Source organism: Syngnathus leptorhynchus, chromosome 4 (genome assembly GCF_054491065.1).
Source record: "Syngnathus leptorhynchus isolate UIUO chromosome 4, UIUO_Slep, whole genome shotgun sequence".
In the NCBI taxonomy this organism is placed as follows: domain Eukaryota; kingdom Metazoa; phylum Chordata; class Actinopteri; order Syngnathiformes; family Syngnathidae; genus Syngnathus; species Syngnathus leptorhynchus.
In genome coordinates this window covers 3,918,222-3,990,310 of record NC_141198.1, presented here as the reverse complement: position 1 = coordinate 3,990,310, position 72,089 = coordinate 3,918,222, and the positions used below count along the sequence as shown (strand labels likewise).

At 42.5% G+C, this 72,089-nt stretch overlaps 1 protein-coding gene across 2 annotated transcripts; it reads left to right on the top strand.

The window, feature by feature from the left end:
• Nucleotides 1-16,614: 16,614 nt before the first annotated feature.
• lhx2b (LIM homeobox 2b) lies at nucleotides 16,615-27,775 on the top strand. Of its 2 annotated transcripts, none has more exons than XM_085909589.1 (5): nucleotides 16,615-17,441; nucleotides 18,359-18,561; nucleotides 19,458-19,828; nucleotides 23,172-23,377; nucleotides 26,841-27,775. In XM_085909589.1, the coding sequence occupies exons 1-5, from the start codon at nucleotides 17,259-17,261 to the stop codon at nucleotides 27,129-27,131; spliced, it is 1,254 nt and encodes a 417-aa protein (XP_085765715.1). In that variant the 5' UTR covers nucleotides 16,615-17,258; the 3' UTR covers nucleotides 27,132-27,775. The 2 variants fall into 2 exon arrangements, with proteins under 2 accessions (XP_085765715.1, XP_085765716.1); XM_085909590.1 differs by having other exon boundaries at nucleotides 19,458-19,841; nucleotides 23,179-23,377.
• The last annotated feature ends 44,314 nt before the right edge of the window (nucleotides 27,776-72,089 follow it).

Here is a 72,089-nt window from a genome sequence, read left to right as displayed (position 1 = left end):
AAAGTAACTCTGATGGTGCTTTTAGAGAACAAGAACTGTAGGGTATGTTCCAATGATAAGGGGATCATATTGCTTAGCTTCCCTTTTATAAAGCCCACATAAGAAAAGAGAGTTGGGCTATTCGACAAATATCGGATTCAGCAAGAGCAGTGTGGTTCGACCTCACTTCGTCTTCTTCATGAAACCAATTAAACTTGTGTGTTGAGCTACACCACTATATTTGTATAAATGTAATTAAAAATAAAGTCAATTTCCATAATGTGTCATGCTGACTTTGGGCATGTCCCATCAGGGGTTGTCACAATGACTATACTAGCATGTTTTGTTTGGCAATGTTTTGACACCAGATGCCCTTCCTGACGCAACTCACACCTTTGGCGCGGCATAGCTGGGTATTGTGACACTGACTGGGGATCGAACCCAGACTGCATGGGAGTTTGCAGCATGCGCCACTACAGAACCAGTGCAATATGTCTCCTTGGAAAAACAAAAAACAAATTCACTATCACATGCTAACAACAATCATAATGATTTGCAGCAATGGAGGTAAGGAGACATGCTATCAAATATAGTAAAAAAGATATGAAGTGTGGGTTACCTATGACACTAATCACGATAAGTGGTGTAGAAAATGGATGGAACCGTCTAAACAGATAGCACTAAAGATGAAGGAGTTTTGTGTATCTTAAAAAAAAATCAACTGACAATCAGCAACAAGGAATTATAATAATTGAAATGAGCATTTTTATGAAAAAGATGCTGAAAGTGCCTTATTTTTGCGACTTTAGAAAGGGCTTCAATTACAGTATACTTGTTGAATGTTCTTTAGCTTGGTAGTTCTTTAGCAGAGGCCAGAGTAAAGCCATCTGAGAATTGAATGAGCCAAAGGCTGTGCTGTCAAATTCTTGTGATGCCTGGTGTCTTACACCCCGAGCAACTATACTGTGATCACACCCAGTCACCGACTTAGAGGCTTTCAACGAGAGCAGGAATTGGTGAAGAATAATAGAGCGTGTGTGTGCGCGTGCGTGTGTGTTCGTGTGTGTGTGTTGCAAAGGGTGAAAAAGAGAGTGCAGGAGGTATTTGGTTGGGAATAAAGGTCAAAATCCTTGACTGTGGAAACTGTCATAGCAGGGGACATGTGCAGAACCCCTTTGCCTAATAATATATGATTGGAGTCCTCTGGAGCATATAATTTAACACCCCAGTGCAAGGGGTGATGAGTGAGAATTGAAGCAAGTACACCTTGACAAAGGCCATTCTTTTGGTTTCACACGAGCAGAGAACTACCAAGCAGGGTGCTGATGCTAACGTTAAGGGTGCTCAGTGACCAGGCCTTTGAATTGAATTGAAGCAATACAAAAAGCACAAAGTCACATTCAACGCCAGTTCATTTTATAAACCTCCAGGTGTGTATACCTCTGGAGGGCATTCAGCTCTGTCCGACATGAGAATTGCACTTAATGAATCTTCCATGTTCTTTTTTTACCAACTGCACTTTTTACCACTGTGGAGCCTGCACAGGAATGAATTTAAAATTAAATGTAGAAGACGCTCTAAATATACTAATCTTTTAATATTATAGTAAATTTTAGTTGAAGTCCTTGCTCTATAATGTTAGCGGTTGTAATGTAGAGATACATTTTTTTTAATTAAACGCCACAAAGTTCTCAGCGTTTTTTTTTTTAACGTTAGCCACAACCTAAAATAACAAAGGTTTTCTAAATAATATACAAAAACCTCTTTTGCAGGGCATAAATGTCTGATATTTACTAAAACAGCATCACACACTTACTTCAGACTTGGCAGATGGTACTGTAGGGGTGGGGAACCATTTGAGGGATCACCAGTGTCTTTCGCAGCTCCTTGAGGAAGGTGTAGTCTCCTGAGCTTCTCCCTTTTCCAATCGTGTGCTCAATGCCCTCCAGATGACAAAGGCATTGAACGCTATGTCCAATTGTATCAAATAATTTTTTGTTCTAGTCTTCGGGCAGGTGCTGACTGCTGATAAGGTCTTTGTTTTGGTACTTATTGGTACTCAACCTCATGTTATTCTTCAAAGACATCCAGAAGACTCTGAATTTTCAGAAATGTGATTGTCACAAAAAATCTCTTTCTCAACATCATTATCTCAGCCGATAAACATTTGACCAGCTTGATCAATTGTGAGAGATCCACACTTACAAAGCCATATTTGTAGTGTTATACCCTCATTTGTCGGTGGGATGAGGAATGAGAAATTAAAGTTTGGTTACCGCAAGACAGTGGGTAAAATGTACAGGGGGAAATGTCAAAGCAGTTGATGCTGGGAGTTGAATTTTTGATAATCTTGAACTTTGTGCAGGAGCAGAAGGAGCATAAAACACTATCAGTAGGCCCAGAAAGGTAGAAGACAGAGTAAAAGTACAAAGGACCTAGACTCTCACACTTTTATTAGCCCCAGGTCCAGTGGACCCAAACACCCTGTATGTAATATAACTGCATTGAGAGGTGTACATCATGTGGTCATTGAAAAATGTGTTTTGTTATTCACAAAAAATGAGCCAACGCCAATGAATTTCAGGTTGAAATAATTCATTGTTTCATTTTACTTTTGATCAAAGGTGAAAGTGGGTTTCACAGACCCAAATAACATCCATCCATCCATTTTCTGTACCGGCTTATCCCCAGGGGGGGTCCCGGGCGTGCTGGAGCCTACTCAGCAGTCATTGGGCAGTAGGCGAGGGACAACCTGAACCGATTGCCAGCCAATCACAGGGCACACATAGACGAACAACCATCCGCACTTGCAGCCAGACCTAGGGGCAATTTGGAGTGCTCAATCAGCCTAACAAGCATGTTTTTGGAATGTGGGTGAGTGCCCAGAGAAAACCCACGCGGGGGGGAGAACATGCAAACTCCACACAGGGAGGGTCAGAGGTGGAATCGAACAGGTGCCATCCTAACTGTGAGGTGGTCGTGCTAACCAGTGCGACACCGGGCCGCACCCCAAAATGCAAGGGTTACAATGTGCTGTCAATTTTGCATGGAACCTCCAAAGCCTCAGCAAATGTCAAGCATAATGCAAGACATCAACGTCAACATCACACCAGTTGGCCTCAAACGAGAGCATGTTAAGAGGAGAGGAGAAAATAATATTCTGTGAACCAAAACTCAGTGGGTGTAGCATTTAAATGTTAAAGGGACAGTAAAACGAGCCCAACATTGGTACTTATGTGATAGTAAAAATGATGTCAGTTCTACTATTCCCCCCCTGAAAAAAAACTCATAAGAGATTTAACGCCATTTATTAACAGAAGAGCGGTACACTTAGTGACACCCACTTTTTGGGTGGAGTCTGCTTTGGCGCATCAGCCTGACGACGTCTCGGAAGGAAGAGCTCACAATTTCCCCATTGGAAATCATTATAAAGACTATCACTTAAAATGTACAAAACCAGCGATAAATTGGCACCAAAATTTACATGGACATCTCTACTTGTGACTACTTCAACATATCAGAAGGATTAGCCTCTCACCAGTCACCGCACACGCAAACACGACACGTTCCGAGAGGTTTTATGGAAGCTGAACTATTTCATACGTCATTATGTAGTCAATTAAAATTGGTGAGTTTTCATTTGACTTACATTTCACCTAAAGTCCACAAATCGGGGACCACCTCCGCAGCCTATCCGAAAAGGAAGTGCTTTAAACGGTCACACTCAGCTGGAAGTCCAGTGCTCCTAATAGGGTTCTCTGGTTTCCCACATCCCAAAAACATGCATGATGATTGAGCACTCCAAATTGCCTGTAAGTGTGAAAGGTTGTTTGTCAATATGTGCCCTACGATTGGCTTGCAACAAGTTCAGGGTATCCCCAGCCAACTGCCCATCGTCAGCTCGGATGGGCTCTGGAGGAGAAGCAGGTATAAAAATGGATGGAGATAGATAGATACGTATATGGACGGACGGCGGGCGGGCCGGCTTCGGGCGGGCAGATGGACAGATGGACGGACGGGTGAGAGGTAGACGCACCCACACATACAGACTTATGACATTAACAGGAACTGAATTTCATCCATTTTTCCAGTTTGAGGTCACAGGTACGGCAGTTCTGTATGAATGTTCCTAAAAACCTAATACAGGCAGTGCTATAGAGCAGCTTGACTCATTCGTATTCATAAGGTCCACTGGGCACACAGCTCTTGACTGGCTCAAACCCAAGTCATTCACTCATTTCAGTCATGGGGTTTTGGAGGACTTTTGCTGCTGGGATTGCATTAGAAACAAAACTGCTGCTTTCTTTTGTCTCCTTTCTTCCTTCCCTGTACCATGTCTGAATCTATCCTGCATCTGCAAGATGGATTAGGCCGATAGGATGAAGGTATTATGTCCCGAGAGGGCTTTACTGTAAGGGTCTCCACCAGTTCTGTTTCCCTCTCTCTTTCCCTACTTAATATACTGCCTCTCTCAAAAGGAGCTAAATCTTTGTTAACAGAGAAACTATGAACTCACTGGGAGTTAATCAGAGTCAGTGCATGGCAAACCATTTGCATATGAATTGTCTATGGTTGCATACCAGGTCTTTTTATGTCATTCAATCTCTAATGCCTAAGGCTTCTGTCCTCTGAGGTTTTGGAGCAATATATGTGAGAAAAAAGAAAGAAGAAAATATCAATCATAAAATTGCTTTTGTTTTAAGTCTGTACAGTCAAAATTTTAGATGTAGAGTTTGTCAATATCATTTTAACATAATTATTTTTTGCAGTTTTGTCTTTGTCCTTCTAAATGCGAGATGATTGTTTATAGACCTGAGTTGCATGACAAATTTTAAAAGATGTCCAGATATTGTGCAATGCTGCATATGCTGCATAGTAATATGATAAGCAACAATGCTAGCCAAAGCTGAACTCCCTTCGTCAGCATTGTACTACATGTTTCCTTAGAATAGTGGTATTGCGAGTGGGAGGTGAAATGGCGTTCAGAAGAGTGTAAATCTGATGTGGAAATGTAGTCTTAGCTGGATTTATCTATTTGAGAATAGAACTTTTCACTTGTTTTGTTGGTTTATCCCCTAAACCCCATCTCACCCCCCCACCCCCCAGCCTAAAAGCTTTTGACATCTTCATCTTGTTCACAGTGGGCAGCTTTTGTTTGTTCTGCTTGAAAAAGCGATTGGGGCTCAGCCCCTCCTCTCTGTGGCACAAGTGTAGGACTTTGCCATGGCAAAGGGGGGATTTCTCTTTCCTGCTACCCCCTCCTTTTTCACATAACTACAATATGGTCATTGTCTACCAGTGAATAATGTGGCCACTCGGGCAGCATGGACTGCTCCTTGGGCTTTGACTGTGAACCAGCCCCTTTCTTCAGCGTGAAAGGACTCTAATCCATGTAAATATAAGACTCAGGGTACAGCTTGGCCACGGTGAGCAGAGTAGAGGGAGGAATGGAGGGGAGGGTCAGCAATTTAACCTTTAACCCAACAAATAAGAGGCATGTAAGTTTTAGAATTACTCTCCAAAGAGGGGCTCCTGTGGTAGAATGAGCTTCTTTTGTAACCCTCGCAGTCTGAGGCTGATTGCAGGGGCTTACATGGGAGAATGGTGCAAAACAAAACAGTGCAAAACTTTACAGCGACAAACCGACAATGCAAATTTTCTTTATGATGATTTAGCTAATATTATCTCCTTCCAGGATACAGCTGTAATCTCCGAAGGGTGTCAATTGATAATGTCAAAAAGGAAATGATTATGTTGCTAGATATATTGTGTTTCATTGCACTTAACATACTCGATTCATTCATTCATTCATTTTCTGAACCGCTTAGTCTCCACGGGGGTCGCGGGCGTGCTGGAGCCTATCCCAGCCGTCATCGGGCAGTAGGCTGGGGACACCCTGAACTGGTTGCCAACCAATCGCAGGGCACACAGAGACGAACAACCATTCGCACTCACACTCACACCTAGGGACAATTTGGAGTGCTCAATCAGCCTATCAAGCATGTTTTTGGGATGTGGGAGGAAACCGGAGTGCCCGGGGAAAACCCACGCGGACACGGGGAGAACATGCAAACTCCACACAGATTCACTATTTTATAATTTATTGCTTGCTGTCATGCATTAAATATGAAGAAAATAAAGGAGGCTGACTTGTTTGATGGAGGTGGTGCGTAGTCGGCAAATTATATTGGATTAGAAAAGAAAATATTTCAAGAAAACGGATTTATTACTTTTCATAAGTACAAATAAATATAATGTGTATCTTTGTTATTATTCATTCATATGCATGTTTTAAAATACATAATTACAAATATTTTATGATTTGTTATAAAAATGCAAAGCCTTTTTAAAATATTTTTTGTGTCAGTGTGTTTGAATGTGACCTTGAATGCAACACAGTGGACCGCCGCATACTTGAGAGTCGCGATTCACAAATGTACCTTTTCATGTTGATTTATGTGCATTTTATCCTCAGCTTTTCAAATTTTTCGTGTGCTCATTCTACAATGCTCTCTCTACAGAGGATGCCACACGATAGGCCAATGGTGCTGGCTCATAGGAAATGATAGTGATTCATCCATCCATCCATTTTCTGTACCAGTTTGTCCCCACGGGGATCGCGGGCATGCTGGAGCCTATCCCAGCAGTCATCGGGCAGTAGGCGGGGGACACCCTGAACCGGTGTCCAGCCAATCGCAGGGCACACAGAGAGGAACTATTACCCACACTCGCACTCACACCTAGTGGTAATTTGGAGTGCTCAATCGGCCTACCAAGCATGTTTTTGGGATGTGGCAGGAAACCGGAGTGCCCGGAGAAACCCCATGAACCCCCAGTTCACATGTCCTGTAAATGTGGAAACTTCATACATGAAGCACACATACACATACAATACATATTGAACATTCATGGAGTTGCATGAAAAGTAGAAATCCACCATACCTTTTTGTGGTGAAATTGCTGATTAACATTAAACTGCACACTTTTTTAATCACCACAGTAAGGATTCATCTTCACAGAGCAGTATTTTTTCAACACAAACAGTATCTAAGGCAGCATTTTAAAGACTAGTCTGGACTTGGTTTTGTCTCTGATACTTGGCATCTTTTGGCCTGTACAAGTGCATCAATACCAGGTTCCATGTCCTGACTTCCTATCACTTTCAGAATGTCATTTAAGTGTTTGTTTGTGAGCCTTGTGGGCCTTTTTGTTTTATTGATATTCATTACTGAGAAAATTTGTTCACAAAGGTAGGTTGTCCCAAACATGCACGAACCTTTAGCAGCCAGAGATGTTAATTTGGGGTACCCTGGTAGTAGATATTGATAAAATTTGTCCTACGGAGGCAAATGTGCCCTTCAAATCTGCATGTCTTCGGCTGTTGTGGTGTCCATCATTGGCACCAACGCAAGAAACGTTTCAATAAAAGTCAATGTCTCATCAACTCCACGAATAAATAGGGCCAGTTGTGCCACGTCTGTAATGTCAGTGCTCTCGTCAATTGCAACGGAAAATGCAATAAATGACTTGACTCTGTTTCAATTGGCTGTCTAAATCTGCTAATAGGTCCGAAATACTCGTCAGGCTAATATTAGAAAAAGCTTGTCGTTTCTCCGGACATACAAGTTCAGTCGCCTTAATCATGCATCGTTTAACAAAGTCACCATCGGAATACGGCTTTGATGGTAACGCTATTTCGCTGGCAATTAGTTAGCTGGCTTTTACCGCTGCTTCACTGACTTGTCTGCTCTGGATGAAAGTTGACTGCTGTTTCCTCAGACCCGCCTGAAATTCGTTGATCTTATCTCTTCTCACTTGTCCTTGCAAGCAGTCATATTTTTTGCTGTGAAGAGTCTCGTAGTGGCGTTGAATATTATTTTCCTTCAAGACCAAAAGTTGTTGCAAACACACCAAGCACAAAGGTTTTCCGTGCATTTCTAAAAATAAATAGAATGTGGTTCATTTTTCATTGAAAATTCTACACTCCGTATACATTTTTCTTTGTTTGGATAATGACATTTTGGCTAATGAGGGTGTAGGGGAGGGGTAGAGACCAGGGTAGAAACAACGTCGTAACAAACAAGTGGCAAGTGGCGCATTGCTACTGTCTGGTGTGTTGGGTCTGTCTTTTCTGATGAAAACAATGTTGTCCTTTACTCTGATCAAAACAGTGTGCCCCATAGTGGGTAATCCATGAATTGCATATCATTAAAAATATGAATTCCGTCTCTTTTATGGATTTTTTCACTTTTAAATTATCCTGTGGGCCTGATCGAACGCGGGCCTGATCGAACTTCCTTGCGGGCCGGTTCTGGCCTGCGGGCCAGTTGTTTGACACCCCTGATCTAGAATGTTCAATGCAAAACTAAGAGTTCATCTGATCACTTCTTTTATCTATAGTGAGTATTTAAAGAACATTCATTCATTCATTTTCTGAACCGCTTAGTCCCCACGGGGGTCACGGGTGTGCTAGAGCCTATCCCAGCAGTCATCGGGCAGTAGGCGGGGGACACCCTGAACTGGTTGCCAACCAATCGCAGGGCACACAGAGACAAACAACCATTCGGACTCGCACTCACACTCACACCTAGGGACAATTTGGAGTGCTCAATCGGCCTATCAAGCATGTTTTGGGGATGTGGGAGGAAACCGGAGTGGCCGGAGAAAACCCACGCGGACACAGGGAGAACATGCAAACTCCACACAGGGAGGGCCGGAGGGGGAATCGAACCCGCACCTCCTAACTGTGAGGCGGACGTGCTACCCACTGCTCCACCGAGCCGTTAAAGAACATAATAAACAAAAATGTAGATGCAGGTTGTAGGAAAATTCTGGTTTATTTCAGACTAGGTATAACAACAGAAAACACCATAGTATCTTTAAGGTTTCCAGAACAGAAGTTAGAGTAATAAAGCCCCTTATGAAGAAAAACATATATGGACTCAAATTCCTCTTGCTCGGACGCCCCCCTCTGGAGCCAGGCCTGGAGGTGGGGCTTGAAGACCAGCGTCTGGTGGCTGGGCCTTCACCCATGGGGCCCAGCTGGGCACAGCCCGAAAAGGAAACGTGGGTCCCTCTTTTCATGGGCTCACCACCTGTGGGAGGGGCCAAAGGGGTCGGGTGCATTGTGAGCTGGGCGGCGACCAAAGGTAGGGACCTTGGCAGTCCGATCCCCGGCTGCAGAAGCTGGCTTTTGGGACGCGGAATGTCACCCCTCTGGCTGAAAAGGAGCCCAAACTGGTGTGCAAGGCAGAAAGGTTCCGACTAGACATAGTCGGACTTGCCTCCACACACAGTTTGGGTTCCGGTACTAGCCCTCTCGAGAGGGACTGGACTCTCTTACACTCTGGAGTTGCCCACGGTGAAAGGCGTCAAGCAGATGTGGGTGTACTTATTGCCCCCATCAAGGCGTCTGCACATTGGGGTTCACTCGGTGAACGAGAGGGTAGCCTCCCTCCGTCTTCGGGTGGGGGGATGGGTCCTGACTGTTGTTTGTGTCTATGTACGAAACAGCAGCTCAGAGTACCCACCCTTTTTGGAGTCCCTGAAAGAAGTGCTGGAGAGCTCTCCTTCTAGGGACTCCATTGTTCTACTGGGTGACTTCAATGCTCACTTGGGCAATAACAGTGAGACCTGGAAGGGCGTGATTGGGAGGAACGCCCCCCCCCCCCCCCCCCCCCGATCTGAAGCCGAGCGGTGTTCTATTGTTGGAATTATGTGCTCGACACGGATAGTCAATAATGAATACCATGTTCAAGCATAAGGGCGTCCATATGTGCACTTGGCACCAGGACACCCTCGGCCGCAGTTAAATGATCGACTTTGTAGTCGTGTCATCGGATTTGTGGCTGCATGTTTTGGACACTCGGGTGAAAAGCGGGGTGGAGCTGTCAACTGATCACCACCTGGTGGTGAGTTGGCTCCGATGATGGGGGAGGATGCCGGTCCGACCTGGCAGGCCCAAACGTACTGTGAGGGTCTGCTGGAAACGTCTGGTAGAATCCCCTGTCAGGAAGAGCTTCAACTCCCACCTCCGGCAGAGCTTTTCCCACGTCCCGGAGGAGGCGGGGGACATTGAGTCAGAGTGGACCATGTTCTGCGCCTCCATTGTTTAGGCAGCCGACCGTAGCTGTGGCTGTAAGGTCGTGTATGCCTGTCGTGGCGGCAATCCCTGAACCCACTGGTGGACACCGGCGGTAAGGGATGCCGTCAAGCTGAAGAAGGAGTCCTATCGGCCGTTTTGGCCTGTGGGACTCCGGAGGCAGGGTACAGGTACCGGATGGCCAAGCGGAATCCGGCTTCTGCGGTTGCAGAGGGTAAAACCCGGGTGTGGGAGGAGTTTGTGCTGCTGACCTCGACTCGGCACATCGTATACAACTATATTGTAGCATTAACAAAGTACCAAGAAAGACGTGGGTTTATATAACAACAATATTATCATACCATCTGTGTCACTCCTAATCATTAACTCCATCCAACGTATGCGCCGCGTATGCGCCGCGTATGCGCAGGCGTATGCGCCGCGTATGCGCCGCGTATGCGCCGCTGACGTCGGACTCGTTGTGAGTTGCAGTTCTAATTATTCCACAGACACATAGAACGATATATGAAGTATATATCAAATAACTTTCATATAACAACAATATTATCAAACCATCTGTGTTACTCCAAATCATTAAATTCATCGATCAAATTCCTCGTTTTTTATGTCAACAACGCCGCGCGTGCGCTGCACAGATCTAGTATATAACTATATTGTAATGTTAACAAAGTACCAGGAAAGACGTGGGTTTGGTAAATGGCTCTTTATTTAACAAAACAAGTGTTCAACGAGCCAACAACTACTGAACTGTAACGATAAAAACATACACAAGTTGCTACACGAAATAAAATATATCAAATGACTATAACATAAATACGTTTTTCAAACCTTGTGTCACTCCAAATCATTAAATCCTTCAAACATGGGGCCCTTCGTCATCTTCGTCATCCCGTGATCAAATCCTTTGTCCTTATGTAAACAACCGCTGCGCTGGTGACGTCACTTGCAGTACAAATTACAGTCATCCCTTGCAACATCACGGTTCGTTTATCGCGGTTTCACTACATCGCGGATTTTTGAATTTGGAAAATTTGTGAAAAAATTCACATATAAGTCGCTCCTGTGTACAAGTGGCTCCCCCACCCAAACTATGAAAAAAAACGCGATTTATAGTCCAAAAAATACAGTACATTAGGGTTGGGAAGATTCACTGATATACATCGGAAAATCGATACAACCGAGATGAAGTTGCAGCGTATCGCAGGACATCGGAGAATCGTATTTCATCTTATCATTGGCAATTCCATGAATCGTGAATGCATCGAATTGTTGGCAGTGTATCCAGATGTGTATTGTATCGCTTTGATGGTGAAGAGTCCCATCCCAAGTATACACACTGTACTAGGGTTGGGAAGATTCACCTATATGCATCGGAAAATCGATACGACCTGTAAGATGCAGTTGCATCGTATCGTATCGCACTGGATCGCATTGTTTGAACTGTATTGCACCGTATCGCAGGAGATGAGAGAATCGTATTGCATCTTATCATTGGCAATTCCATGAGTCGTGAATGCATTGAATCGTTGGCAGTGTATCGAGATGTGTATCGTATCGCTTTGATGGTGAAGATTCCCATCCCTAATTCATATATGTATGTGTAAATACATATACATACGTATGTACAGTATTTTAAAATATCTGTATGTTTAAGCAATCGTATGTTTAACTTTGACTGTATATATATATCCGCCTCACAGTTAGGAGGGTGCGGGTTCGATTCCACCTCCGGCCCGCCCTGTGTGGAGTTTGCATGTTCTCCCCGAGCCCGCGTGGGTTTTCTCCGGGCACTCCGGTTTCCTCCCACATCCCCAAAAACTTGCTTGGTAGGCCGATTGAAGACTCTAAATTGTCCCTAGGTATGAGTGCGAGTGCGGATGCTTGTTCGTCTCTGTGTGCCCTGCGATTGGCTGGCAACCGGTTCAGGGTGTCCCCCGCCCACTGCCCGATGACGGCTGGGATAGGCTCCAGCACGCCCGCGACCCCCGTGGGGACAAAGCGGTTCAGAAAATGAATGAATGAATGAATTAATGAATGTATATATATATATATATATAGAGAGAGAGAGAGAGAGAGAGAGAGATACAGTACCAGTCAACATTTTGGAAATACCCTCTAATTCAGTGTAGATTAATAAGTCATCAACATTATGAAGAAATAGTAAAGGCATTATTTAATAATTAAAAAAAATCAGAAAAATCAATGCGTCTCATAATTTAGAGTTTAAATTATGAGACATATTGATTGTTTGCCCATCCCTGATTTAGAATCTTCAAAGTGAGCACCTTTTGCCCATATAACAGATCTGGTATTTTCTCAGTCAGCTTTATGAGGTGTATGATGTTTTATGATCTGGAATGACTTTTTAGTTCACAGATGTTCATTCTAAAGAATTGGACATCAGTTGTACAGTATGCATGGTATTCCTATGAGAAACAACACTGCTCCTGAGAGGTTGATGTGTTCAGACACGTGATGTTTGAACTCTTGTGTGTTTGTGTTTATGAAAGCTTGCTTATATGCTTGTTTTCAAAGTGTATGCGACTGAGTGAATGGTCTATGTACAGTGATTAAGGTCATCTGCTTCTTGCCTTTCATGTGTTTTTAGTCTTTTCTGCTTTGTTCCCCCTGTTAATTACAGCACAACTCTACTCAGAGAGTGTGTAACCTTCTCCCCCACTTCAACAGCGGAATCCCATTAAGGCCACACACACGATAGTTTGCCACCTTTATGCAAAATACAAATAAAAATGTGGGCGAGATCAAAAAGATGCCAGGAGCTTGACGAGGGTGATGTTTTTCTGAGAGATGCAGATTTGTGCTATTGATGGCTGCCTTGTTTGTAAATCATTATGGGACAAGGAGTAATAAGCCCAATCAGCATTTTAGTCGTGGACGAGCCCAAACACCGCCACATGCAGGCATGCGCACGCATACGCTATACACGCACGTACGCGCACGCACACGTACTTGCGCACATGCACGCACGCGCGAACACTCTTGCCCCTCTTCACACACGCACGCACACACACACACACACACACACACACACACACACACACACACACATACACACACACTTCTTTCCTCAGTGTTTTAAGATAGCTGCTCACGCTGTTAGTTTATTAGTTGCACAGTGGTCATTAGGGCCTGTACTCTCTGGCATGTTTTTAGATTTACCCAATTAAACATCTTTACAGTGTACTAAACACAAAGTATATATCAGCTCATCTTTTTGAAACTTTTATCAGATCCGCTCACAAAAAAGAAGGAAGGTGTTTTTCCTCATGAGAGAACAGTCGACAACTGAGCCATTTTCTTTCTTTTCTTTATCTACTTTAGCAAACTTTTGTTGTTGAACTAAAATATGACTAAACCAAAATAAGAACGTGAAGAGAATTGCTTAAAGCTCATCTCTCTTCCAGTGAATAACACAATTATCTTTCTGGTAGTCCCAATTAAAAATGTGTGTTACGCACGCACCTACATGAGCCTTCAGTTTTTATGGAATTTATATTAATCTGTCATTTGTTTAATTCCTTTACTATGTGGGCAAAAAATATATATTAGTGAAGAATGAATGAATGGTCATTTCGGTCTTTCATCGAGCCAATAAGTGATTATACGTAAAATGGCTTGCACCCACAGGATTTCATTTAAAAATAGGAAATGTACATTATATATTAAATGTCCCATGCGCTTAGTTTATTTTATTTCTGTGTGTGTGTGGGGGGGGGGTGTTGATGTAGGTCAAGTTGTGATTAGAGTGTATATCGCGCAGAGACAAGTTTTATTAACAGTTTACCTTTTGAAATGTCTTATATTCCGTCATAGAGAGAGAGAGAGAGAAAGAGAGAGAGAGAGAGAGAGAGAGAGAGAGAGAGAGACAGACAGACAGACAGACAGACAGACAGACAGACAGACAGACAGACAGATGCATACATCAGGGGTTACAACTTTCAAATGTCTTGATGCACTAAACGTCAGCTCTCAAGCTTGATATAGAAACACTTGAGACATCGTTACAATTTCAATCACAATACATTATCCTAAGTTATCGCATATACTAACAGTTGTAAAACGTGGCTTTCTTTTTTTTTAACACCGATCTTAAATTTAATCCTCGAAAACAAGCAAATCTGACTTGTTTGATACAAATAAATGTCCCACATCCTTTGAATCCTCCACGACAACTTACAGTCATATTTCATACACGCCTGCAGACATGTCCTGTCCCGCTATGTTTAATGTATAAAGCCAGCCATCTAGCGTCTCGAAAATTCAGATGATACATATGTATGTATTCAATTTGTGGTATTACACCAGGTATTTTACATAAGGATTTAGGAACTTAACATCATATTTGTGCTATAAAACCTCACAATAGCCTAAATGCGAGCTTTTATGTGGAGGAGGTACATCAGCAACCGCGTGCTGAAATATGCTGACGACACGATTGTGGTGGGTCTGATCACCGGTGGCGACGAGACTCACTACAGATCGGAGGTCGACCTTTTGGCCGCATGGTGCAGGGACAACAACCTTCTGCTGAACGTCAACAAGACCAAGGAGATTATCATTGACTTCCGGAAGGGTCACACCCACCACCTGCCACTGACTGTCGACGGTGCTGTGGTGGAGAGAGTGAGCAGCACCAGATTCCTGGGGGTGCCCATCAGTGAGGACCTCTCCTGGACCACCAACACTGCGTCGCTGGCAAAGAAAGCTCAGCGCCGCCTGTACTCTCTGCGGAAAGTCAGGCGAACTAGTGCCCCTCCCGCCATCATGACCACATTCTACCGTGGCACCATTGAGAGCGTCCTCTCCAGTTGTATCGCTGTGTGGGGTGGTGGCTGCTCTGAGTACAACATGAAGGCCCTGCAGTGCATAGTGAACACTGTAAGTAAAATCATCGGGGCTCCACTCCCCTCTCTGAAGGAAGTTTACGCCTCCCGTCTCACCCGCAAAGCAATTGTGTGTGATGTGAGTCACCCCGCTCACTCTTTGTTTGTACTTCTGCCCTCTAGGAAGAGGTACAGATGCCTGCGCTCCTGCACCACCAGACTCAGAAACAGCTTCGTACTCCAAGCTGTCCGGATCCTGAATTCCCTCCCCTCTCCACCCTCTGCTGCATGACGTCCTGTTCTTTTGCGCTTTGATCTGGCTGTCTGCTATTAGCACGCTTGCTCCATTTTGCTGCTCTTATTTGTCTATTTATTTATTTATTGTTTATTTATTTGGGTTATTTGCTTATTACTTATTCGTAGCTCTTGTCTGTTCGTTTTAACTCTTTGTGCTATTTGATTGTGAGTGTTGTGTACTGTGTCTAGTCACCGTGGGACGGTGGGAAACGTAATTTCGATCTCTTTGTGTGCCTTAACGTGAGGAAATTGACAATAAAGCGGACTTTGACTTTGACAGTGGGTAGACTATTTCTGAAAAAGGCCAGGGGCAGCAAAGGATTTGAAAATACCAGGAAACCTGTGAATTGTGATTTATTACTCTTTTTGCCGAAGAATGAGCAGCCAAAAATACTATATCAGCCTTATACGGTCGATGTAACTTTTTATAGGTGTCAGCTGGAGAACAAAAGGCAAAGCGGTGATGTAATAACCTGTCATTTTATCCCTATGCGTGCCGGATCAAACTTCTACTTGAGAGCACTGATGACCAGGTCCATTCGTCCCCGCCCAATTAAGAGCGGAGAGCTAATTAGAATGAGTGGATCAGTTCCTCTCGGTGGTGTAGTCCCTGTTGCTAAACCAAGTGCTGGCTGTCTGCTCACAAATGCACAAATGACAATTAAATCAAGTCCAGGACGTGACTGTCCCCCGCCCCCTCTTTTTTTGGTTGGTTTTGTGAGGGAAATTATGGGGGATAGAGGGGCGTCCAAATATTGAGACACTCAGTGAGTGATTGTCCATTGATAATAATAATAATAATAATAATAATAATCATCATCATCATCATCATCATCTTCATCGTCATAATTGGAATAATTAGAAGAAGAATTTGTGTAAGCTAATAACACAGCCCATGTGTTTGAGTGTTTGAAAGGATTTTTATTCAATAAATGCAAACAATGGGGAGGGGAGCTAACGAAGAATTAATCAACTACTGCTACCATAGTGAAGTTGCTGGGAGAAACTTTGCGTCATGAGTCCATAAGGTCCCAACAGACCTGTTTTGTGCGCACAGCCCGACTCTTATTTCGTCGCAGGATTTGAGCTCCAGTTGTTGGTGTGTGTAGCGGTCCACGCGTTTAAACCGAGAAGAGACGAGACCTGGTGCTCCCAGGCTTCTCGCTCGTTCAAGTAACTCGGAGTATACTTCGATGACGGCAGCCCAGCCAATGAACTCACCCTGTGTGTCATGACGCAACGAGGCCTCGTTGATAAGGAGCAGGAGTCTAAAGTGGATGTGAGAAAGAGGCTCGGCGATTTAGGGGGGCAAGAAACATGTAGACAGCTCCTCCTCTTGTACGCACGTGTTATGCGGCCTCTGGCAGGAGACATAACAGCAATGTAAACAGGCAACCGTGAAGAGGAAAAAACAACGCTTGTCTCAGAGGGAACTGCACAATGCAAATATTTTTTTTCTAATTTATTTTATTTTTTAATATGCCATCTACACATTGCTTGACATAACATCCGGACTGTTGAACGTAAAGAAGAGGGAGCTGCGCCCACGTTTTCAAATCATTTGGATTATGATTTTTTTTTTTTTCTTTTTTTTTTTTAATTGAGACATGCAAGGGGTCTCCGCCGCTTCCCTTCAAACTGCACAGAGTAAGGGGGAATTTTGAGACTTGAATTCTGAAATCTCACTCCCTGTCTTAGTGGAGAAGACATCGGAACCAAGAGCAACATAACGCGGCTGTTTGGTACGTTTTATTTATGGCAGAAATGTTAGCAAGATCAGTTAGTCATAGAAAAAAATGTAGATCACTACGGAGACAAAATTCATAAACTTCACTGTTAATTGCGAACGAATAATCTGAATCAGAATGAATGATATCCGTAAAAGATTTTCCATTGGCGGATCATAAGTAGTAAAGAGAACACGTGTCCAATTTTTCCTCATTTTTTCCTCCCTGATCTGGATTTTTAACTTGTCGCGTCAACAAGAAAAACCCTGAAAAAATAAAGGACACAAGCGCAAGAGGCTTTTTCTTCTGATGGACATCTTGGCTTTTAGATCCGAAGAGAATAGTTTTAGTATTCTCCCATCGGCGGCAACAATGCTTTTCCATGGCCTCCCCGGAGGCGACGTGCATGGCGTGGTGGAAGAAATGGACCGGAGAGGAAAAAGCGAGTCAGCGGCCATCAGCTCAGCTATCGATATGGGCGAGTCGGAGACGGTATGAGCCATTTCTGTCATTCTTTGGGGTTGTTACAGCACACTGCATAGCGGCCTCTGAGAATTCAGTGAAGACACTTCAATCTTTATCAAATAGTTGATGTTGCAGTGCTTTCGTGGATGCAAAGGCAGTAAACTTCCACCACGGACTTCAACATCGAAAACGATTGAAAAAAAAAAAGTACTTGCATAAAAGTCACAAATACGCAATACAACTATATAATATGATTGATAATAAAATAGTAGTCGTAGTATTGATAATAATTATTATTATCATTGTTATCATTATTATTATACATCGATCAAATAAAAAATAAAATATAAAAAAATGGAAAGCTGCATGTGTGGATTTTCCCATGAGAAACATTCATGAACAAAATAGAAACAAACACAAGTAATTTGTATACCTGTATTTCTTGGGAAATTCTGAAATACATAACCTATGTTGACAATAATATTTGTTGCATGATAGTCCCTCTATAAAACAACTTAATATAAAAAATTGAACTATACATCTGAATTCCGAATGATATATAAATGTGAGCTGTGCTGGTATGGGGACAAGTAATTTGTTCCATACAAATAGTAATAAATATAATAATAACCATCAGCAGCATAATTATAACAACAATGAAGTAAATATTGACTGCAATCATTAATTATGATTGTTTTTTATGGATATATGGCAGGTTTAATTAATGTGATTTCATATGAGAGCGTTAAATTTTTGAATATGTACTCTCTAAAAATCAATACTTTTTTTAAGAATTCATAACAATTGTGAAGATGAACTAGTGTTTGAATCGAAAATCGAACAAACGTCTATCGTTTTTGGTCCATGCTTAACGAGATGTTGCAAACACACCAACTGTCTGACGTGCTGACTGCGTCCTCGTACGTGTTCCCCGCTGACGACAGGCCATGCCGTGCCTGACAACAGAGCGCGTGGCCCTGTGCGCAGGCTGCGGAAGGAAGATCGCGGACCGCTACTACCTGCTGGCTGTCGACAAGCAGTGGCACATGCGCTGCCTCAAGTGTTGCGAGTGCAAACTCAACCTGGAGTCGGAACTCACCTGCTTCAGCAAGGACGGCAGCATCTACTGTAAGGAGGACTATTACAGGTAGGAAGGCCCTGCAGCCACGCTGCACCCACAACACCCCTCATGCTGTTCGTTTTGACAAAAAAATATATAAAAATAAAAACATTTAGAATAAAAAATATATTTTGGTAAAAAAAATGGTCCGATCTGCTACTTTCTGGGTTGATTTGTACAAAACATATTTTGTCTTACAGAACAACCACAACATTTTAGTTGTTTGGTTGAAAAACGATCCAATTGGGCTGAATTGCCCCAGTCGTGGGTCGGTACAATTTTTGACTGAAATTAGGTCAAAGTACAGGCACGAGTGAAATATATATATATATATATATATATATATATATATATATATATATATATATATATATATATATATATATATATATATATATATAAATAAAGCGTTTCTGTTGTTTATATGAATGAACATTTTGGGGCCATTATGTGTGCCGTTTAGTCCGAAACACACTGCAGGGAAACAAATACACTGCAAAATACAAAATGAAAGTAAGTTTAAACTTGATTAATTACTGTGTTCTGCCCACCTTTACGGAGTCCAGTTGGCTAATATTTTCAAATTGACGTGAAAGAAAGAAAGAAAGAAAGAAAGTTTTATTCACTGGAATATTTTCTTATTGTTTTCAAAACCGCTCCTACATATATATATATATATATATATATATATATATATATATATATATATATATATATATATATATATATATATATATATATATATATATATATATATATATATATATATATATATGCCTCAAAAGAATTCGCGTGTTACAGACAAAACTTTGGCCAGTTGGCTGCAGGACCGCGCCACACTGTCGTGTCGTGTCAGAGCGGTGGCCCCCTGAGCTCGATTGTATGCGTTTCCAGCCGCTGATGGGGTTCTGTGTCGCCCGCAGAAGATTTTCGGTGCAGAGATGCGCTCGTTGTCATCTCGGCATCTCTGCCTCGGAGATGGTGATGCGCGCCCGGGATCTAGTCTACCACCTCAACTGCTTCACATGCACTACCTGCAGCAAGATGCTCACCACCGGGGACCACTTTGGCATGAAGGACAGTCTGGTGTACTGTCGGCTGCACTTCGAGACTCTCATACAGGGAGACTATCAGACACATTTTAATCACGCGGATGTGGTGCCGCATAAGAGCCTGGGCCCGGCCAACACGCTCGGACTATCCTACTTCAACGGAGTGGGGACAGTGCAGAAAGGCCGGCCTAGGAAAAGGAAGAGCCCTGGGCCCGGAGCAGAGCTGGCAGCATATAACGCAGGTAAGAGGGACACGTGAAGACCTTTGATGAATAAATAAATAAATAAATAAATAAATAAATAAATAAATAAATAAATAAATCGCAAAAAACGGTTAGGGGACAGCAGGTTATTTAACTTGAAAGTAAAATTTGAAAACTCAACAAAATGTATTGTAGTTTTATTTATTTATCTTTTTATTTCCAATGATATCATGCAAATGAAAGTCAAGGCAAAGTAAGTTACTACGCTACTAGCTATTACGTGACCAACCAATATCAATCGACTTTTTTATGAGTTGGAATGGGGGGTTGCAGTAGCCTATCTCTAAATGTTTGTCAAATTTATATCAGTAGCTCCTTCACAACGGCGTGTTTGAGAGGACGTGTCTTATTTTGCGGACCATATAGTTTCCGTAAAGTTACGCTCAACCCTTTACGGTGTTGTACTTGCCTTAGTTGTTCTCGAGCTCAGACATCTTCTGCCTTCAAACGAACGACGCTTTGATTTTGAAGTCGCATTATGGACGTCAGTAATAAACTGTCCAAACGAAGGAAAGTAATATTTTCGCTACACGCATATTGCAAAATAAATTACACGTGCAATGCATCATGAGTACACATTTCTTGAAACACGCACAATTTCACCATTATTTGCTATTTTAATGACAGAACAAACTTCACACTAACTTAGCCTAACACCCTAACAAGACAGGAATTTGTATGATTTAAAGTTAGCATTAGTTTATTGTCCTCCATGGGATTAGAAGGGGAACATTTTTATGTTCCGCCAGCTTTCACCTTTTCCACTTGTCTGGCTCCATAGACATCTGCAGAATCCCCCCCCCCCCTCTCTCTCTCTCTCTCTCTCTCTCACACACACACTCACTCACACACACACACACACACACGCACGCACGGACGCACACACACACACACACACACACACACACACACACACACACACACACACACACACACACACACACACGGACTGGCCAAAGTTGTTCATTGTGCTTTTTCATTGTTATTCATCCGTTTCATACAGCAGACTATTTGCTTGAGGAATTCAAAGTTAAATCTCTGATGATGTAGCAGACAAATCCAAAGTACGGCCCGCGGGCCAAATCCAGCCCCCGGTCAGATTTCATACTGCCCGCAGCTTTGGTCTTATAATTAATTATTCTGCTGTCAAACGGAATAAAAAAAGTCATGAAACTTGAAACTGCAATTCCCCCTATGACCAAAGAGTGGCAGCACCACCCCCTCCACTCATTTCTGCCATGGTGACTGCAAAGAAAACAAGGAAAGTTGACATTGAGGACCGTCGCTTTCAAGAGAAATGGGAATTACAATACTTCTTCACTGAAAATCAAGGCAATTGTGTTAATTTGTAAAGAGGCGGTTGTCTTGTTTAATGATTTCAACCTAAAAGACACTATCACACTAAACATGCTAACACATATGACAAGCTAACAGGGAGTGACCGTGCTGATAAAGTGAAGCAGCTCCAAGCTGAACTGGCATCACAACAGCAATTCTTCACACGGGGCTGTGAGTCAAAAGTAAATATTACTAAAGCAAGCTACGAAGTGGCCATGATAATACTGTTGATGTTATGAACCTGTAGACTTGACACAAACTATTACTTTCTGAAAGATATTGTAAATGACAAGAGCAAAATTCACTTGTTTTAAGTTTTAATAATAACAGACAACTTTGCATGACTTAGAACTCCCGTTTAAAATGTTCATAAGGCAAAAATAATTTCAAACTCACTCAATTTGAGGTATTTCTTACAGTTTGTTCAATGTTATCGGACTCTTCAGATATAAATGAAAGGCAAAATTTCTGTTTTTAGAGTTGTTCACATCTGCCTGAGTGGCTTATATTTTGTTATTTTGTCATTTAAAAAAAATAACCACAATTGGGACTATGAGATTTGTTTTATAACAGTGTGTATTTGCATGAAATCTTTGTAGTTAAAAAATGTCGTGAAAAAAACTATTGGGACCCGGGCCCCTTCACTTTATCAAATCTGGCCCTCCTTGCAAAATGTTTGAACACCCCTGATCCGCCTGGTTTGTGTGCGAACAGTGTGGGATTGATTGTTGGCTGTTCATTGTTCGTCTCTGGATGTGCCCTGAGACTGGCTGGCGACCAGTTTAGGGTCTAGTTTGCCTTTTGCCTGATGTCGGCTGGGATAGACTCCAGCACAATCTGTGTTGATAATGGATGGCTGGATAAAGGTTATTATTGCCACGGTTTCGACTTTATACATGAGAAGTGCGCGCGCGTGTGCGTGCATGTGCGAGCGTTTGCGGCGTGTTCTTGAAAAAAAAAAGTTTCTTGAAAAAAAACAGTGCTGTAGATGTTCAAATGTTTTTCCTATTATTTTTAGAAAACTTATTATATGAATTAAATAGTACCTACGGTGATTCATGCCAGAAAACATTTTCTTGGCCATTTAGATAAAAAAAAAGACTCGAGAAACAATAGAGATTAAAAGAAACTTAGATGAGAGTAAAGATGCAGTGCGCCCTCTTCTGCTTCGAACCAGAAACCACATCCAACTTCACTTGTACCGTAGAAAATACGAGGGTTCATGAGGCGCGTGTGCATTAACTTCTGAACACACTCGATGAGACTCGCAGAAGCAAGCGACCATCAGGCACACTCACAGATTGCTTCCGGTTAAAAATACTGCAGCATATGCTTTTTGTAGAAGGCATCATTTGTTCTGTGTAGTGTTTATGCACTAATTAAGAGAAGTGTTGTTTTGATGCTTTTCACTCACTTGATATTCATCATTTGCAGCGTTAAGATATTGAACACGAACTGTTATGCACGCAGCAACACTTTGGCAAGTGCCAAGAAATTTGCAGACTGGGACAAATATGAGCGTGTGTGCACTAAAGCTTGGCTAGCACCTCTTCCTGGTAAAGACAGCGAGAACATGCAGAGCAACAAGGTTTAGAGGATATGTAGCTGTAACTAACGTCACAGGCACTGTTTCAAGTGGGACCTGGTTTGGGGAAATTAAAAATACTGTGATTATTTTTTTTTTTTAAATGACATATTTCCCTCGCTCATTTCATTTACATAAATACTGCACATACATTCTAGTCTTTGGTTATTGGATTTATGGGCCAAGCTTGAGAGGATGTTGATGAATTAATGCCACAAAATAGAACACTGTTTGATGGGAGCAAGCGTGTTGTTACTATTGTCACATTAAAGCCATAAGATGCAGGAAGATGCTGGGAATGAATACAAAAAAGAGAAATAAAAATGACAACGATTAATGACCAGATCACTCTTCCCGCTGTGTAATTATCTATTTTTCTTGTTCCCTGCTGGCCTGCAGCATTGAGCTGCAATGAGAATGACAGCGAGTCTATGGACAGGGACTCCCAGTATAGCTCCAGTCAGAAGACCAAGCGCATGAGGACATCTTTCAAACATCACCAGTTGAGAACCATGAAGTCCTACTTTGCCATCAACCATAACCCAGACGCCAAGGACCTCAAGCAGCTCGCCCAGAAGACAGGCCTCACTAAGCGGGTCTTACAGGTGAACACACATTACAATAAATTAAGTTAGGTCCAGATGTGTTTCGGACAGGCTGGGTTTTTTAATATCGCCTTTTACACTGCCACATATTCAGATGTCTGAAACCAAGCAAAGGGAAAATACTTTTCACTTACTGAAGCCAAAAGTTGCACGACAAAAACCAAATACATTATGCAATAAGGTGTATGCTGTAAAACCTCTTCGAAGTGATCTCCATGGCCTCCAATCTTTGGGCTGCCAATAACTTTCAGCCACATACTTACAGATAATGGTTAAATTTACACTTGGCTTTATTGCACAAATGGTAAATTTCAATTTTTTTTGTGAAAGCTCTGAAATTAAAAGTGCCAGTCTTGACTTCCATTATGTCTCAATCTTTCTATTTTTGTTTCTGTTTAAAAGCAAAGTCAGAGAATTGTATTATATAACAAATGATAAACACTAATGGGCCAAACTGTAGAACAACAATCAAAATAAACTCTTAATATTTTGTCCCGAAAAGAAGCAAAACTGGCTTAACATCTCTTTTACATTGCATTTACTAATCATGTGGTGAAAACTGCACTCTGAGCATATAATGATGCATAAAAAATATTTTGTTTGTTATATTTAAATTGTAGTACAATGTTGAAGCATAAATGACAATTTTCTGAAAGGGAAAGCATGAAATATGTCAAGGGAATAAGTGATATGATGAGGAATGAGGGATGAAAACCAAAAGCTGTTTAATGTAACAGAAGAGGGATTACAACAGAATTCCACAGGCAAGCGGTAAAATCATCACGGGGACAAGTCAATTTGACAATTCATTCTTCTGTTTTAATTAACGCTTGCAGAAAACAAAGCAGTCGTTTTGCTTTGATGCTTTCAAGTTTTCACGCCTGCTATTCCAGCTGATGTGCTTCTCCCACTGCTTGTTTCCCATGGCTGCATGCATGATTCCATCACTTGCTCTCAGCGGCGTAGAGGCTGTTGCCAAGTCTGCTGCTGAATAACTGGAAAATAATGAATTTGATACGGCAAAAATGAGAAAAAAGAAGGAAAATCGTGAATTCAAATTCAATCGTTCCACTTCATCTGAAAAATTAGAATTTTTTTAGTTTGTGTAATTTTTAAATTTTATATTAACTGGCAACTTGCCAACTGTAAATAAATGGGTGTGAATGTTGCGAATCAAGTATTTACACATAAACTATTGCAAGCGTCTTTGATGTGATTTACATTTTGCAACAATATCTCAGCTTCACATGCGACTTCTGAAGGATGTGCAATTTGCATTTGAATTGATTAACATCTTTCCTGTCTTATTTGTGCTGCATTATAGACCTTACATCTCTATTTTATTTACCTTGATGTCTGAAAATAATGGGCTTTGTTGAGACAATTATTTTTCTTCTTATGATGTGAAATGGATACAGTTTAGAGATGTGCTTGACTGGCAATCAGTCAAGGGTGTAACATGACTTGTTCCAAATTCAACTGGGATAGGCACCACCTGACCCAAAGGAGGGCAAACAGCGTAAAACATAATGATAATGGGAGGATAAATGTACTTTTGTTTGCTTGGTCTGTGAATTCAAGTTAACACACACAGAGTTGAACATGCTTTACATCCATAATGGCAGGATGTGTTGATGAGGATGAAGACAAATGATAGATTTTTCAACTAGAATCATCAGTCAAATTATTTCACCACATGGTTTCAATTTAATCGAATTCCGCTCTTTGTTATAAAAAATAAAGGAGGGTGGGTAATAGTTGTAGAACTTTTAAACTGTGTAAAATAGCAGTCTGTGGCTCTTTAAGAATGAGACCGACGCCCTTTTCACAAATCATTATTGCTGTGTCTTTATTCAATCCAGCACAATTCAAGAGTTTTCAATTTAGTGTATCAAAACTTCTAACCAGGGCGGCTCGGTGGAGCACTGGGTAGCACGTCCGCCTCACAGTTAGGAGGGTGCGGGTTTTAATCCACCTCCAGCCCTCCCTGTGTAGAGTTTGCATGTTCTCCCCGTGTCCGCGTGGGTTTTCTCCGGGCACTCCGGTTTCCTCCCACATCCCAAAAACATGCTTGGCAGGCCGATCGAGCACTCCAACTTGTCCCTAGGTGTGAGTGCGAGTGCGAATGGTTGTTCGTCTCTGTGTGCCCTGCGATTGGCTGGCAACCAGTTCAGGGTGTCCCCTGCCTACTGCCCGATGACGGCTGGGATAGGCTCCAGCACGCCCGTGACCCCCGTGGGGACCAAGCGGTTCAGAAAATGGATGGATGGATGGAAAACTTCTAACCAGTCGAGTTGCTGTGCAGGAATTTCAAAGTGCTGCATTATATAGCAACACTGCAGATCACAGAATGGTATTTTTTCTATTTCATTTCATGTTTATTTTAAGTAGGGACAGATTTTTCAACATAGACAATTAAAAAACAAGCATCAGTGTACAGCCTCACAGCGTTTATAGCTAATGCTAATATTCAATGTCCGTCCCCTTCAATTTAACATCATGTAATTACGTGATGTCGTCTATCACTACTTTTTTACTCCCGGGTAAAGTAAGCCACCTTGTATTCTAGGGCAGCATTCTTGTTTTCGTCATGACTAACTTTGTATGGGTGACAAAGATTTCCTTCTGCAGTTACATTGCCCGGTGCAACGATGGTGTCAGGTGTGCAATAACATGCCATTGGTCAATTGTGACTGTTCATGTTAGTGTTGCAAACGAGGCCTAGGATATATTGAGAGTAAAGCTATTATAGAAGACTTGAACAATGTTGAGATGCTGAAAAGTTTCATACTTGCTAAGTGTGTGCGCGTTTATTTTGTCATTAAAATGTTTCCATTATTTCAAGATTTTGTGGATATGGGTGCTATGTGCATTGACTGGTTGAATGGGTTTGCGTTTTGAAAATGAAGACGCTTTCAAACTTGAATAGACTGTCTGGCGCTTTATTTCTCAGCCTCCGCTGTATAGTGTTTTTATTCATCTTTGTCTTGCATAGGAAGGGACACACAATTACAAAGCACACTGAGAAAGACACTCACTTCTTAATTTGAAAACCTGTGATTCATTTTTGTACAGTTGTAAATGAAAATCAGACGGATTTTTTTTTTTGTTTGAAAGAAAAGAGCATGAATAAAAGTGTAATTCAGCATTTTCATTTGCTACTCGCAGCTATCAAGGTTAATTTTTTATTTGTTTTTGTCACATTTGCTTGAACATCCACTCCTACTTAAATGTGATTTTATTGTTTTGGAAAAAACAGCACATTGTGCACATGTTCATGCTTTACAGCTGTAACAATTGTTCTGATGAAAATATTTGTAGGTGCAGTCAGATACAATTTGTGATCCTATTCATGTGTATTTATGTATGATAGTGTAAAAATACCAACATATTGTGAACCTCTGTGAATGTGATTACTAAATACATTGGACGATACTGCAAATGATTTTATTCAACTTTGCAGGTTTGGTTCCAGAACGCTCGAGCCAAATTCAGGAGGAATCTTCTGCGACAAGAAAGCACTGCTGCAGACAAGACATCCGACGGCTCCACACTGCCAGGTGGCACGCCGTCAGGACCGGCCTCTGAAATCTCTAACGCTTCCATGAGCCCCTCCAGCACCCCTACCACCCTGACAGACTTGACCAACCCCACTATGCCCACAGTTACCTCTGTGCTTACCTCAGTCGCAGGCGGCATGGACGTTCACGAGTGTAGGAGCCCGTCACAGACCACACTGACTAGCCTTTTCTGATGAACGCAGCCTGATTGCAACCATCCCTTCCTTTTCTACACCCTGCTGAGTTGAAAACAAATTTTACTCCTTTGAACATTAAGATTAGAAAAATGAAAGTAACAGAAACAAAAAATAGAAAAAAAGGAAAGGTTCAACATTTTCTCTGAGCCTATTCACAGACTTTGCAGACTGAGGCGGCCAAGCCTCACAGATGGAACTGTTGTTGTTATTTAGATATTGTCTTGTTGAGAAATGAGAAGACTTGATTTGCATTTTTCAATGTTTACAGAAAGTGGCTAAGAGGAGAAAAAACTGCTCAATTTTTGGAATTTTTCCCAAAAAGTATTTATGTCGTTGTACAAGAGTTGTTAGATCAGTTGTATTTTTTTTCTTTGTGAAAATCTGAGATTAAACACCGGTTAAAATACCCTCGCACTGCCACGTGCCTGTAGTCTATTTTGTGTAAGTGATGTGCAAGATCAGACATGAATGGTTTGTCTCAGGAGAGAAAATGACCTTCATGGCTCATGTGTATAGGTGACTGTGTTTATTGTTAGTGATTACGTGTGTTTTTGTTTCAGCACTGCTTTACAGTAAGACACATCCTGCGATGCTTTAACTTAAATTGTTTATGCTTGAGTAGAGATGTGAAAATACAATTAAAATATTTTTCCTACCCTGCTGCAATTAGATCTTTAACCAAATCCCAAAGTTGCCCTCATACGAGGACATATGAAACTCAACAACATCATGGCAATGAAACCCTCACTATAATATCACTGTCAAAAATTTGAAGAGCTTTTGATGTGAATGTGAACTTTATTTACATTTTAATGTGAATCTCACCAATGCAAAACAGAGAACATATGCAGAAATTAATGGAATTATTAAAACTGCTCAATGGAATTAGTTAGTTCCTTGAATGAAAATGATGAGTTGAAACAATTTTGATACATCATCTCAAGTATTTTTTTTTAGGTATTTCTGGGCAGCAAAGTTGTTTTGGCTAGTTAATTACTGAACTCACTAATGTCACAAATACTCCAATGTCTTGATTAAAAAATATCCAAATCCAAACAAAACTGACAACATCACTTAGAAAATCTGTTATCACATCTCCATAGGGAGATCAAATGAACCAACAATTTGGGAGGCAAATTATTTTGTGTATTTAATGCATGACTAAATAAAACACAAAGATTGTCAGATATACCATTTAAAAATATATAGAGCCAAGTAAACTTACAGACTAAAAGGGCTTTATATTTACAGTAAACTATGTCTGTGCAATTTATAGTAAACTGCAACTTGCCAGTAAAAGCACTCTTTTTCTGAACTGATTCTACATAAGTACCTCCCAGTCTCTTGTGCCACACTGAATTATACAAAAAAATATTTAGGTGCAAAAAAAGGATTTGGAAATCACATGAATGCAATGACCACATTCATGAATCACACATTAGATATGAATGCTCTTGTGGACAAAAAAACAACAATGGCAAGCTACTTTTCATTTAAAGACAATTGCTTCTTAAAATGAAAAAAAAATCTGTTTATTGGGACATTTGTGCCAAAGCTGAGTCGCTAAAGTGGTTGACAGCCCACTTTAAAAGGAAATCATTAAAAAAAGGGGGTGTTGTTCATACCCAGTCTCTCACTGGAAATGAAAAGTGTCTCAAGGCACCAACAACAGAGATTTTAGGTATTATAATTGGAGGAACATTCCCCATTAAAAATATTGCTTTTAAACTGGTTCAACTAAACGGTTTGACAAAGAACTTGTGTGTAGTGGAGGGATGTAATATGGTTTTTCACAGTTAAACATCCAGCTATCCATTTGTTATACAGCTTGTCCGCATTAGGGCTGCGGTAAACTTGGGCCTATCCCAGTTTGCAACAAGCTTGAGCCGTGATACACCCAGGACTGATCACTAGTCAATCGCAGAGTACATACTGTATAGACCAGGGGTCGGGAACCCAAAATGTTCAAAGAGCTATGTTGGCCCAAATAAAATGAAAAACATACCTGTCTGGAGCCGCAAAAATCTAAAAGCCTTTTATAAGGCAACATAGACTGTCAATGCATAGCTGTATGCTTACTAATAAAATAATAAAAAATAATAATAATAGTAGTGGTATCAATTCGATCATTTCTTCTTGCAGCACATTAGAGTTCACGTACCTGCATAGCAGAGCTGTCTGTTCAATATCGGAATTGATGTTCTTGATCTGGTGATCGGTGATATTGTTTGTGCGGAGAGGCATGTCTTTAGTTTTCTGAATAATTTCGGTTTTGTTTTTGAAGTCCGAAAATAGCCACTCTGATATTTTAATGAATGAATCCCTTCACGTACTCGCCATCGGTGAATGGTTTTCCTTGCTTTATTATCTCCCGGGCTGCAACAAAACTTGCAGCAATAGTAGAGTTTGGAGATGCAATCCACTTTTTGGAAATGTTTTTTCGTTCCTCAAATTTCTCCACCAGCACTGCAATTGCACGTTTCCTCTCAGTTGCAACTGGGTGATCGGCAGCAAATTTAGCAAGCTTTATCTGAAAATGTCGCTCCAAATTCCTCTTCTTGTTATTTGACAACTCTCATTGCATATCAAACATGCAGGCAATAGTTCACCATTGGCAATGAAAGCAAATGGTTCAGTCCATTCTCTCTTAAAGCCTCTCTTCTTATCAGCAATCTTTCTCTTTTTGCCTTTTGAATCCATGGCCAATCACTCACACACCTGTTTGTTTACAACTCGCATGTGCTGTGTCTAAGACCATGACGCAATTTTGCTATTTGACGCCATTCTTAAATTCGGTATTTTTAATATATTTACAACTACATACATTTTTACAGCATGAGAATGGTTGCGTCATCATTACCATATAAAAACCATATTTAAAAAAACAACAACAAAAAAACAACATATTTTTCCATTTTCACGCATTTTTGCAAAATTCCAGGGAGCCGCTAGGGGCGTACTAAAGAGCCGCATTCGGCTCTGGAGCCGCGTGTTGCCGACCCCTGTTCTCGACAAATAACTATCATGCATGCCAGTGGTCAGTTTTTAGTGATGAATAAAGTTAAGAAAAATGTTTTGGAGATGCAGGATTAAAGAATTACATGCATAAACCTAAGCAAGCACAGCAAGCAAGGAACATGCCATTTTCAGAGCCTTCCAATGTTTGAATTTGTATTTTCTGACCGTGACTGTGTCTGCTATTTCAGGGATGTAAAAGATAAATTGAAAAAAAATACTCTATCCTCCCTCAAAATGTAAAATAAGTGTGTAGAACAATATGTATGAATCTATCCATCTATTTTCAACACTGCTTATCCTGTACAGAGTGACAGGTTGCTATCCCAGGTGACTTTGGGAAAAAGGTGGACTACACCCTGCCAGACACAGGGCACGAACAACCATCCACACCGACATCCACAACATCACTGAGTAGGAATCAATACCACCCTGCCAACGCACAAGTCAGGCGAGAGTAGCCCTACACCCATCAACAACTTGCTATAAGAATTGAAATGATGCCATAAGCCTACAAACAATTTCTAAATATCCTGTTGTAAAGTGTTCCTGGTGTTGGCTGTTGGAAAGGTCTATATAAATAAAATTTGATTCAGTGATTGATAACTTGAGCCATCAATAGTATGATACTCTCTGACAGCATAAAATCCATCATATCCAACAAACCACATAGACATCTTGGCCAAGATTGACTTAAAAGACAAGGGAAACCACAACACATACAAAACATTCATTCATTCATTCATTTTCTGAACCGCTTTGTCCCCACGGGGGTCGCGGGCGTGCTGGAGCCTATCCCAGCCGTCATCGGGCAGCAGGCGGGGGACACCCTGAATTGGTTGCCAGCCAATCGCAGGGCACATAGAGACGAACAACCATCCGCACTCGCACTCACACCTAAGGGCAATTTGGGGTGCTCAATCGGCCTACCAAGCATGTTTTTGGGATGTGGGAGGAAACCGGAGTGCCCGGAGAAAACCCACGCGGGGTCGGCGAGAACATGCAAACTCCACACAGGGAGGGTCAGAGGTGGAATCAAACCCGCACCCTCCTAACTGCGAGGCGGACGTGCTACCCAGTGCGTCACCGAGCTCCCACATACACAACATAATTGTAGCTATTTAATCCATTACTAGGCTGCCTGCTTATGTTCAGGTGGGATCAGGATGAGATCCTTTACAATAAAGTAAGATGTACATTGTAATAACAAAGAACGGTGAAGTGAGTGACTCAAGAGACTTTAAAAGGTTTAATTTTATCTACAGGTAAAATTCATTTATTATTTCCATGTGCCTAATTTGATGAGTTATCCTGTTTCACTTAAAAAGAGACAGCCAACAGAAGAATGTTATCTGACTGAAATGTAATATTATCGGTCGCTATGTGACTGATTGTAAGAAACATGAGAACTTCAATGACTGTTTATGTGCCCCTACAGACAGCTTGGCTTCATTTCTCACTATGTAACACTGTCAATGAGTGTGAATGGTTGTCTGTCTCTGTATTTTCTCTATGATTGAGTGGTGACCAGTCCAGGATAGCATCTGCCCTTCATCCGAAGTCAGCTGGGAATCTGGCACCGAGACTCAGCTATTCACAACATCACTACAAAGGATAGGATGGATAGTTTTTACCCACTATTATCCCAACATGACAAATTTTGTTCTCCATCGTGTTCCTTCTTTGCTATTATTTGATCATACAACACTAATCAGTCAATAATAATGAAAAGAAAAATAGCTGCAAAAAATATTCAAATAAAGTCTTCAACTATAATCATAAAATTGTATTCATGCATTGAACTGTAAATTATTCTTCGAAAAATCTGGATTTTTTTTCATTTCTTTTGTCAGAAGCTGAGTTGGCCCTCTGTATACATTATTCAACATTGAAATGATTTTTAAACAGAAAAAAACATCTAGTGGATGGGTGCAGGTCAACTTCTATGAGTCACATTAAATGAGGTTTAAACAGTTCCCGGAATTGAAGGGCTCATTTTTTTATGTGCACACAGACTATAGGCTTACTCATTCTCAGGCTTACTCATAAACTGTTGTGGGATAAAAGTGACTGAATGAAGTAACTGTTCCTTAAAACAACAGCTCCATTTCAACAATCTGTAATTTATTTCAAGAATTGCATCAAACATTAATGACACAGAATGCTCTTTTCATAATTGCATGCACTTGAGACCTCGACATGATGGGAGGCATGAGTACATTTGACTTGTAAAGTGGGCACCTGGAAACCGGCCCCAATGCACCATAGCTAAGATACACAGTGGGATTATTCAAAAAAATAAATTACAATATATTAAAAAGGGTTTGATGCCTGTTGTTCACATATTTCTGAATGAAATACAGCTGAACCTTCATTTTACACACTTCCATTCTATGCGACTTTCTATAGTTTGGTCATGGACCGGGCGGCTCGGTGAAGCAGTGGGTAGCACGTCCGCCTCACAGTTAGGAGGGTGCGGGTTCGATTCCACCTCCGGCCCTCCCTGTGTGGAGTTTGTATGTTCTCCCCGTGTCCGCGTGGGTTTTCTCCGGGCACTCCGGTTTCCTCCCACATCCCCAAAAACATGCTTGATAGGCTGATTGAGCGCTCCAAATTGTCCCTAGGTGTGAGTGCGAGTGCGAATGGTTGTTCGTCTCTGTGTGCCCTGCGATTGGTTGGCAACCAGTTCAGGGTGTCCCCTGCCTACTGCCAGATGACGGCTGGGATAGGCTCCAGCACGCCCGCGACCCCCGTGGGGACTAAGCGGTTCAGAAAATGGATGGATGGATGGTCATGGACCCAATTTTGTTTGTTGTATTTTCAATGAACGTTATTGTAGAAATTGCAGAGCGAAAAGACAAGAGGCAGTGTCTACTTTTGACTACGCAACGGCGTGTAGTTCTTTTTCTCCTTTTGTGTTTCATATGCCCGTCACCCCTTGTCTATCTCTCCTAAAGGGACTGCAGCAATAACATAAATGTTGTACATTAATTAGCACAAACAAACCCACTGGCACTAAGCAGTGGCAGGGTAACGACACAACAAACAGTGAGTTATATCATTAAATTTCACCTAGAACAATAACGTTATTCCTCAAATGCAAAAATGTGTATCTATATAGAAGTACGTATTTCCCTACTGCAATTTACCGATACACTCGTATGCATTGCTCTGATTTTTTCTTCCTCTTCCAAGACGTTCTAAATAACGAGTTTTGGGGTTAACGTGAGTTTGTACAATCAAGGCTAGGGATATTTAGGGTTGCCAAAAAAGATAATTTTGCTAGTTGACTAATCATCAACCGTAGTCGTAATTAGTCGACTAACCAGATCATAATTAAATTGGGGCATAATGCACTGCCAAGCAGCTGCTCTCATACGAGCATTGGTAATTTACAGTGAATTCTTTCAGGTATACGCAAATGAACGAAAATACAATAAGATCATAATATAATCAACTTGGATCAAACTTTATCCCGAATTAGTTCTAAATGATGATGCAACAGAAACTGAAGCAGGTACTGTGGCCTTGAAAATTTTAACTGTTAACATTTAGCATTTTAAAATAGCATTTTAAAATAGAACCAACAATTGAACACTATGATGTGTTGCACTAATACTATGAAAACTACATGAAATCATATGAGTACATATAGGGAAATAAAGTAAAGTACTAAAAAGTACTAAAATAAACACTTGTATTGGTTTTTAATTTTGTTGTTATTTAAACTTATACAGAATGTTTTGTTTTGCTTCTCTAATATGCATAATCGGATATACACATTCAAATGGTAGTATGTACTGTAAATTAGTACCATGAAATAAATCCATCGATTATCTGAACCACTTATTTTGACGAGTGTTGCGAACAGGCTGAAGCCTGGGATAGGGTGACTTAAGGCAGTACTGAACTGGTCACCAGCCAATCACAGGGCCCACATAGATAAACAACCATTTACACACACACTTGCTTACCATGCATGTTTTTGGAATGTGGAAGGAAACGGGAGTACCTAAAGGTAACCCACGCAGGCACGGGGAGAAAATGCAAACTCCACACAGGAAGGCCGGTGCAGGAATTGCATCTCGCACCTCCGAACTGTGAGGTGGACGTGCTAACCAGAGCCCAACCATGCCGCCCTTTACAAAACAATACGATACTATACTGTATTGTACTATAGTACAATACAATACTATGCTATGCTATGCTATGCTATGCTATGGTATGCTATGCTACGCTACGCTACGCTACGCTACGCTATACTATACTATACTATACTATACTATACTATACTATACGATCTATATACAATATGATACATTACGATATGATACGATACATGACGCGACATAACATGACACTACACTACGCCACAAAACAATAGATTACAATGAAATGCAATACAATACAATTAACATTTAGGGAGAGGTCTTTTCAGACGGAATGACCGGTGACAGTAAAAGCTTGGTCCCTTCTGAGGCTCTGCTTAGTCCTCAGCACTTCCAGGAGCATCTGCAGACCTGAGGCACCAGGCGGTTGTGTAGGGGTGGAGGAGCTCACGAAGGTAAGATGGGGCGAGGCCATATATTAATGATTTGCAAACAAATAGAAGTATCTTAAGATGAACTCTAAAATGTAAAGGCAGGCCAGAATTGGGGTTGTGTGCTCCCTTTTATGAGCTCCAATTAGGAGGTGAACAGCAGCATTTTTCGCCAACTGGAGAAACTTGGAGGAGGACTGGCTGACTCCGGAGGGGACGAGAGATTTTTTTAACAATTTGACTTTGTTTCTCCAAAGCGTTAGGGGAACAAGTGAGACAAAGGTTTAAGAGGGAGAAATAGGATTGGGCATTAGTCAGCTGAATAAAATGCGAATAATTATATAATATATAATAATCTGTCATTTTTCTAAGAAAAAAAAAGTATTTCTTTTTTTCATTTGACATTACATTCCTCATCACACAAAGATTGTTGTGGGTCACATGGTGGTCTGGTAAAGTAGTGTTTCTGCTGGCAGACACTGAGGGATGGTGAGGTATGGATGAGACGACCACATTATCCTTGGCTCGTCCGAGAAACTTGTGCCAATTAATAGAGGGGGGCAGAGGTGAAAAGGGTAAAGAACTTGAATGTAATAAGTAATGAAAATGAGCTGGGTTGCGATTGCCATTCCCATGGTCATTATATGGTCATTTAGGCCAGCTTTAGCATCTTGCCTTTCACCCGTAGGGCCTCTCCATCTCTGGGCTACAAACTAATTAGCATGAGGAGGCTTAGCTAACACAGTTATGCCTCTCCCTCTGATCACATTCACTCAATAGCCAAGGATGCATGTAGAGATGAAATTAGAGTGATTAATTAGGCTTTGACACAACGCCAAAGGTTGTCAATTTAACGCTGTCACATCAATAAAAAAGGCCTCTCCTTAGCTGCATGCCGGATGACCTAAAGGAGAATGACGTGGGGGTATTACCAACAATTAAGACCAATTAGTGGGAGCAACCCTCCAATGAAAAGACATAATAAATACATGACAGAAAGCAATAAAGATGTTATCTGCTGACTTGGAAAGAATTTCTCCACTCTTCTAGTTTTTCAAGTATTAAACGAAAAACATCTTCAGTATTATTGTCCATTTCAGTCACAGGAGCTAAATTAAGACATGTCATTCTAGTGATCACAAATATACATTGTTTGACCTCTTTATTTCATTCATTATAGCAACAAGGACATCAGAGATACTACTGGTGACACTGGAGCAGAAGTGAGCTGCCCACCAAACATAAAACAATTGTTCACAATTCTCTGACTGTATAGTGATTAGAAAATACCCTTCAGATGGCAAATGCGTGCTAGTAAATATTAACTTTTTAATGAATTGGTCCAAGGGCATCGGAACAGTGCTTTATCCACGATTCCATTCTCATTTGTATTTCAAAACAAATTTTCTAATAAAAACCAATGAAAAGCTTTGTCCCATAAAACCTTTATTAACTCAATGGCATTTGTTACAGACAACTGTCATACATGAGTAAAAAAAAGTTAAACGTTCACATTATTATTAGTACCGTATTTTTCGAACTAAAAGTCGAACCGGAATATACGTCGCATTAGCCATAAAATGCTCAATAAAGTGAAAAAAACATATATAAGTCGCTCCAGAGTATCGCGTTTTGGGGGGGGGGGATTTATTTGACAAAATCCAACACCAAGAACAGTCAGATCTGTTCTTCCCCCCACCATAGACCGGTTCCAGTTTGCCTTCCGAGCCAATCGGTCCTCTGAGGATGCCGTCTGCTCTGCCCTCCACTCTGCCCTCACCCAACTGGAGAACAGGGACTCGTATGTGAGATTGCTGTTTGTGGACTTCAGTTCTGCATTCAACACCATTGTTCTGCAGCGTCTCATTTGCAAGCTCGACAAGCTGGGCCTCAGTACCTCCCTTTGCAACTGGCTACTGGACTTCCTCTGTCAGAGGCCTCAAGTAGTCCATGTGGGCGACAATGTCTCCGGCAGCATCACGCTGAAAACGAGGGCCCCTCAAGGCTGCGTGCTCAGTCCGCTGCTCTTCACCCAGCTGACTGCACTGCGACCTACAGCAGCAACCGCGTGCTGAAATATGCCGACGACACGACTGTGGTGGGTCTGATCACCGGTGGCGACGAGACTCACTACAGATCGAAGGTCGACCTTTTGGCCGCATGGTGCATGGACAACAACCTTCTGCTGAACGTCAGCAAGCCCAAAGAGATTATCGTTGACTTCCGGAAGGGTCACACCCACCACCTGCCGCTGACCGTCGACGGTGCTGTGGTGGAGAGAGTGAGCAGCACCAGAATCCTGGGGGTGCACATCAGTGAAAACCTCTCCTGGACCACCAACGCAGCGTCGCTGGCAAAGAAAGCTCAACGCCACCTGTACTTTCTGCGGAAAGTCAGGCGAGCTAGTGCTCCTCCCGCCATCATGACCACATTCTACCGTGGCACCATTGAGAGCGTCCTCTCCAGTTGTATCGCTGTGTGGGGTGGTGGCTGCTCTGAGTACAACATGAAGGCCCTGCAGCGCATAGTGAACACTGCAAGTAAAATCATCGGGGCTCCACTCCCCTCCTTGAAGGACGTTTACGCCTCCCGTCTCACCCGCAAGGCGGCCGCGATTGTGTGTGACGTGAGTCACCCTGCTCACTCTTTGTTTGTACTTCTGCCTTCTAGGAGGAGGTACAGATGCCTGCGCTCCCGCACCACCAGACTCAGAAACAGCTTCGTACTCCAAGCTGTCCGGATCCTGAATTCCCTCCCCCCTCCCCCCTCTGCTGCATGACGTCCTGTTCTTTTGCGCTATGATCTGGCTGTCTGCTATTAGCACGCTTGATCCATTTTGCTGCTCTTATTTGTCTATTTATTTATTCATTGTTTATTTAATTGGGTTATTTGCTTATTACTTATTTGTTGCTCTTGTCTGTTTGTTTTTACTCTTTGTGCTATTTGATTGTGAGTGTTGTGTACTGTGTCTAGTCACCGTGGGACGGTGGGAAACGTAATTTCGATCTCTTTGAACTCATTTCGGGCGCTTGTATCCTGGATCTCATAGCGACCCATAGCTCGTGACCATAGGTGAGGGTAGGAGCGTAGATTGACCGGTAAATCGAGAGCTTTGCCATTTGGCTCAGCTCTCTCTTCACCACGACGGACCGGTACAGAGTCCGCATTACTACCGACGCTGCACCGATCCGCCTGTCGATCTCGCGCTCCATCCTGCCCTCACTCATGAACAAGACCCCAAGATACTTGAACTCCTCCACTTGGGGCAGGATCTCATCCCCGATCCGGAGAGGGCATTCCACCCTTTTCCGACCGAGGACCATGGACACGGATTTGGAGGTGCTGACCCTCATCCCGACCGCTTCACACTTGGCTGCGAACCGCTCCAGTAAGAGCTGGAGATCACGGCCAGAAAAAGCCAACAGCACCACGTCATCTGCAAAAAGCAGTGACGCAATGCTGAGGTCCCCAAACCGGACCCCCTCAACGGCCCCGGCTGCGCCTAGAAATTCTGTCCACAAGAATTATGAACAGAATCGGTGACAAAGGGAAGCCTTGGCGGAGTCCAACCCTCACTGGGAACGAATCCGACTTACTGCCGGAAATGCGGACCAAACTCTGGCATCGGTAATACAGGGACCGAACCGCCCTTATCAGTTGGCTCGGCACCCCGTACTCCCGAAGCACCCCCCCACAGAACCCCCCCGAGGGACACGGTCGAACGCCTTCTCCACGTCCACAAAACACATGTGGACTGGTTGGGCGAACTCCCATGCACCCTCGAGGATCCTGCCGAGGGTGTAGAGCTGGTCCACTGTTCCACGGCCAGGACGAAAGCCACACTGCTCTCCTGAATCCGACACTCGACCTCCCGACGGATCCCCCTCTCCAGCACCCCTGAATAGACCTTACCAGGGAGGCTGAGGAGTGTGATTCCCCTGTAATTGGAACACACCCTCCGGTCCCCCTTCTTAAAGAGGGGAACCACCACCCCAGTATGCTTGAACATGGTGTTCATTATAGAAAATCCGTGTCGAGCACATAAGTCCAATAATATAACACCGCTCGGGTTCAGATCGGGGGGCCGTTCCTCCCAATCACGCCCTTCCAGGTCTCACTGTCATTGCCCACGTGAGCATTGAAGTCACCCAGTAGAACGATGGAGTCCCCAGTAGGAGCGCTCTCCAGCACCTCCTCCAGGGACTCAAAAAAGGGTGGGTACTCTGAGCTGCCGTTCGGTGCATAGACACAAACAACAGTCAGGACCCGTCCCCCCATCCGAAGGCGGAGGGAGGCTACCCTCTCGCTCACCGGGGTGAACCCCAATGTGCAGGCGCCCAGCCGGGGGGCAATACTTAGCACGTTCATTATAGAAAACACCAGGCCAATTAGGGCCAACACCTGCTCGACGCCTCTCACCATGGGCAACTCCAGAGTGGAAGAGAGTCCAGCCCCTCTCGAGAGGGCTTGCACCAGAGCCCAAACTATGTGTGGAGGCAAGTCCGACTATGTCTAGTCGGAACTTTTCTGCCTCACACACCAGCTCGGGCTCCTTTCCAGCCAGAGGGGTGACATTCCATACCCTAACCCAGAGCCAGCCTCTGCAGCCGGGAATCGGACCGCCAAGGTCCCCGCCTTTGGCCGCCGCCCAGCTCACTTTGCACCCGACCCTTTTGGCCCCTCCTACAGGTGGTGAGCCCATGGGAAGGGGGACCCACGTTTTATTTTTGGGCTATGCCCGACCGGACCCCATGGGTGAAGGCCCGGCCACCAGGCGCTCGCCTTCGAGCCCCGCCTCTAGGCCTGGCTCCAGAGAGGGGCCCCGGTGACCTGCGTCCGGGCGAGGGAAAACTAGGTCCATACATTTTACTCGTCATAAGGAGTCTTCTGAGCCATGCTTTGTCTGGCCCCTCACCTAGAACCCTTCTGCCATGGGTGACCATACCAGGGGCATGCATGAAGCCCCAGACAACATGGCTCCTAGGATCATAGGGGCACGCAAACCCCTCCACCACGATAAGGTGACGACTCACGGAGGGGTCAGTGACTTTTACCGGAACGTTTTTTTTAATCCAGTCCTATTAGTGCTTTGTTACTTCCGTGTTGCTGCGCTATTACTGCCGCGCCACAGGCAGTGTTTGGAAAGAAATGTTAAGAAATTTAATTTAGTTTTTAAATTTAACATTTAATGTAAAATGTTAAATGTAAAGTTATTAAAACTTTAAAAAGGCTTTCTGTGTATCGTCTTTGTTTGTAAATAACTCGCGTGCACACTTTCGTGTGTTATCAAAACTTTAAAAAGGCTTTCTGTGTACTGTCTTTCTTTGTAAATAACTCGTGCGCACGTGTGGTTTACAGTCTGGAGCGGCTTATGTTAGAAAAAAACAAAAATATCCCCAGATTTTAGCTGGTGCGGTTTATACTCCGGTGTGGCTTATAGACCAAAAATTACGGTAATTAAAAAAATACTGGGCGGCTCGGTGGAGCACTGGGTAGCACGTCCACCTCACAGTTAGGAGGGTGCGGGTTCGATTCCACCTCCGGCCCTCCCTGTGTGGAGTTTGCATGTTCTCCCCGTGTCCGCGTGGGTTTTTTCCGGGCACTCCGGTTTTCTCCCACATCCCAAAAACATGCTTGGTAGGCCGATTTAAGACTCTAAATTGTCCCTAGGTATGAGTGCGAGTGCGGATGGTTGTTCGTCTCTGTGTGCCCTGTGGTTGGCTGGCAACCGGTTCAGGGTGTCCCCCGCCTACTGCCCGATGACGGCTGGGATAGGCTCCAGGACGCCCGCAACGCCCGTGGGGACAAAGCGGTTCAGAAAATGGATGGATGGATAAAAAAATACTTATGTGTGTTCTCATCTTTTTCCAAAAACATTGAAATATGACTTGGGCAATTATGTTATGTGGTGATATACTGGTCTCTCGTGATGATGGTCAGACGTCCACCATTTGACATTCCACGTTCCATTCCATACTTTATATAGTACTTCAGGTGGGTTGAATTTGAGTATTTTTTTTATTTTTCTGAAAATAAGCTTTTCATTTAAACCCTTTTCCTTCCCAAATACCCTTTCCTTCCCAATATAATTAACAGCCATTGAATTTCATTTGATTTGTTCCAAATACCGGACCCTCTAATTTTTGTTTGTGTCTTGATCATCTCCCACAGCACAAAACTTAGATTCTCCACAACACTCATCTGTCTTCACCTTGACAGACAGGAAGGAGAGCTCATTTAATCCAATCCAGCTATCCCCATGTTTGCTGGAAAGACTGCCTAGAGCAACCAGAGAAGAAACACGGCTTCATTATCCTTCTTCCAAAGTGACAAATTCTCCCTGAATGGAGCAGAATGTAAAAGTTTTCCAGGGACAGGCCTAGCTCGTGCTCTATCTAGATATACAGTGAAGTGCTGTCAGGACAGAATGTGAGGCGCACGGCTGTGCGAAGCAAGTTTGAGGATGTGAACTTTGCATGGCAGCTCATGGAGTGAATGCGGGGAGTTGCCAGGTTCTCCCCCCCGAATGTCGGTGGGAATGCAGCACAGGCAGCTGTCAGCAGAGAGGTGGCATTTCCCGCTCTGACGTTGACAGAGGCTGTCTGCAGGCAGCAAGAGTACAGCCAGACTGACACGCTGTTTATTCACAGATGACGTCTCAGCTGAGGATAGGTGTCACTGGCATTTTGGTGCACCTAGCGATGTGAAAACTTCCTTGGAACACTGGGTGAAGAAGTGTTTGTAGAGAACACATAAGCAGCGTAATTGAAGACCTCCAGCGTGTGGCCAACTACCTGGTCATGTGACAAATTAGAACACGCGTGCATAGAAAAGAGAATGAAAACTTATTGTCTCACGTGCAAAATCTCCAGTTGTGTATTGGGTAGAAATCTTGGACTTAACAAAAAACAAAACTTTTTTTTTTTTTTAATTCGATGCCGATGCGAACGTATTTTAACTATATACTGCAAGAAATATTTATAGGTACAATATCAAACAAAACAATCTGTTTTTCAGGAACAGCCGACATTTCAAAGTTAAAGTCAAAGTCTGCTTTATTATCAATTCCTTCACATGTTAAGACACACAAAGAGAGAGAAATTACGTTTCTAAACCGTCCCACGGTGACTAGACACATTACACAACACATACAACCAAATAGCACAAAGAGTAAAAACCAATAGACAAGAGCAATGAATAAATAAGAAACAAATAACCCAATACATAAACAATAAATAAATAAATAGACAAATAAGAGGAGCAAAATGGAGCAAGCGTGCATAGATTACAGCGCAAAAGAACAGGACATCATGCAGCCGAAGGTGGAGGGGGGAGAGAATTCAGGATCCTGACAGCTTGGAGTATGAAGCTGTTGGTGAGTCTGGTGGTGCGGGAGCACAGGCATCTGTACCTCTTCTCAGAGGGCAGAAGATCAAACATAGAGTGAGCGGGGTGACTCACATCACACACAATTGCGGTCGCCTTGCGGGAGAGACGGGAGGCGTAATTGTCCTTCAGGGAGGGGAGTGAAGCCCCAATGATCTTACTAGCCGTGTTCACTATGCGCTGCAGGGCCTTTATGTTGTATTAAGTGCAGCCACCACCCCACACAGCAATACAACTGGAGAGGACGCTGTCAATGGTGCCACGGTAGAATTTGGTCATGATGGCAGGAGGAGCACTTGCTCGCCTGAGTTTCCGCAGAAAGTACAGGCGGCGCTGAGCTTTCTTCGCCAGCGACGCAGCGTTGGTGGTCCAGGAGAGGTCCTCACTGATGTGCACCCCCAGGAATCTGGTGCTGCTCATCCTCTCCACCACAGCACCGTCGATGGTCAGCGTCAGGTGTTGGGTGTGACTCTTCCGGAAGTCAACAACAATCTCCTTGGTCTTGTTGACGTTCAGCTGGAGGTTGCTGTCCCTGCACCACGTGGCCAGAAGGTCGATCTCCGACCTGTCTCGTCGCCCCCGGTGATGAGACCCACCACAGTCGTGTTGTTGGCATATTTCACAGTGCAGTCATGCGTCAGCGGGGTGAAGAGCAGCAGACTGAGCACGCAGCCTTGAGGCGCCCCCGTGCTCAGCGTGATTCTGCCGGAGACATTGTCACCAACACGCACTACCTGAGGCCTCTGACAGAGGAAGTCCAGTAGCCAGTTGCAAAGGTAGGTACTGAGGCCCAACTGGTCGAGTTTGCAGATGAGACGCTGTGGAACAATGGTGTTGAATGCAGAACTGAAGTCCACAAACAGCAATCTCACATACGAGTCTCTGTTCTCCAGGTGGGTGAGGGCAGAGTGGAAGGCAGAGCAAATGGCATCCTCAGAGGACCGATTGGCTCGGAAGGCAAACTGGAAGGGGTCTATGGTGGGGGTAAGAACAGATCTGACATGCGCCACGACAAGCCGCTCAAAGCACTTCATGACGATGGGTGTTAGTGCCACAGGGCGGTAGTCATTGAAGCAGGAAGGAGCAGGATTTTTCGGCACAGGTATGATGGTGGCAGCCTTGAAACATGGCGGGACGATGGCCTGCTGCAGGGAAATTTTAAAGATTTCCGTGAAGCCATCCATCAGCTCCTCAGGGCAGTCCTTCAGCGCTCGACCCGGGATGTTGTCTGGGCCCGCCGCCTTACGGATGTTGATAGCGGCAAGCGTCCTCCTCACGCTAATGGCAGAGAGGCACAGGGGCTGCTCGCTCGGAGGGGGAGGGGTCTTCAGCGGGCAAGTGCTGTTCTGAGCGTCGAAGCGAGCAAAGAAGTGATTCCGTTCGTTGAGCAGAGGGACGTCGCCCTCACAGCTCTGCGGCGCGGGCTTGTAGTCCGTGATGATCTGAATGCCTTGCCACAGGCTCCGAGCATCCTTGCTGCCTTTGAAGTGGCTGGTAATCTTGGAAGAGAATGCCTTTTTCGCTTCCTTGATGCCCCGGGACAGGTTCGCCCTAGCCGATCTCACGCCCGCTTCATCCCCAGCCCTGTAGGCTTTGTCTCTGGCCCTCAGCAGCCCGAGGACAGCCCCTGTCAGCCATGGCTTCCAGTTAGCCCGAGTGACGATGGATTTTGTGAGGGTCACATCATCAATGCATTTCGCAATGTAAGAGGTCACAGAGTCAGTATACTCCTCAATGTCTGTCTGATTGTTGCAAGTAGCTGCCTGCTTAAACATTTCCCAGTCTGTAGTGCCAAAACAGTCTCGAAGAGGATCAGAGGCCCCCTCAGGCCACACTCTTACCAGCTTGCGAACCGGCCTGGAAGCTCTCACTCTTTGTCTGTACGCGGGCATAAGCATAACAGTGATGTGGTCAGAAAGTCCAATGTGGGGGAGGGGGGTGGCCTTGAAAGCTCCTTTATGTGCAGTGTAGACCAGGTCCAGGAAGCTGTCACCATGTGTTGGAAAATTAACATGCTGTTGAAGCTTTGGAAAGACAGACTTCAGGTCAGCATGATTAAAATCCCCAGCGAAGATGGTGAAACCGTCAGGGTGCCCCGTCTGCTGATCACTGACAGCCTGGTACAGTTCACTAAGGGCCGTGATCCTGTCGCTTCCAACGTTGGAAAGCGGGATGTACACCGCGACAAACAGAATCGCAGTAAATTCCCTTAGCAGGTAAAAAGGACCGCACTTAATGATCACACCATTCGTCACGGATGTAGACACAGATTCCTCCTCCACGTGATTTTCCCCCTTTTACAATGGCCCGGTCCGCTCTATAGCACGCTAGCTGCTCCAGTTGCACAGCAGAGTCCGGAATGTTGACATTCAACCAAGTCTCAGTGAACACGAGCACACAGCAGTTACTCACTGTCCGGTTTGTAGATCTCAGCAGTCTCTCATAGTTCACAGTTCTCTCATAACATATATAAATGAGTCTCATATTTAAAGCATGATTTCTCTATCGTATCAGCAATACATTTATTTGCGCATGCATCACATGCTTCTTTGTTCTTGACTGAAAAGATAACTCATAAGATTTATTGTTGTATGTTGTATTGTGTTTCACTTTGAAATCCATGTGTGTATAAGTTTAAAATACTTATATATATATATATATATATATATATATATATATATATATATATATATATATATATATATATATATATATATATATATATATATATATATATATATATATATATAGACAAATGCTACATATGCAATAAGTATTAGTATATGTATATATATATATATATATATATATATATATATATATATATATATATATATATATATATATATATATATATATATATATATATATATATATACATATACTAATACTTATTGCATATGTAGCATTTGTTTTTGGATTAATTCAATTGTTGAAGTCTACAACAATTTCATAAATCCCTTTGAAATCACAAGCTCTGTCCACACCCCCGCCCACCCTACTGACACACACACATATATATTTCTAACTACTTTGTCTGCTCTGTAGAGCTGCTGGATGGATTTTGAGAAAAAATACCCCAAATGCATGTTGATAATAATAACATACTATACAACATATACACATTTATTATATGAGTCTTTATTTCAATAGTAAATTGACAAGAACCAACAATTCGCTAATAATGTTGGAAATTCAGCTTTTTGAATAGTATTGAAAAAAATTGAAAACAATTTCCTGAATATAATTGTGAATGCAACACTTGAGAAATGTGAATATACCTATGAGAAACTTTCACAGGTTGCTTTAAAGAGCAGAGCTCTTTGAGCCTTGTGTTTCATCTAACAAGCATGCAAGTTAAATGAAAGTGGAGATGTTTATCTTTGCAATGGAAGAAGTCCTATTTTTAGAGACACATCATATCAGTGTTTTGTCAATGCAGCAGTTAATGGCAAGCATGTTCTTTAAAACTGAAGGAGGCAAAGGGGAATGAAATACTTAGACTTTATTTTTTGATACATTGCTCAATTAATCACTATTATTTCAATTATACAGAAACAGAATTGGGCATGGAACTCTTACAAAACTCAATTGGTCCATACTGTAAACCTTTGCTGTAAATTTTGACCAATTAATATAATATACTGTTCGGGTTACCTTCCAGAAAACACCCGCAATAAGCAAAGTCCGTGATATAGAAATACCCCCATGGCATGTTATACCATTTACAGTACTTTTGTTTTAGGTATTTCAACACACTTTTGAAATGATACAAGCATGTTTAAATAAATGTACAATAAAGTAAGAAAATGACAAAGTTGTCATGTGTTGAAATTGACATCACCTTACTAATACTGTATTTTAACTTAATGGCAGTTGTGCACATTTAATGCATGATCCCCTTTATAGAAATGGTTAAGTAAAATCAGTCAACATCAGAAATATTTTGAATACCTGCTTGAGATGAAATGCAGATGAAACATTAGTTTTGGCTGCCAGATATAATGTACTACCTAATACTACCACCTTACTTCCAATGTTTGAATTGCAATACTTTATCATAACTAATTTTCTTTTTTTACATTTCTTTTGCTACTTTGTAGTATGTAGTATTTTCCCAATGTCTGACACAATCCGTTGGACAATGAGCGTGTAGAATGAAGAGCTGTATGAAGGTACATAAACATAAGTTGCAATGAAGAGCAGCAGTGTTTGGCAAGGTTAATTTGTTTTCAAACTATATACGATTGGCTAAAAGATTGATATGAACCATTAGTTTCAATTTGTCTAAAAAAAAAAAGAAATTAACCCTATTTAGACACATAATGCTTCCGCCATAATTGACACAACTTCAGCAAAGACAACACATTTATTTAGCCATTTTTGTGACATTTTTGTGAAAAAAAAACCCTGCCGATTTTGCAGTTGAATATTAACAATGTGCTTGAAGTCACTCTTAACTTTGACAAACACTGTCGACTTACAAATAAACTTTGAAAAAAACTTTATACTTGCCTTTTTTCATCATCATTAATGATAACGATGTTGATTATGGTGGTGGTGAATGTAAAATAACAATATAATAAAAACAACACGACCAATGAAAAAACAATATCAGGAATAGAAACAATAATAATAATTAATAAAAATAACAGCCAAATGATCATCAATTATTTAAAATTAAACAAACATTAAATCACTGTATTTTATTGGCTCGACCAAATTACAATATTTTACTGATACCAGTAAATCAATCAAATACTTTAATAAATGATCAAAATTACAGTAATTAACTGGATATGATTTTAAACAATAATACTGTGAATTGATTAATACTGTGAACGCAGTAACATAATGCAGAGAATTTTCAGGACTGCAGCCACTAAAATAATCAAATTTTTACATATGCAAAAAGCACTACAAGTGTAACTTTTGCAGAGTATCCCACAGTCAGTCTACCTACTAAAAGAAGGTTGTTTTTTCATTAATTATTTGGTTCTGTAGAATGAGCTTCAGCCTACAGTGTTCGGCAGAAATACAATAAATTGAGAAAATGAGTGGTGATTCCACAATTAAAATTACAGATGCAACACACACACAAAATAGGCAACACACGCATGCTGAAAGGGCCTTGTTATAAATAAAGTTAGTCATGAAGCCAGGGAGCAGTGGCACATGATTGGAGGGAAAGTCCACATAAGAAAGGTTACAAGCAGCCAGCGGGTCATTTATCTTGTTTGGATACAAACTACTTGATTCCCCAAATGAGTGGTGAGGAATCCTATGACACCAGCACTTAATCACAGCCTCTTCACCATTATAAATCAGTTGAACTACTGACACCTGAACTTTATTCCCTGCAAAATGTAAAGGCCACAGGCATAGGATCCCATTATTAGCGGCACGCTGATCCATTGTGTTTGTACATTCAGGTCAGGAAGCAGGCCATGGGATACAAGCCACATGAATCACATTGTGACTTCAGAAACCAAATGACACACCATATGGGATAACCCCCCCCCCCTCCCCCATCTTCCATATACACATTTCCGTAACGTTCTGTGTGACATAAATTAGCTATTACAGTTTATGCCAAATACCTCTTAACTGAACAGCCGATGCTAACAACCATATTTTGTCTCTGAAAACCTTTCACTAATTCACCAGAATAAATTGTTATGTAGATTCCTTGATTAGGGTGAGCTGAAGCTTTATTCAGTTGACATTAGGCCAGGTCTCAAACTTGAGACCTGGGACTATTTGAGTGTCACACGTGGATACAAGGCAGTATCCAATTGATCAAGTCTCATTCGCAGTCGACGATGTTATCTGCAAGAGCAGATCTTGCAGTCTGTAGCAACACATTTTACATGCTCTGATCTCATGCAGTGCCTCAATTTCTACTGGTCCAATGTCAAGCACTGTGTGTGCCTCAACTGTCCTGATTTTAAAGAGAGTGAAGAGAGCTGCTTCAGTTAGTCGGGAGTCAGCTATGTTCCATCGTACAATGGCACACAATTGTGCAAACACCCTCCTAATTCCTCTAGTCAAGTAAAATACCAAAAGAAAGAAAACGCCAGACATGCCCCACCGCTGTGCTTTTCGTTAGACTTGAGCTGGGCATGAAATGTATTTTTTAGCTTAGGGGCAGCCCAACATGTCTTGAATGCACAGAGAAAGACATGGTACTCAAGAAATCAGATGTAATTACTAAACTGGACATACTGTGGAGAATTCGGAGTACTCAGAGAGGACCAGGTCACGTTCTTGTCACGTGCAGAATGGAGCAGGGCGACCAAATGCTCCGTGTGGTGATCGGCGCCACCGAGGAGCGGAGACATGATAGTTCTGAGGGTCTGATGTTGTTCTGACGTGATATTAATAGAGATAGAGGAGATTGGATTAGTTGTACTTTTTTGAATACCTGAACCCCTTTTTCATGTGGCCCAGAACCACAAAAATTCTATCTTCAGCAGTCCCTACAAAATTTGAGGTTGAAACTCTTGCTTTAGGTGAAAGGTAGCGAATAGCCTGGACTAGCCAATCACAGGGAACAAGTATTCACACTCACATTCACACCTGTTGAGAATTTAGAGTTCAATAAATGTTGCACGTATTTTTAAAAGTGGGACAAAGTTCCCAGCAAAAACTCGTCCAAGACAAGGCAGAATATGCAAATGCTATAAAAATAAGGCCACAGATGAGACAGGCATGGTGACTCTTTCTGTGCTGCCTAACAGAATTCCTATCTATTAATTTCTAACATTTTATGCAGTGTAATTGAAGAATATATGCATATTGTTTCTTAGTTTATGATTTGCAGTCATTTTATTTCATCAGCAATGTTAGTTGTGACTACGGTAAGTGCAGACTGCAGCAGAGCTTGCAAGTCTTCTGCATCATGTATTTCAGAAGACTTTAGTTGAACTCTGTATTCTTTATTATAAATGTATTGTGATGCCATACAAAACAATATCTGCGATGTCAATAAGGAAAAATAATAAAATGACCACAATACCAGAAATTGACACAGGCCTGGATGGAACCGTTTCAGCCTGGATGGAACAGTTTCAGTTTAGCAACATCTCAGGTTGAGTCAATCCCAGAAAAGATTGTTGGTAAACTTCTTGAAATTGCAATCTTGAACTTGAAATTGCACTCTGCATGTAATTGTAGGAATTTTCCATTGTATTTCTGAGACAGCTAATTCTTTGGACACAGAAACAAGCAATTGATTGTCAAAGGCTGATTCACCTTTTACATCTAACAACTCTGTTGTGCTTTACATCAATTACTCTGTTCTTATTTTCTTGAACACAATTAAGTAAAGAATGGCTAGATTAGATTTCATTCCGAGTGGTTTGGCATGACCCAACCTGAAAGGTAAGTATTTTGGAAAGATGACATTTCAGTGAGGCTGAACAATGGATGATTGACAGTCCCCATTTTCTTTAAGACATCAACATTAACCCTGCCTGATAAAAGGAATGTAAACATGTTTTTCAGATCCTTCTTTAAGGAACAGCGTGCTCATAACGGCAATTGTCAAAGTCCCCTTAAGCAACAAAAGTGATGAATCCAAACTGGTTGGAGATTGACACAAAAAGAATGACAAATGCAGACACTCGCAATCTTAATTTGGATGTTTTTCAATGCAAATGACAGATTACTCATTGCTTAATTATGAAGAAATGTGCATGTGAGCATAGGTTCAAGCCATGAATTTTTTATTCAATGCTGAGATTCCTCTGTGGTTCTAACAGCTTTGTGTTACAAACAGTATCACACTACTTGTCTTGATATTTCAATGACATGGTCCATGAGTATAAGGATTCTGAAAGCAGCTGAGGCGAGCTCAGATGAAAAGCCTTGTTCCTAGCTTGTCCAGCCTTTGTGCGGCTCAAACAATAGGCAGACCTCCCAGCAAAGCTGCTGGACTGGGCACTCCATACAACCACACTCATTCACACACTATAAAACTTCACCTCAGCTTGGGTTAGAGTTACCCTAACCCTTAACCTTATGTTTTAAATATGTTCATGAACCACTGTGCTATCTAGATGTGATGGTGTTCCATGCTATAAAAGAAGAGGGCTGGATATGTTCTATAATGGTTTAATAGAGCACACAACACAAATAGTCTGTAATGATCAGAACAAAAACAAGACGTGCATTCGATCTTGTGATATAGACACATTATATCAATACTTATGTAAACTGTCACTAAAATGAAGAGCCTGGTTAATTACTGTTTATATATAATCCACTCTAAAACATTGTTAAAAGCATTTTAGCAAATACATTTTTTCAAACACATTTTACCATGTAATAAACAAATTTCTGTACTTGACAAAAGGTTCTTGGCGATTCAACTGTCACTCATGAGCGGCCAAAAGCTTGGTGAAAGGCTCTGTGCCGGCTGAGTGGGGAGCGTCCCTGAGGCCCAAGCGGGTGGAAAAGAAAAGCCTTTGTTCATGGCTTTGCTCTCTACTGGGCTTGGTTTTTGGCTCTCTGGAAATGGGGCCACAGTAAACAAACAATACCTCCTGATGAATGGATAATGATGCACATGTTTACTGAGTGTGATTTCAGCGGTGTATTCTCTGTTCACTCAGCAAAAAAAAAAAAAAAAAGTGGTTTACAAACAAGATAGGCTTCAATTCATTCATCTTTTTAGAAATGTAAAATGTTTGAATCAACATGGTTTTGTAAAGGTTTCTACTTTGTATTGTTACGATTATATGATTATCATTACTACTACTACCACCACCACCATGGTAATACAGTTGTATTTTCATATATCGATACAATTCAATACGTAAAATAATACGGATACAAAAATAACCAGGCAGAAAATCATTAACAGACTTTGAGGGACAAAAGACACTTCCATTTGGGACAGGCTGGAAGAAGTTGGTTGTAGCGTCCTGTGAGCAGTGATTTGGGAGGCTGTAGGTCTTTGGCATGCCGGAAGAGGGACTTCTAACAAAAGGCTGCGCTCAAATCCCTCTCCTCACATCACAAGGACCTCCATCTGACATTCCCATGCCAAAGAATCTTTGGGCTCTCGAGGCAAGTCATCAAAGTCACTTGACTCAGGAGAGCCTCTCTCACAGTAGTTGGGGGCAATATCCTCTCTGGAGCTATTGAGCACAAGCACCACACAGGGTACTTGTTCCGGTTTTGAAGCACTCTGTCAGCTCGTTAAATTCTGGCCTCACCACGATTCTTCTTACTCAATCACGAGAAACAATTTCAGAGAAAAGGCTATCTCTGATGCTACTCTCATTAAGACCAAGCCGTGGACCAGTGATTCAATGCAAATTCAACAATAGCAAAATTGAGAATTGTTCAAGACAGACATTTGGGGCAACAGCAAACCTAAGATGACAAATACGTCTACAATTTCATTCAGTTGTGATTGACCTGTATCAATCACAATCACTGTTGTGTGTATGATTACAGTATTTGAGATTTAGTACATGGTTTTGTACAAATTGAGTGTTTTGGGCGATTATGATGGTTATCACAATTATCATTAAACGCATTCATTCATTCATTCATTCATTCACTCCTTCGTTTGTTCATTTGTTCGTTCATTAATTCATTCATTCGTTCGTACATTCATTCATTCATTTTCCGTACCTCCTATTCTCACGAGGGTTGCAGTCGTGCTGGAGCCCATCCCAGCAGTCTTTTAGCAGTAGGCGAAGTACACCCTGAACCAGTCGCCAATTGCTGGGAACATATAGACAGACAATCATTCACACACAGAATAACACCAACGGACAAATTGGAGTGCTCAATCGGCAAACCATGGATGTTTTGGGAATGTGGGAGGAAACTGGAGTACCCGGAGGAAACCCACGGAAGCACGGGTAGAACATGCAAACTCCCCACAGGAAGGTCAGACAATCAAATGTGACACCTCTGAACTGTGAGCGGGACGTGCTAACCAGTGTTTCACCGTTGAGTTGTATCTGTTAAATGTAACTAGTGATTAGTATGAGGCCAAGTTATATCGTTGGGAAGATTTTGGAAGTAATAGGACACAGTCCCACCAAAAAATACGACTACTACTACTGCTACTACTACTACTACGACTACAACAACTACAACTACAACTACTACAACTACAACTACTACAACTACTACAACTACGACTACAACTACTACTACTACTAATAATAATAATAATAATAGTAGGGCGGCTCAGTGGCGCACTGGCTAGCACGTCCGGCTCACAGTTAGGAGGGTGCGGGTTCGATACTACCTCCGGCCCTCCCTGTGTGGAGTTTGCATGTTCTCCCTGTGCTCGCGTGGGTTTTCTCCAGGCTCTCCGGTTTCCTCCCACATCCCAAAAACATGCTTGGTAGGCCTATAGAGCACTCCAAATTAACCCTAGGTTTGAGTGCGAGTGCGGATGGTTGTTCGTCTCTGTGTGCCCTGCAATTGGCTGGCAACCAGTTCAGGGTGTCCCCCACCTACTGCCTGATGACGGCTGGGATAGGCTGCAGCACGCCCGCGACCCCCGTGGAGACAAAGCGGTACAGAAAATGGATGGATAATAATAATTTAATATTAATCACACTGATGGGGAGAGGGAGCAAAAACAGTTAGTTTAGTGATCATTCTTAAATTTTATAGTCGGGGGAGTGGAACAAAGCAGTTCTGTGAAAGAAGAAGAGCACGACGGCGATCAGATTTTTGTGACCACTTTATACCAGCAAAACACACAAGGAAATGCAACGTATATGCCTTGCACAGTCAGTGTGTCTTAGGCTTGAGGCTTCTCTTGTTTTGCTTTTGTGTGCAGGCCCTCAAATTAGCGGAAATAATTCAAGCATTGTGGGTAACATGATATCAAGGAGAAGGGTCTATTAATTTGTACACAGCTATTAAGTATGTGCAAATGCACACGGTATATGCGGACTACGAAGGCAACACTACGTTGAGAGACGCAGCCTGTGAATTGTCCTTTGAAAGACCCACTTTGTTAATTTAAAAACAGCCATTGTCAGCATGTGGGGTGCAGGAGGCTTGTCCCACCAATGCAGAATAAAACTCGGAAACAAAATGACAGACTCACAGACAGAGAAGAAGGAACATAACATTACAGTATGTGCCCTGTGAATGATCAGTCCAAAGTGTAGATCATCTGCCACAACCAGCTTCTTTTGCTCCTGAATAGGACAAAATGGATTGATGGCTAGAGCCTAATATGTGTGGGGAATTGTGTTTCTGATGCTCCTTACACATCTATTTTTTCTTAGCTTCATTCAAGTGAAAAGTGAAGTTGAAAAAATAGCAAGCGCAGAGAGCTAGCTAGTCAATATGAAGCAGTCGACCCAACTTCCTGGAATTCACTGACTTCACCCTTCATCACGATCCTTATGACTTCACTCATCCACGCAATCTCTGGCTGACAACGCACTGAAATACACTCATAGCTACCAAAACACAAAAAATGCATCCCCCTTCTGCATCAGTGCCATTAAAAGTACAAGGACAACCTCTGAGGCGCTGCCAGTGCCCAATGAAAAAAAAAAAAAAAAACACTTTAAGGATGAGTCCTTAACATTAACATTGACATTAATTATGTACTTGCTTGTTTGTGCATGAAGTGCACAGACCAAGGACGGCTCAAAGAACCAAACAATGGCTTTGTTTTCCCTTGCCAACACATGGGTTGCTGGGACCTCCCTCTGTAACTAGGCCTGCAGTTGGGGCTTGAAAGCGAGCGTCTGGTGGCCGGGCCCGCGGCCATGGGGCCCATCCAGCCTAAATCTGAAAGGGCCACGTGGGTTCCCCTTCCTATGGGCTCATCACCTGTGGGAGGGGTGTGTGTTTGTGGGGGGGGGCTTGGCGGTCCAATGTCTGGCTACAGAAGCTAGCTCTAAGTGCGTGGAATGTCACCTCTCAGGCAGGGAAGCTGGTGTGCGAGGCAGAGAAGTTCACACAGTTTGGGCTCTGGTGCCAGTTCTTCAGTGGTTAGACTTTCTACCGCTCTGGAGTTGCCTACTGTGAGAGGCACAGAACAGGCCCGTTACATGTGTGTGTCCCTTGACTTGGCGGGTGTACCTTGGGGTTAAACCCGGGGGACGAGAGGATAGCTCCCTCGACCTTTATAAGGACGGATGGGTCCAGACTGTTGTTTATGCCTATAGCAGTTCAGAGTACCCACCATATTTTAGTCCTTGGAAGGAGTGCTGGAGAGTACTCCTTCTGGAGATCCATTGTTCTGCTGGGTGACTTCAATACGAGCAATGACAGTGAGACCTCAAAGGATTTGATTGGGAAGGACAACCCCCCCCCCCCCCGATTAGAACCCGAGTGGTACTTTATTGCTGTTCTGTGCTCATCACAGATTGCCCATAATGAACATGTTCAAACTTAAGGGTATCGCTACGTGCACTTGGGACCAGGACAGTCTCAGCTGCAGTTCAATGGTCGACTTTCTAGTTGTGTCATCGGCTTTGCGGCCGCATGTTTCAGACACTCGACTGAAAAGAGGGGCGGAGCTGTCAACTGATCACAACCTGGTGGTGCGTTGACTCCGACGGTGGGGGAAGATACCGATCTGACCTGGCAGACCCAAACGTATTGCCATGGTTTTCTGGGAACATCTGGCAGAATCTCGTCAGAAATAGTTCCAACTCCGACCTATGGCAGAACTTTGCCCAAATCCTGGGGAGACTGGGCACATTGAGTCTGAGTCAACCATGCTCCATGCCTCCATTATGGAGACGGCCGATCAAAGCAGTGGCCTTGAGTAGTCGGTGCCTGATGTTGCGGCAATCCCCATATCCGTTGGTGAACACCTGTGCTAAGAGATGCCTTCAAGCTGACAAAAGAGCCCTATTGAGGCTTTTTTAGCTGCAGTACTCTGGAGGCACCTGGCGGCCGTTGCTGAAGAAAAAATTGGGCGTGGAGGAGTTTGGCAAGGCTAAAGAAAATGACTTTCGGACGTTCGAGGAAATTCTGGTCCAACAGCTGACGCCTCAGGAAGGGGAAACAGTGAACCGTGTATAGTAGAGAAGGGGTGCTGCTGACCTTGACTCAGGACCTTGTGAATTGGTGAGGAGCATGCTTGGAAGACCTACTCAATTTCACGTACACGCCTTCCATTAAAGAAGCAGGACCTGGATAGTCATAGGTGGGCTCTCCTATCTCTGGGTTGGTCAACAAGGTCAATATAAAATCTTTAGTGGAAAGGCCCCTGGGGTGGATGAGCTCCACCTGAAGTTCCTAAAGGTGTTGGATGTTTTGGGTCTCTCCTGGTTGACACGCCTTTACATTGCATGGACATCGTGGACAGTGCCCCTGAATTCTCAGACCGGGGCGGTGGTCCCCCTTTTTAAGAAGAGGTAGGTGTGTTCCAACCACTGAGGTTGACAGGGATCTGGAGGGTGGATGGGAGTCTGCCCAACCAGTCCACATGTGTTTTGTGGACTCAAAGAAGGCATTCAGCTGTGTTCTCGAGGAGTTCTCTGATGTGTGCTTCGGGAGTATGGAATACTGGATGCATTTAAAAGGACGGTTTGGTCGCTACATCACTGATGCCAGAGTTTGTTTCACATTGCTAGCAGTAAGTTGGTTTTGTTTTTGGTGATGGTTGGTCTCTGCAAGGATCCTCACCAATTCTGTTCGTAACTTTTATGGACTAAATTTCAAGGCTCAGCGGAAATGTTGAGGGGGTCCAGTTTGGTGACCTCAATATCTAACCTGATGGATGATGTGGTGCTGTTGGCTTCTTCAAGCCGTGATCACCAACTCTGGGTTGCGATCCCCCGGGATGAGCTGGACGAAGTGGCTGGGGAGAGGGAAGTCTGGGCTTCGCTACTAAAGCTCCTGAGCTTGTGACCCAACCCCGGATAAGGGAAGGAAATGGATGGATGAATGTTTGCTATCCGACAGTTTCAGTGACGTGCGGTCAGAGGAAGCAAGGGAGGCCGTGCATCCCCTGCCATCATGAAAAGGGAAAAAAACTAATTCAATTGTTTACATTTATAAAGTCATTTTCCTTTTTCAGTAGTTTTGTATCATTTTGAACCAAAATCGCTGAATTATTTTAAAACCGAAGACGATTCGCTCGTAGGAGCCAACTTCCTGCCTTGCCTTCTCTGAGGATTGCGTAATCACACAGCTGCCTATGCTTACAGGCTATACGCCAGGGTTCGGCAACACAAAATGTTCAAAGAGCCATATTGGCCCAAAAAAAAAAAAAACATACCTGTCCGGAGCCTCAAAAATCTAAAAGCCTTTTATAATGCAACATAGACTGTCAATACACAAGTTGTATGCCTACCATTAAAATAATGTAAAGAAAAATAGTGGTATCAATGTGATCATTTTGTCTTGCGGCCCATTAGGTTTCACGTACCTGCATAGCAGAGCTGTCTGTTCGATATCGGTCACGTCACATGACTCATCCATCACAGGCAATTGAGAAAGCTGGGGCTGAATTGATGTCCTTGAGCTGCTGATTGGTGATATTGTTTGTGCGGATAGGCACGTCTTTAATTTTCTGAATGATCTCGGTTTTGTTTTTGAAGTCTGAAAATAGGCACTCTGATATTTTAATGAATGAATCCGTCATGAATTCGCCATCGGTGAATGGTTTTCCGTGCTTTATTATCTCCCGGGCTGCAACAAAACTTGCAGCAGTAGTAGAGTTTGGAGATGCAATCCACTTCTTGAAACTGTTTTTTCGTTCCTCAAATGACACCTTTCCTCTCAGTTCCAACAGGGTGATCGGCAGCAAATTTAGCATGCTTTAGCTGAAAATGTCGCTTGAAATTCTTCTTCTTGTTATTCGACAACTTCTCATTGCAACTCAAACATGCAAGCAATGCTTTAGCATTGGCAATGAAAGCAAATGGTTTAGTCCATTCTTTCTTAAAGCCTCTGTTCTTATCAGCAATCTTTCTCTTTTTGTCTTTTGAATCCATGGCCAATCACTCACACAACTGTTTGTTTACAACTCGCATGTGCTGTTTCGCAGGCTATGACGCAATTTTGCTATTTGGTGTCATTCTTAAATTTGATATTTTTAATATATTTACAACTACATTCATTTTTAAAGCATAAGCATTCTTGTGTCCTGATAACCATCTAAAAACAATATTTAAAAAAAACAACAATAACTAAAAAAACCTTATTTTTCCATTTTCACGCATTTTTGCAAAAACTCCAGGGAGCCACTAGGGGCGTGCTAAAGAGCCGCGGGTTGCCGACCCCTGGGCTATGCAGTTAGACTGAACTGCTGTCTGTCTCTATGTCTCTGTTTAAGTGTTCAAACACTTTGGCTTTAAAAACTAATTTCCGTCGTTAAGCTGATGTATATAATATCTAGTGTTTTTTGTCATCTGTCTGTAACGTCGTGTTTCTTTAGATCAGGGATCACCAACCTTTCTTAAACCGAGAGCTACTTCCTGGGTACTGATTAAGGCAAAGTGCTACCAGTTTGACACACACTTCTGAAATAGCCAATTTGCTCAATTTAGCTTTCACTATGTGTTATTATTGTCATTTCCAGTTTACATGTAAGTGTGATTTTGACAAGAAAAGCAAACTCTTTGTGCTATTTGATGTGAGTGTTGTGTACTGTGTCTAGTCACCGTGGGACGGTGGGAAACGTCATTTCGATCTCTTTGTGTGCCTTGACGTGAAGAAATTGACAATAAAGCGGACTTTGACTTTGAAATACAGTCAAGCCTCGGTTTTCGACCACAATCCGTTCGAGAAACGAATCAGTCGAATGACGAATCTATTTTGCTCATTACAAGTAATGTAAAAAAAAATGTCCGTTCCAAGACAAAAAAAAAAGCCTTATTTTAAAAATCATTTATTCATTTGCGCATTTTTTTCCGATTGCACAACTACGCGTCGCCCACTGCGCAACTGCATCGCGCTGGTCGCATTATTGTGACAGAGCAGTCGCTGAAATTTAGAAATTATTTTTCAAGTCCTGATGTACTTTCCAGAATTTAAGTGGACCTAAGTGCGCAGGGAGCTTAATTTTGTCCGATCGCGCAACTGCAGCGCACCGCTGAACGCGCAACCGTAGAGCGTCGCTGACCGCGCAACTGAACCGCGTTGGTCGCATTATTGTGACAGAACCGTTGCTGAAATTTAGAAAATATTTTTAAAGTCCTGATGTACTTTCCAGAATTTAAGTGGACCTCGGTGCGCAGGGAGCTTAATATGGTCCGATTGCGCAACCGCCCGCAGCGCGCCTGGCGCTCACTGTCGCATTGCTTTAAGAGCGTCTTTGTGTTTTAGGATGGCTTTACTGCTCCCACTTGCTTTCTTTGGAGGCATGATTAGGGGTTAATACAATCCACAAAGTAACGAAAATACAATAACTACGGAGTCAGTCGGCATCAGGGCCGCGCGATCGAGTTTTCTTGGGTCCTCCCGGCTCATCTTGCGAGGTTCGACCTCCGAATTTTGTTCAACAACCGAAGCAAAAAAATAAAAAAAATAATAATAATCTCGATTTCTTTTTTTTTTCAAATTCCGCTATTGTTCGAGAACCGGGACTTTCGGAAACCGAGGTTTGACTGTAAAATAAATAGATGCAGCTCACTGACAAGTGCCGCTATTTGAGCTAATTTTAGAACAGTCCTGCGGGCGACTCACGCGGTCCTCACGGGCGACCTGGTGCCCGCGGGCACCGTGTTGGTGACCACTGCTTTAGATGAACAAAACGGCTTTGAATAGAGACCTTACGGAGGCAACGAAAACAGGTTCTCCAGCCTTATGGCAGAGGTGCTAGTGATCCCGGGATGCTTCATGCGCCCACCTGTCGAATAAGTGATCTCCAGTTCAAATTCAACAACTGAGGAGCAGTCGTCAATATATTTCGCTTTACATTCGTTTGTTTTTTTTCGTTTTTACATTTCGTTTTACAATGGAAGATTACATATCCAAACGATCTTCAACTATGGATTTTCGGTCGAAGCAAGAGGTCATCAATAAAGGAAGAGCAACTCCGGAGTTAAAAGGTTTGATTCGGACATCGGGACTTCGGCGCATGTCTTTTTAAACGGAGTGGTATGCACGATCGAAATCAAAATTTTTATTCCATGAGCTTTATTGAGTGTTTTTATGCGTGAAGACTGTTGATATGGGATTTTAATTAAAATAGTTGAAATGAAATCATGATTAAACTACTGCAGAGCAGCGTTCCCCAACCTTTTTCGTGACATGCTGAGGTGTCGGACAAATTTGACCGGATTTGTTGACGTCAGTCCCCAGTCATGAACCTCACCGCACGTCACTGTACAGTTTTATATTGGAATGTGGCCATCGCCTAATTAAGCTTGCAACAAGTTTTTTACTACACTATACTAAAATTTGAGTCAGTAGGCCTAATATTTTTAGTTTAAACCTAAATAATATTACATTTTTGGATGAATTGATATTGTAGGCAAAAAAACACACTGTCGTTTCTTTTATGAAAAATTATGGGAGCTTTTATAAAATTAAGCAACACTGATCAGAATTCAGGCAATCAATTCTTGGATTCTGTTTTCAGATTTGTGTTGTGTCTTGTTTATTGAGTTTCATTTTCAAGATTTCCAAGATGTCAGAGATTGCAGTCTTAAAATAATAAACATTATGCCAGAAGACAAATATATCAAATGACTGCCAGGATAGGCTCCACCACACCCTCGACCCCCGTTGGAATGGATGGACTTTACTAATCAGAGATTAAACAGATAGTACGTATATTTTTGCATTGTCATTCATACTATGAAAACAGACTAAAATAGATTCAATACAATGAACAAATCATATTTCTCGTGGGTCAAATTATGTGCAAAGTACGTGTGATGTGTGTGCAAATACGTAGTTATTTATTGTTTCATATGTCCTATTTATGATATTGTCCAAAACCCAACAAAAGCCACATAGTCAGCTACTATGAGTTGTGTGGGTATATTATTTATTTGAAAACATAGTATCACTAAAACAATTTAATCTACCTGAGGGTCTCCCAAAGGGTATGAATTATGAAGGCATTTATGGCGCCCCATATAGCTGTGTTTATTCTCAATTTATGGCTGACAGAATTGTGAGCAGAAAAGCCACTTTGAAACCCTTAAAAAAAAAAGCCTGTATTTTATTGTGCCACCTCCACTGCACATTTACAGTCAGCGCACAAATCACTCCCTATGGACCTGCCTCCACAGCCATCCATATATTCTTAATTTCTCAGGCATAATTCTTTTCAGAAAGACTCAGCCGCAAAGGAAGAACATGTTTGTAAAAATGTGATGAATTACCCTCATAAAGGTAGCCCTATATTTCTCAGTGAAGATACAGGCCGGAAATGCCTATCTTCAAATGAGGAGTAAACCTGGCATATGCATTAATGTGCTGGGTGGGAGAAGAAATAATATTTGAAATTAAATGTACACATTGAGTTGCATATATGATAGAAAATATGCATCGTTGTCATGTTTTTTATGTACACAATATAGTGGTGTCTATATTTATTGGTTAGTTAGTTACCGTCATTTTCAGACTAAAAACCGTGACTTTTTTCTCAAATTTTGAACCCTGTAGTTTATAGTCCGGTGCGGCTTATATGGGATTTTTTCTGTGAGGATTTGATCACTTTTATACACGCAAAAAGGCTGTGGACCGCTGTTGTGCGTCACCGCTTTGCTGGGCGGAGGGATATGTGACACGGTCCCTGGGGAGAAAAGTGGTGTGTTGATCGCATGTCCATCCGCCAGGCAAATAGTGCCGTATAATTCACACAAAGAGACAGAACGAGATCAAGACGGACATTACTGAAAGTAAACTTTTATACACAAACCGTCATTACAGGGGAGCTTACATAGGATTTTTTTCGTGATTTTTGTGATGACTTGATCACTTTTATACACTCGTAAAAAGACTGTGGACCGCTGTTGTTTGCTGACGGGAGGGATTTGTGACACGGTGACTGAGGGGAAAAGTGGCGTGTTGATCGCATGTCCATCCGCCAGGCAAATAGTGCTGTACAATTCACACAAAGAAGATATAGGACGAGATCAAGATGAACATTACTGAAAGGAAGCTTTTATACACAAACCGTCATTTAAGTTGAAGACAGTCGATGTTGATGACGTTCTGTTGCATCACCCTTTTCTTTATTTTCCGGTCAGTCTATTCTGGAGCTATACGTGTTACTCGCTAGTTTAATGTAATTTAGTGCTTCGTGCATGAATAAGATAAGCATAAACAGACCCTCATCCTGGAAAATGCTCGAAGAAATGCATAAAAGCGAGGACGAAAGAGAGACTGAGAAAGTTTGTGTCGAAGGCTATCTAACGCTATTCCAATCGGACACTGAGGAGAAAGACTTTGGTGGTTTCAGTGCACAGGAGAAAGATGAAGACGGAGACTTTTTTTTTTTTTACTTTTACTTTAACCAGCCCTGTTAGTGCCGTGCTACCGCCGCATCTCAGTGACTTTTACCGGAATGTTGTTTTTTTTTTAATCCAGCCCTATTAGTGCTGTGTTACTTCCATGTTGCTGCGGTATTACCGCCGCATCACAGGCAGTGTTTGGAAAGAAATGTTAAGGTTTGTTATTAAAACTTTAAACGTTTCGTCTTTCTTTGTAAATAACTCGCGTGGACACTTCCGCGTTTCTGCAATACTACTGCTGCGTCACTGGGAGCCTTTAAAGTATGTTATTAAAACTTTAAAAAGGCTTTCTGTGTACTGTCTTTCTTTGTAAATAACTCGTGTGCACGTGCAGTTTATAGTCCGGAGCGGCTTACATAAGAAAAAAACTAATACAGTGGAGCCTCGGTTTTCGACCACAATCCGTTCCAGAAGGCTGTTCGAGAAGTGAATTGTTCTAATTTCAAATCATGTTTTCCCATTACAAATAATGGAAACAATTTTAATCCAGTCCAAGCAATTTTGTCCGATCGCGCAACTGCAGCGCACCCCCGAACGCGCAACAGTAGCGCGTCGCCGACCGCGCAACTGCACCGCGCTGGTCGCATTATTGTTACAGAGCGGTCGCTGAAATTTAGAAAAATATTTTAAAGTCCTGATGTACTTTCCAAAATTTAATTGGACCTCAGTGTACAGGGAGCTTAATTTGGTCCCATCGCGCAACTGCAGCGCGCCGGGCGCTCACTGACGCATAGCTTTTAGGAGGGTCTTTGTGTTTTAGGATGGCTTTACTGCTCCCACTTGCTTCCTTTGGAGTCATGATTAGAGTTGATGCAATCCTCGGAGTAAAGACAATGTAATAACGAACGGAGTCCGTTGGAAAGCGGGTCCTCTCGGCTCATCTCACCAGGTTCGACAACCGAATTTTGTCCGACATCCGAAGCAAAAAAAATCTCGAATTTTCTGTTCGAATACCGAATTGTTCGAGAACCGGGACGTTCGAAAACCGAGGCTCCATCGTATCCCCAAATTTTAGCTGGTGCGGCTTATGGTCCGGTGCATCTTATAGCCCGAAAATTATGTTTGTTTGTTCATTCATTAGTTCGTTCATTCATTCTGTGACCAAGCTAGAAACTCCAAACATTGTATATATCTCTATTATCTGTTACATGTGTTGCCCGACCGTTTGTGTTTGAATATCACTTGCTTCTAAAACGGTGGCTATTAGCGTGTCAATGGCCATTTGCATTGCTTGTCAGTGTTAAAGTAAACAGACTTCTTTAAGTCAAAGCTATGGCTGTTTTCAATACATATGGCCATATTTTAGTTGACTGGAACTGCTTGAAAATTGGTATCACTCCATTTTCTTGCCAGTGCAAGTTTAGTTTCTGGCTGTGCCTGTCTGGGCCTTGCGGCACACACACCGGCAATTTGGTAACAGTGGTCTGGCCTCAGGATAAAAACGGTTGCATCATCATTTTCATGCCAGGGCGATGGTCTAGTTCAACATGTTTGGGAATTTGGTAGATGCTATACACTGTATAGTACGTGTACAGGTCATGAAATTTCTGCATCTGACAAAAAATAGAATTTTATTCTGGTTAAATGGAGGTCAATTGTGCAATTTTGGTGTATTTGATCAAGGCGCAGTTTTCCTCTGACTGCTGCAGATTGATATAGCGTACATCAGTTCGAATGAGTAAGGGTGTCTGGTACTTGGAAAATCCATCGCTGCCAGTAGTTTGACAGCCAAACGATTGCAAACCTAGGTGCGTTCGGAAATTCACTCTGACGCTGTGCGTTACTCTGAGTTTGTGTTGGGAGAGAGAGTATGCCCTTCTCCCATTCATTTCCGAGTGCAGACAGCACTGGTCTCGTAGCTAATGTGTCCTCCTCCGTTTTTGTTGCATTCTGAATTTCTGAATGGCAAATTTGAGCGACTGTCCAAATGGCCGAGGTGAACAAAGCGTGCTCCGAGTGTAATTTTGAATGCACCATTAGTTTATGGTTTGGCCACGTGACATTACACATGTACCAGAAAGAACGTGAAAGGCATTAGTGAAGTATTTTTTAATCGACTATGGGTTTGGTCACGCGCCATTACGCATGTACCAGAAAGAACGTGAAAGGCATTGGTGAAGTATTTTTTAATCGACAATGGGACGGAGATCTCCCACAAGGCTCCTCACAACCCTAAGTTTGATGAATTTTTATGTTTAACTCTTATTCTGGATATATAATGTCACGCTGAATACCACGTTCTTATTGTCGCTCACACTCACAATAAATTCTTAAAAAAATCCTTGGAGTTGACTTCTGCTTTAAATTGTGGAAGGATTTTCACCCCTTTACGGCCTGATGTGAGTTGGAGGCAAAAGAAAACAAGACCACATTTGCATCAATAGATTTTATCTTTTTGCGGTTTTGTTTGCCAGACCCGTAAAAACAAAAAAATCAATCAATCAATCAATCAATCAATCAATCAATCAATCGTGATAAACGCATGTATAATAGTTTCCGCATCACCGGTCGAGAGGATCGGACGAATCTTAGCAATATTACAAAGGTGAAATAATGCTATTCTGGTTATATTCTTAATGTGGTTTTGAAAGGAGAGCGTCTGGTCAAACATTACCCCGAGATTAGTTACAGTATCGCTCTGAGTGATAGTACAGTTATCTATAGTTATAGTGATTTCCTTAAATAAGTGTTGATAACGATCTCAGTTTTATCTGGGTTAAGACGAAGGAAGTTGAGAGACATCCATTGCTTGATCTCCGCAAGGCACGCCTCAAGATTACAACAGTACCGTGGAATTAACTGTTAATTGACATGCTATGGATGTATTTCACTTTTTTTTTTACAATGATTAATTAAAGGACTGCAATATAGTGTTGTAAATTCACAGTACATCTACAGAAATTTATTACAATGCAATCTCAAGACTGTTACTGTAAAATACTGGCAGCAGGGACATCGGTAATTTACTGTTATTTTACAACGTACCTACAATAATTAATTTTAACTGTATAATACTCTATTATAAATTACAATATATTAGCATAGGATCACAGTGCGTTGATAAGTTTACAATGCATCTACTGTCATTTATTTTGACAGCATACTGCTGTATTTTGAATTACAGTACATGGCAGTTGGATAACTAATATGGTATTTTTAAAGTGCATGCTAGTTTAGATATTAAATCAATTAGCTATTTAAAAAAAATACTGAATTCCATGAGAATTCTGAAATGCTGTTCCATTTAAAATTAATCCAAACAAAATTATGTAAAATAAGTGTTGGGAATTCAAGTAATATGTCAGTATAGTCAAATACATAGCCAATGAGTTTTGAACTATTTTTGCTTGATTTCAACCTGTGCACAATTATGTGACTCAGGATTTTTGAAAATATTCGTGGGTATCAATATGATGGCCGTAATGAGTTAGGCATTCAGGGATTTTCCTAACAAAATACTGACAATCTGTATTGATTGGCAGCATTGGATAATGCTGGGGATTTTTGTTTAAATCAGTCTCCCTCCCTGGTGATGTCATGGATTAGAAAAGAGTCAAGTGGCTTGGCAAAAAATATAGCCAAATGGCCTGCTTTCTCATTGGTGGATAGAAATGGACCAGATACTAAGACAGTCTATAGAGACTGACAATGCCTCAGTGGGGCGTATGATTGTGTGTGCATAGGGTAGTAACGTGTAAACCCTTTTTTTAGTTGGCTTTGCTTTAGAAGTATAGTGGTGTAAATTTAATGCAGAGGTCTTGGGTACTATGTATTGAATACGTGCAGCTCAATGGAGCTGAAAATCAAAAGTACCTCCTCAGGGGTCGTTGGCTTCCAAAAGCCGTGCACTTGTTTGCTGACCTCTGCATTAGCATTATTTTAGCCAAGATGCAATGGGAAGTTTGTAGGAGTAGAGCGGAAGGGTTGATGATGGGCATGATGTGAACACTAACAGACAGACGCAAAGTCTGCAATGTAGGGGTCCTTCTACTCTGCTGAAAAGATTAGGAGGGGTTATTAGCACTAGGCGCCATCTGAGCTGCCAATGCCCCAGGCCATGATGAGCAAATTCACAGAGTAAACCTTGACCATGCACTAAGCCCACACTCTGGATGGAATACTTGACCCACAACAATTATTTGGCAGAGTTCTGGTTTTAGTTAGAATGCTTGGTCCACCTTTGACCTTGTACGCATAGCTTTCAACTTTAGATCCCAGTCTTAAGGATACCATGCTCAAAGTGCACGATTTTCCAACTTACATTTCTGTCATCATCAATTAATGACCACCAGACCATGTTTAGCCTCAAGGCAAGTTATGTCAAATGATAACATTCATTTAGTGAGATATTATTTTTCTGTTGTGTGGTTGTTATACAGTACACTGAAGGACATGCAAATGTCAGCTTGGGTTAAATTTGCTATCATTTCGCATAAAGTGAAATTTGAATAATGAATTTGGACCTGGCTTTACATATGAACTGGATTTAGATAGCTATTTAGTTTTAATTTGTTGTTACAATGTTTTTATTTTGAGGGGGTCCGTCAAAGGTATGGAGGGTAATAACATACTAATCACCTTGCAACCTGTCCATCGTGACATTACTTTCAGACTGCAGGTCTTAATGTTCGATTTGGAGTTTTTGTTTTTGAGAACTCCATCCATCCACTAATACGTTATCAAAACAGGGTGTAACCTGGATTCAACCCCGAATGGTGTATACTTGAAATTGAAGCCACGCCCTGATGTAATAATTGTAGTTGACATGGTCAAGACAATTTTCTTCATAATTTTTCCTGTGTTTGCAAGATGGAATCAAACTTCCCTAAGATAAGGCAAACAGTCACATGATGGTATTTGATGATTTTTTTCCCCCACAACTTTCTTTCCACTTGGGTTTTCGCTTTCATATTGTTTGAAACAGCCTGGTCAATAGTTGCATTTTGTGTGACATTACATGGTTATATAAGCTATAAGACAGGGGTGTCCACATATATTTTGCAAGGAGGGTCAGATTTGATAAAGTGAGGGGGCACCAGGGCCAATAGTTTGTTTGGACAGTTTCTAACTACAAAAATTTCATGCAAATACACACTGTTATAAAACAAATTTCATTGTCACAATTGTCTTTATTTTTCAAATGACAAAATAATCAAATACATATATACACAGGCAGATGCGAACAACTCTAAAAACACAAATTCCACCTTTCATTTATATCTGAAGAGTCAGATAACATTGAACAAACTATAAAATACCTTAAATTTACAGAAAATTCAAATTATTTTTGCCTCATGAACATTTTAAACAGGAGTTGTAAGTACCGTATTTTCCGGACTAAAAGGTGCACCGTATTATAAGGCGCACCTTCAATGAATGGCCCATTTTAAAACTTTGTCCATATATAAAGCACACCGGATTACAAGGCGCATAAAATAGAAGCTATACTGCAACAAACAGGTTGACTCGGGTTGTAAAATGCATCCACTAGCCAATAACCAATGGCCCCTTTGTATACAATCGCGTTTCTCAAACTATCTCCTATAAAATGATCAGAACTGACTAAAGTTCGATCTAACGCATTGATACTGTTTACCTGTGTTTCCCTTCCAAATCGATCCGTAAATTTACTCAAAACATCAACAGAGCAGCCTATTTGGACATGAAATAGCCTCGTGCGTATAGCAGCTATCATTACCGCATTAGCCACCCGCAAACTCCCATGAGCCTCAGCTCGCAGACTCCCATGAGCCTCAGCAAAGTGTAAACAATCGCTTTTCTCAAACGAGCTACTATAAAATGATCGGAACTGACTAAAGTTCGATCCAACACATTGGTACTGCTTACCTATGTTTCCCTTCCATATTGAGCAGTAAATTTACTCGAAACATTAACAAAGCAGCATATTTTGAAGTTGAATAGCCTCACGGGTACAACAGCTATACAGTGATGCCCCCTGACCACGGTTGCCGTCATGCTGGGAAGCGATGCAACCTTGTAATTTACTAGTCGTACTAAAACGTACTGAAACATTTTGGCAGAGAACTGTGTACAACCAGTATGGATCAACAAATCCATCAGTTGATATGTTAATAAGGCGCACCGGACTATAAGGGACACTGTCGGCTTTTGAGAAAATTTTAGGTTTTTAGGTGCGCCTTATAAACCAGAAAATACGGTAATGCTAAATTGTCTGTTATTATTCAAACTTAAAACAAGTGAATTTTACTCCTGTCATTTACAATATCTTTCAGAAAGTAATAGTTTGTGTCACATCTCCAGGTTCATAACATCAACAGTATTAACATGGCCACTTCGTAGCTTGCTTTAGTAATATTTACTTTTGACTCACAGCCCGGAGTGAAGAATCGCTGATGTGATGCCAGTTCAGCTTGGGGCTGCTTCACTTTATCAGCGCAGTCACTCCCTGTTAGCTGGTAGTATGTGTTAGCATGGTTAGTCTGATAGTGTCTCTTTAGGTTGAAATCCTTAAACAACGCAACTGTCTCTTTACAAATTAGACAAACACAATTGCCTTGATTTTCTGTTAAGAAGTAGTTATTCCCATTTCTCTTGAAAGCGACGACCCTCAATGTCAACTTGTTTTTTTTTGCAGTCGCCATGGCAGAAATTAGTGGAGAGGGTAATAGGAGGAATTACAGTTTCAAGTTTCATGATTATTTTTTTATTCAGTTTGACAGTGCAGGCGGGCCATAAATAATGCATTATAAGACCGAAGCTGCGTGCTGTATGAAATATGACCGGGGCCTGGATTTGGCCCGCAGGCCGGACCATGTCCAGAGTCTGCTATAAGCTATCCAATCGGATTCATGAACATGGTTTTTGTTGAAGCAGGTGCAGACAAGTGAGAATGATGAGCTACATGTGTCTTTTATCACTAATGCGCAGATGACTTCCTTCAGTTTAATGAGTATCATTTATCAGATGCTTGACAAACGTCCATCCGTTACCTGTATCGCTTGTCCCCACAGGGGTCGCGAGCGTACTGGAACCTATTCCAGCTGTCGTCGGGCAGTGGGCAGAGGACACCCTGAACTGGTAGCCAGCAAATCGCAGGGCACACAGAGAAAAATAACTATCCGTACTCGCACCTACGAATGCTCAATCAGCCTACCACGAGGGAGGAAACCGGAGAAAACCCACGCACGTATAGGGAGAACATGCAAAATCCACACAGGAAGGGCCGGAGGTGGAATCGAATCAACACCCGCACCTGCTGAACTGTGATGCGGACGTGCTTACCAGCATTCCTATTATCCAAAATATATTGTGTAATGATATGAAAAGCCAAGTGTTGATCAATTGGTTGTAATTGGGGGGTTAGATCACCAAATAATTCCCGAGCGCGGCACGGCTGCTGCTCACTGCTCCCCTCTTCCCCAGGGGATGGATCAAAATCACATGGGGATGGGTTAAATGCAGAGGACAAATTTCACCACACCCAGATGTGTGTGTGTGACGATGATCATTGGGACTTTAACTTGGGGACTTTTATCTCAGTCTTATCAGAGGAACTGTCACACTCCTCATTCTGGAAGATAAGGCCTATTGGACTATTGTTTTCCTATTTGGCAACATAGACCTTCAGATAATAGACTTCTGTACATAAAAAACTAATTGTTGGTCTAAATAAAATACAAAGATCAAGTGTATATTTAATAATTATAATAATAATAATTCATTAAATTTTTATAGCGCTTTTGAAAAACCCAAAGACGCTTACAGAGAACAAGGCAAAGACATACAGGGGGTGAGGGGGATGGGGAAGAGACAATGGGATAAAGTTAAGAAGAGGAAACCAGTTATGGGTAGGGGAGGTCACAGGCTTGAGAAAAGAGGTAGGTTTTTAGACGGGACTTAAATATGGGGCGTGTGGGTGAGTCACAGATAGACTGAGGAAGAGTTCCAGAGTCGGGGTGATGTGCAGGAGAAGGCTTTGTCACAGGAGGATTTGAGTTTAGATTTTGGGACTGTCAGACGTGAAGTATTGGAGGATCGGAGGGGACGGTTGGGGCGGTAGGGGATAAGGAGGTCGGATAGGTAAGTTGGAGCCAGGTGGTGAAGGGCTTTGAAGGTGAGAAGGAGTATCTTGAAGATGTTACGCTCCTTGATGGGGAGCTAGTGAAGACAGTGGAGAACAGGAGTGATGTGTTCACAGGACCGGGTGTGGGTAAGGAGACGGGCAGCAGAGATTTGGACTAATTGAAGTCTATGGAGTGAGTGAGCAGTGATTCCAGTGAGAAGGGAGTTGCAGTAGTCAAGCCAGGATGAGATGAAGGCGTGGATGAGGGATTCAGCGGCAGGGAGAGAGCGGCAGTGCCGAATTTTGGCGATGCGCTGGAGGTGGAAGTAGGAGGTCTTTACAACTGAGCTAACTTGAGGGTGGAAGGACAGTGTAAGGTAAAAAATAACGCCAAAGTTGCGTGCCATAGGGGAGGGAGTGATGCTTGAGGAGTCAATGGTGAGTGTGATGGATCCAGTTTTATTGAAGGAGGATTTAGTCCGTATGAGGAGGAGCTCTGTTTTGTCACTGTTGAGTTGGAGAATGTTTTTGGTCAGCCATATTTTTATTGTAGAGATGGAGGTTTCAAAGTGGATGAGGGGAGGGTTTTGGATTGATGTGGTGCGTATATAGATCTGGGTGTCATCAGCATAGCAGTGGAAGTCCAGATTGACTTTGCGGATGAAATTACCAATGGGAAAGAAGTAACAGATAAATAGGAGGGGGCCAAGAACTGACCCTTGGGGGACCCCGTGTGTAACTGGGGAGAGGATGGATATGTGGCCGGAGAGAGAGATGAACTGGTTTCTGTTGGCGAGATAGGTGAGCCATTCAAGTGCAGTGCCCTCAACACCTAGTTGGCGCAGCCTTTGAAGGAGGATAGAGTGGTTCACAGTGTCAAAGGTCGGCTAAGTAGTAACAGGATGTTGAGGACACCAGAGTCTGCAAAAATGAGATCATTGGTGACTAACAAGAGCTGTTTCGGTGCTGTGAAGTGGGCGGAATCCGGACTGGAAGGGTTCATAGAGGTTGTTGGACTGGAGAAGAGTGTGGAGTTGGTCGGAGATAAGGGCAAAGGATAAGAGCTGGAAAATAGTGACTGGGTTTACAATCTTGATGTTGCGGTAGGAGATGGTGCGTTTTGTGGAATTAGGTGGCGAGGCTAGAGGGGCAGAGAAGAGGATGCAGAGATGATCTGACAGTAGAAAGGCGAAAGGACAGGGTTGGATGTGAGTGGAAAGGAGGAGCATACTATATCCAGGGTGTGGCCTTTGGAGTGGGTGGGGAAGTTGATGTACTGGGTGAGATGGAAGCAGTCCAGAAGGGAGATGAATTCGGACATGAGTGTGGCAGTTGGCTGGTTGATGTGGATGTTGAAGTCACCGATGAGTAGGGGGTGGTAGGAGACTGAGGATACGATGGTGAGCAGTTCAGAGAGTTCAGAAAGAAAAGACGGATGTGACTTTGGGGGGCGGTAGATGAAAACAGCATGAGTAGAGTTAGGGAGGGGAAAAGCGAGATAGTCAAAGGATGAAATAAATGGGAGGTTGAGGTTCAATTCAGTGACTGCTTATGGAGGACAGCAATGCCACCCCCTCACCCAGAGAGATGGGGTGTAGCGATGTAGCTGTAGTTGGACGGAGTGGCTTGGTTGAGAGCAAAGAATTCCAGGGGCTGTTGCCATGTTTCACAGAGAAGGAGCAGATCCAAGTTAGTGTCCAGTAGTAGTTACTGGTGATTTGTTGGAAAGGGAGCGACAGTTCAGCAGTGCGAAGGAGATGGATGAAGGAGCGGGGGGGGCGTTAGGTTGTTGAGGTTGGCAGTACGGGAGGTGGGGGTGACAAGGGGGCGAGAGGTAGTCCAGAAAGAGGGGATGGGTGAGCCATCAGGGAAATGTCAGTTAAAAGATAGTCCAAAGCTACGGTGGATGTAGCGGCGACGGCGAAGGATCCCAGCCTTGCTGGCAGATGAGGCAGCAGCAGCAGGGAGACGTTGAGTATAGTTGAGGTGATGAAGATCAGCAGCAGTGTAGACAAATGGGGTAGAGGTTGGTGGAATAAAAACCCGGAGTAGCAGAAGTGATAGTTCATGGAAGAGATGAGACGTGACAGCAGCTGGGAATAATCTAGATAAAATACTAGAAGTGGCTAGTAGTTGGTTAGCTAGAAGTTGGTAGGCAGTGAAATGCATTGAAGCAGCAGTGGACCGCGTAGTGATGTTGGTGCAGTGCGTGGTGGTGTTGGTCGATCCCGACTGTACCCGCACAAACGGCAAGCCCCAATGTATCATGGTGGCACACAGCTGAGCCACGACTGGCGAGCTCGCAGCAAGCGGGTGCTCCCTCCGAGGACGCCGGCCGAGTGGCCAGAAAGTTGGGTCAAAGCTGCTTGCCGAGCCAAGAGTGAGCCGGGAGGTAAGAGGGTCCGGTGGGGGTTTGGCTAGCTGGCTAACGTAGCTCGGAGTCCGAGGGAGCGGGAACAGAGAGGTGCGAGCAGAGCTGTGGAGATACGCGGTGGACAGGGGACAAAACAAGAAAAATAAACGAAGAAATGAGCACACACACT

Bases quoted from the DNA above. Each gene is read 5' to 3' on its own strand.
- lhx2b (XM_085909590.1), top strand. From the start codon at position 17,259: ATGGACATCTTGGCTTTTAGATCCGAAGAGAATAGTTTTAGTATTCTC. The intron at 18,562-19,457 runs GTAGGAAGGCCC...TGTCGCCCGCAG, and splicing joins TGTAAGGAGGACTATTACAG to AAGATTTTCGGTGCAGAGAT. The intron at 19,842-23,178 runs GTGAAGACCTTT...TGCAGCATTGAG, and splicing joins AACGCAGGTAAGAGGGACAC to CTGCAATGAGAATGACAGCG.